This window comes from Oenanthe melanoleuca, chromosome 1A (genome assembly GCF_029582105.1).
Source record: "Oenanthe melanoleuca isolate GR-GAL-2019-014 chromosome 1A, OMel1.0, whole genome shotgun sequence".
NCBI classification, from domain to species: Eukaryota; Metazoa; Chordata; class Aves; order Passeriformes; family Muscicapidae; genus Oenanthe; species Oenanthe melanoleuca.
The window spans coordinates 29,116,215-29,188,303 of NC_079334.1; the positions used below are offsets into that span (position 1 = coordinate 29,116,215).

The 72,089-nt window shown below is 37.0% G+C and overlaps 2 protein-coding genes across 3 annotated transcripts; both read left to right on the forward strand.

The window, feature by feature from the left end:
* Positions 1 to 8,969: 8,969 nt before the first annotated feature.
* Positions 8,970 to 46,695, forward strand: DCN (decorin). Of its 2 annotated transcripts, none has more exons than XM_056513207.1 (8): positions 8,970 to 9,172; positions 13,068 to 13,303; positions 27,909 to 28,021; positions 37,719 to 37,932; positions 38,118 to 38,231; positions 39,417 to 39,510; positions 43,933 to 44,071; positions 45,187 to 46,695. In XM_056513207.1, the coding sequence occupies exons 2-8, from the start codon at positions 13,096 to 13,098 to the stop codon at positions 45,379 to 45,381; spliced, it is 1,077 nt and encodes a 358-aa protein (XP_056369182.1). In that variant the 5' UTR covers positions 8,970 to 9,172; positions 13,068 to 13,095; the 3' UTR covers positions 45,382 to 46,695. The 2 variants fall into 2 exon arrangements, with proteins under 2 accessions (XP_056369182.1, XP_056369189.1); XM_056513214.1 differs by lacking the exon at positions 8,970 to 9,172 and adding an exon at positions 11,836 to 11,899.
* A 14,775-nt stretch (positions 46,696 to 61,470) lies between these two features.
* LUM (lumican) lies at positions 61,471 to 71,786 on the forward strand. Its single transcript, XM_056516413.1, has 3 exons — positions 61,471 to 61,893; positions 64,890 to 65,786; positions 70,762 to 71,786. The coding sequence occupies exons 2-3, from the start codon at positions 64,910 to 64,912 to the stop codon at positions 70,914 to 70,916; spliced, it is 1,032 nt and encodes a 343-aa protein (XP_056372388.1). The 5' UTR covers positions 61,471 to 61,893; positions 64,890 to 64,909; the 3' UTR covers positions 70,917 to 71,786.
* The last annotated feature ends 303 nt before the right edge of the window (positions 71,787 to 72,089 follow it).

Below are 72,089 nucleotides of genomic sequence, written 5' to 3' on the forward strand. Positions count from 1 at the left end.
GTCTGAGCAAAGGACATGCTGTAGGTCAGAGGTTGGTAAAGCCACTGCACAGGTCACATCAGTCACTTCTGCTCACCAGCTTTATACAAACAAAATTAAACTGGGGGGAAAAGAGGGTAAAGGACTCTGAATGTCTAGAAATGCCAGATTTAATTAAGCCACATTTTGCACTAATTTACTATAAAATTGCCAGCTGCCCTAAGTCAAGAGTTCATAGTCACAGGAGTCATAGGGTCAGCACAATATTTTTTATAATATTTTAAATATACTCAGCACCCAACACAAGGCTTATCTATCCTCACCACCCAAACACAATTCCTTCTCATTTAGTCTACAAACTGGCAAATCCCTAAATGCACATGTAACCAGACAAGAGGAAAAGATACCCTTACATCTTGTTAAAAACTAGAGTATGTAAAAAGTAAAATTCACATTTTTCAGGATAGGCCCAGGAATTCTCAGACTGGTAAATATTGTACAAACTTTAATCACAAAGCTGAAATTTGACTCTCCTTTTCATTGATGAAAGATATCTAGTATTATTTTTAAAAAGTTCTGACCTGAAATACTGCAGTGTAAATTTTCATCATCTACAGCCACTGATCTTTTATTACAAATAGAAGGTCATATTATGGCTTTGGTTTCTGGAAATAAAATATACAGAGATATACCTTTAAAAAAAAAAACATAAAAACATTGTAATCTAAAACAGGCTGAACTTTCTTTCAAGATTCAAATACTTTTAAGAACTACAAAACCCACTTTGCTGTCTCCAGTGTATTTGACAATTAGGTTTCATACTTTTTTGGCATCATTAATATTGTTCTCCTTCAATATGAAACATGCTGTAATAAATTACAAGCTCACTATTTCCCAAAGAAACCATACAGACAAGCTGCTTGATTTGGAAAATAGCACCAAACTGTTTCAATGAACACAAAAATGGAGAGGCTGTGGAGAGACTTGCAGAAAAAAGGGGAGAAATTCAGTTTGATGGCTCCAGCTCCATAATTCTGTATTACATTAATATCAAATGGCTGATCAGCATCATTTGTGGATGGGAGTCAGGACATACTCAGAAACAACTCTGTGTGTTGTGGTGGCAAGGGTGAAATTGAGATTTACACACAGAGCAATGTTTTGTTGTCACTGTAGATGGATGCCTGGGCTCACCAGACAAATCAGGTCCTTGAGCCTCTCAGCCTGGCAATGCTGTCTCCTCTGTGTCCTGGGAACAGTTTTATCAAACTGGAGAAGAGATCCCAGTTTCTTCAGGTCTGGCACTTCAAAGCCACAAAACAAAATAAAGATGTATTAAAGTAATCCTAAACCTAAGTAACTCTAGCTGGTCCCTGCCAGCCTGCTGTAGTCCATAATACAGATGTTTATTCTGCTGCAGCTGGGGGAATGCAACCTCTTTGGGACACAGGAAGGGAGAGTTGCAAAGTGGAGTCATTCAAAGCAATATATGCTTCCATCCTGGATATGTCCTTGACAAATTGATGGTGATTATTAGTCAGGTATTTCACACAAATATCAGGCGTCCTTCAAGCTGAAATATGACCTAGCCTATAGCCATAATGGAACTTGTGGGGGAAAATACCCAACCAAACAAAATAAAGCCACAGAAATAAGGATTTTGTGAGGCCTAAAAGGTTCTACAAAGTTTACAAGTTTCTAGCATTTTCTTGGATGCATTTTTAAAACTTGCTTTTCTCATATAATAATAATTCTTCTAATTATTATTCTTCTAATAATTTGCATAATAATTGTTTATTTTCTCTGACTTGATTCCATTTTTTCTTCTGTCAACTCTTTCTCATTTTAAGTTGACACCAGAATGAATGGCTTTGCAGGCTGTGAGTGGGTTAGATACTGTGTGAACTCCTCAGAGGGATAAATATTCCAATTGTGACTGAAAGATAGGCTATTCCTCTTGTGAAGCTGATTCAAATTATTTGAAGGAGACACAGTGTGCAGGAGCACATTATGAGATATAACTGTTCTACTCATCCAAGTCTCAAGATCCAGTTTGGAGTGGGTTTGGTTTTACAAGTGAAGAAAAGTCTCTGAACAGATTTTTCCTTGCAGGCACATGTGGCTGCTGCAGAGGAAAACTTTCCATCTTGCAATAAAAAGCTGATACATTCATTTTGAAACATCCTGTGTGATTTTTGCAATTAAAGCACAGTATGTTGATCTTTAAATTTAATAGGTAGTTTCTAACTGGTACAATACACAGATTTTTCAAAAGTTGTTAGATAGTGTGGATGCCTACCTGATTTCTGTGTCCATCCTCCAGTTCATTGTGCAACACCTGATTTTCAGAAACTGCACTTTGAAAGTTTCTTTAAAAATCAGATTTATCAGAGCTATTTCAAAAAACTGTTAGTCACTTTTATAAATCTTTACTTAGACCTCTAAGGGTTTGGATTCCTTGTATATTTTGATAAGTAAGATGAGTCTAGAAAATCTGAAATGTTTGTTCTGAATCTGAATGTAAGTTCTGAAATGGCATAAAACACAGGATGTTGCAATTTCAATAAGATGATATGATTTGTGTCTTCTGGAGCATGCTCATAAATTCATCTATTACATATGCAGATCTAAAAAACAAACCAACCAAAAAAACCAAAAGTGGGACAAATAAAGACAAGAATATTCATAGTAGGAGTAGTTTAACTTTTATTCAGCTAGAACACAATGGATATGCACTGTCCTCTAAACTAAAATGTAGCCAGCCTTTTTGGAACACAATATTCCCAAATGTAGCTGAGAAGCAAATTGTAAAGAAGGAAATAAAACGATAAATAATGTAGAAAAAGGTCTAGAAAAAGAACAGCCTTCATTTTTTTTTCTGATTACCAATTAACATTCCACTGTAATTCAGTAGCTCAAGGAATTGCCATCACATTTAAAGTTTTTCTATGTAGAATTAAACTTTGTTTCATTTAGCAAATCTTACTATATTTTATCCAGGTTGGCTGTGGAAAATTTCTGTTGAGGAACATCAGCACAATTTCTTAGTCAGCACAATCCTTTGAAGAGCTTATTTACAAGAATAAAAGTAATATATATATATATTTTAAATAGTAGTCAAAGAAAAGCTCATATGTAGTTACAGCAAGTTAAAGTGGATGACTCTTTCATTGTTGTGAGGAAATACAATGTAGATTTTAAAGACTCTTCCCAAAACGTCCAAGACTTTTATTTTTCAGTCATTACATAGTGAAAATCAATTTGAAAGCTTCTACTGCACTCTTTTACAATCTTCCATTTCAGCCTTTTATCCTCTGTAATGATGAAGTACATTCCATACAAAACTGATGAGTTTTGTGGCAACATTGCTTGTATCTTCAAAGTCACCATTTTGTATGTTTAGCTGAAGTTGGAATTTTTTTCCTCAACAGATTTTTAATACAGAGAAAAAGACACAAAACTTTATGTAAATGTCTTTTTTTCTATTCCACTCCTTTTTCTGGACTTTGCTCAGTAAAACAGTCACTAGCTGAACAAGTTTAGTCTCTGTGATGACTAAACTGGAAATCCAGGCTGAGCCTTGTATTCACATGTTTTTCATAATCTGGGAATAGGCTGTTCAGGACTGCACAGGATGTGCCTCATTTCAAATGCTGCTTCATAAGCCATGACTAAAAGAGTACATGCAAGGAATACAGTTACAGCATTTGCATGAATTACTGCCATCCTTTCCTAGGGCATTGTGTAATTCAGCTGGGATGACGAAGCTGGTCCAGAGCATGATCTAAGGGCCATCAAAAGGAGAATTAAGGTTGGGATTTTTCATCTGAACCTTGGAAATAGTTGGACTGCAACTCAAGATACTGCAAAATATAGAGAAAGGCCAAAATATGATGAAAAAGCTGCTCACTGGAAAGAAATTTAATCTCCTCTTACCTAAACTAATCCTCTCTCCTCTTCAATCATCACTTCCTCTGTCACAGCCCACACTCCCAAAGTGACACACTTTTCTGGGAAAGTGTCTTTCAAGGGAACTTGGGGATTCCTGGAACCCTTGCTGATGTCAGCACACTCTGTCTTTCATACAGGAGATTTTCTGGAGGACAGGAGGCTGCTGATGCTCACCTAGAAACCAGGCAGGAACAAAATTTAATGCTGACTGCCACTGTAGCACAGCAAAGAGAGCACCTGAGTATGAATATTCTGTCTATCAATGTGTGTGAGAACAGATATTTTTGCCTAGGTTTTCTTCAATTTCTTGAATTAAAGGTGAAGATGTAGAGTCAAAGTTCTGGGATCTTTAGTCCACAATTACTTTTACTTTTCCATCATTCTTTGCTTGTGGTGTGACCAGGAACTGGTAGGACTCACACAAAGTCTAGTTTTACCTATTTCCTGCATTTTTGAGGGAGAGAGGTGAGATCAATCTCAAAATGTACATCTACACTACAAACACATGAGGATAAGGAAGGAAATGTTCCTCCTCAAGGGGAGAAGTTAAGTTCAGAGCATTTGAAATTTGAAATCACAGAGAGCAGTAAGGCTACATCAATGTGGTTAACTTCTACAGCTGATAGATAGACCTGGACAACATAATTTGATTCAGGAGAAAATAGGAAAGCCAGTGGAAACAAAAGCAAGTGTTGAGTACAGGAACAGATAGGCCTCTCCAAAGAAAAGACACAAAAGTGAAGGATATGATCACATGTCAGATACTTCAGCTGAAGAAAATTTGAATTAGTTTCCTAGGGTGACCTGTAGACTCCCTTCAGAAGAGAGAGATGACCATTAGAGTAACAGTACATGCTCTTGCAGAGTGGGAAAGGGAGAGATGGGAAGACAGAGACAGAAGAGACTATTCCTCCAAAGAGAGAGCTGTCTTAAAGTTTGAATGCATTTTGCTCAAACAGTTGTACAAGTATTGATTTTCATGGAAGCATAAATAAAATGCTACTGGTTGCATACATCCAAAATGAGATACATTGGCCCTTTTGATCTGTAGAAAACTGAAGGAGTTCAGGCTGATAATTTCTGAGGTCACAGAGCACAGAAAGAAACTTTCATACCCAGAATATCCAGAAATTACATTTCTTCTCTTTACCTACCTTCTTAGGCTGTGCCTGGATAAATATTTACCTGGATCAATGTTTACTAAGTGGGGGTGCATATTTACTCACATTTTTAGTAAAGGAACTCCACTGCTAACTGTGAAGAACAGTTTACTACACTTTATTGGAAGAAATTATTATGCCTAGTGCAGAAAGAAGAGTCCTACTGTAGTGCCTAGTGAATGTGGAAGGTGAAATGCTAGGAAGCTGTTCCTAAAAGCCCAGGTGTGAGACACCAAGGGGGTGGAGAGGGTTCCCATGAGGCAGCCAAGCAGCAGATCTGTTTTCATCCCTTCCTGATGGGGGCTGGCACTTACCTGGCTGTTTAATGAGGATTTTGAGGCAGACTTGCCTGCCCTTCTTTACCACAACAACCACTACAATGCTAACCAGTCTTTATCATCAAAGCTGGGATTTATTAGAAGGCAGCCCAAGAAAAAGCTTCTTTCTCTAATGAAAACTTGGAATTACTAGGAATCTATATCTCTGGAACACGGATACCATTTTCCTGCAGAACAGATCCTGCCCTCCTGCTTTGGTTTCATTCCAGTAGCTTTTTGGATTGCACAAAATGTTACCCATTATTTCCCAGACTCCCTAAAAAAAGGCCTTTCTTTCCATGCCCAGGGACAGATTATGTCAGCTCCTCTGAAGAGTCTTCAACCTGTTCTGGCAGCACTGCTGGACATGCCTCTCTCCCAGCTCAGCCCCATGCTCCAAGGAGCAATTTCCCCAGGAAATGCTTTCTCCTTGCAGGGCAGTGTTCATCTCCTTCCTGCAGAGACTGCCACTGGACCCAGGCAGAGCACTCACCAGCAGGCAGGCTTCCTGCTTTCCTTCCCACCACTGCCCTTTGAAAGGTCCACAAAATAACCTAAGAGCAAATGAAGCAGATGCTATCCATCAAAATTTAATAAAAATACTGTTATATAAACAACATTAGCATGCAGTTGCCTGTAACTTTCTGGGAACCAGTATTTGAAGCAGCATGTAGCCCTAAAAGTTTGCTAAATTGGAGTAATAAAATCACATAGAAACCTAGACTGTTCTAATAATGATTTTTTGTATTGACTAAGCAGTAGTCAAAGTAGGTCAGACTGAGAAGGATAGCTGGTTAATGCTAGGCCCTGTGCATGGTCAAGGGCCATAAAATTACATAACAACTTAATATTGTCCTTTGGTTGTTATTTTTTTTAAGGTTGTTTATCTTCTGAGTGACACAGCAGGGGGCAAAGAGTGGAATTAAAGGAATACTGGCATCAGAAAGGATCTGCATTCCCACGCAAGCACGCAAATACTGAGATGGGCAATGAAGGTGAGAGCTCTAGGGAGTCAGTCCCAAGAGGAGCAGCTGAGGGGGTGTTTAACCTGCAGAAAAGGAGGCTCAGCTCTGCCCTTGTCACTGCCTGCAGCCTCTGAAAGGAGGCTGGAGCCAGGTGGGGGCAGCCTCCACTCCCAGGCAGCCAGCGATGGGATAAGAGCAAATAGCCTCAAGCTGCACCAGGGGAGGGCCAGGATGGACATCAGGAAGAATTTCTTGATGGAAAGGGTGATTAAGCATTGGAACAGGCTGCCCAGGGAGGTGGTGGAGTCACTGTCCCTGGAGGTGCTCAAGAGGAGACTGGATGTGGTCTAATTGACAAGGTGGTGGTCAGTCAAAGGTTAGTCTCAATGACCTTGGAGGTCTTCTCCAGCCAAAATCATTCTGTGATTCCTTTATTCAAAACAATTAAGAGGGTGTTGCATCTATATACAATGTCACAAGTCCTCTCCCATTCGGTTGCTCTGTTCCACCTAACTGCAATTTCCATTTCAGAAAGGGCTGGACCCCTAACACACATCCCTTCTACCTCTGGGTAACAACAGTAGCATGACTGTTTTCATCATTCCTAAAGCTGGTAATATCTTTTCCCCTCTGAGCTGCTTGGGATGGACTTAATGAAAGTGAACTGAGCCCCCAGTTCATCCAGCAGGCACCCTGTGCTCTACCTGTTCCCACCTTTACCTTCATGTTTTGGTTTGAATCTCCCTAATGCCTAAGACAAGGAGAAGGAGAGATGGCTGTTCATCCCCCCTCTGCCTCCAAAGAAATTACTGAGGCATTAAATTACAACACCTTTCAACCCTATAATAGACATCAGAACAAATGTATTGAGGCTTTTGCTGGGAAAGGATATGAATGGGTTTTGTGAAGCAAACTGACAACAAGTTTACCCTGACCTGTTCCTCATCAAAATCTTGCTTTGAAATGTTTTTAAACACCAGATGCAGCTGGTGACCAAGGTTCAAATAACTGACATTACTAAGATGCAGCCAAGATTTCAGCAAGCCTCATGGCAACACTTCTGGACAAAGATAAGGCTTTGTTGTAAGCATGAAAGCTTGGAGCACCACTAATCATGTATAGGAAAATGTCACAACAAAAACCATTAGCAGTCTTGAATCCAGTGGAGAGGCAGGGAAAAGAAGTTAGCTTAAGGACTAGGGGTGAATAACTGATCCTTAGCTTTTAGGGTGAGCTATATAGGGAATCTGTAATGTAAGATGCCTGATTACACCTTTGTTCTACAGAGACCAAAGCTAACAGACAATTATTCTACCATGCTTTCTTCCACCAAGAGAGATCAATTTTAAGATCTATTATAAAGGCCTTTCTTGAATTTAAATGAGGAGGACAGCTAAAATTTCAAGAGTCTATTGTGTTTCTAAAAATTCTGACTTCTTTTAAGCATCATTTTACAGGCTTTAATTTCAGATTTGCACCTGGCCTTTGCCTAGGGGCAGAAATAAAAAGGATACAAGTCAAAACACAGAGAAACAAGCCTTCAGTATTTAGATAGGACAGCAAAGAGCACAGTGAAACTACACATGTGCACAATGTGTATGGATTACTAAATAAATAGTAATTATTGTATTTGCTCTCATTTCAGTTCACTAGACTTTCAAAATTGTGCAGGAATAAAGAAACTGCGTTTTAGCTTCCACTGACATTTGCATTAAACCAGAAATTACTAATATAAAATATAAATCTAAACAATAAGTCAGATACATTTTTCCTTCCATGTTTTAAAAAAACCTCCTCTGACTCTAAAAAACCCCTAGCTAAGAAAAAAAACCAAATAAAAAACAGCAAAAACCCCAAAAAATCAACCAAAAAAAACAACAATTAAAACCACAAAAAACCACCAACACAAAACCCAAACAGTTAAAGCTAATTTCCCCTCTGTTTTGCTGTCCTGGTGAGAAGACAGTGAAAAAAAAAAAAAAAAAAACAAAAAAAAAACCCAACAAAGTTTATATAAAGCAGCTCTAACCACAAATGCTAGAATCCTTTTACTAATGAAAACATGATTTTCATATATATCAAAACCATGTTGCCATTTGAAAAAATGCATACAAAATACAAGATAATAATATATTAAACTATATACTACTTAGTTTGACAATGATTATAGCATAAGCAAAGGCAGGTTGGTATCTGTTTAAATAGTTTTACTGTTAAAGCTAACCCTTTTCTTCTGATATTAATCTCCACTTTGCCTAACTCAAAGATTAATTTTATATCATTTCCTTGATTTCCAAATACTATAAACAAGAGGGAGAGCTAAGTATTTTTTTTCATTGAGTCAAAAAATCTCCATAGTTAAAACCAGGAAAACTTTCCTAACTATATGCTGTAGGGACATAAATAAAGTAAGTAGGATGAATTACAGCTAAGAATCTGTCTTATAATGTACAAGTAGTTTGGGATTGTAAACAGATGAAAGAGAAATAAAGCAAATGAAAAGGAAAAAGGAGGAAAAGAAAGCAAAAGAGCTGATAAAGTTTCTGGCTACAATACAGGAGACATATCATTACCATATGATCTAATGTGGGTGTCAGCCTGGATTGTGTTCATTGAGAGAAACATTTTTTAACTGTGCTATGGAATAGAAGCAGGAGGGTTTTCCACCAAGTGACAGTCACTGAGCTGAATTTACCCCCTCCTCCTTTCCACACCTGCAAAGCCTTCTGCCTGGGTTGAATATTTAGTTTAATTACATCTCAGCTTTGAGAGCTCCTGTTGCAAATCCCTGGATTAAAAGGTACGGTTTTTAGTAATTCTCCTGAACTCTGCTGCACTAATAAAACTTCGGCAAGTCTATGGCAAGAGCTATCTGAATTTTAAGAGAAGCAAGTTAAAAATCCTGCTAAATGTTTAATAATGTTAAGCTTTCTCTGCAGCACTTTTGTTTCTTGGAAACATGAGAATACATTCTCAAAGACTCTGCAGATTTCCTACTGTTTATTTGACTGTTCTGTCTCTTGTTTTGATTTGTATAAGCACTGCTATAGTCCTTTCTTTTTCTTTGCTGTAAACTTTTGCAGCAGTATGTTCTCTGCAATCCAGGGTTTAGAATCGGTGATATAGAGAGTGTTAAAAATGCCTGTGTGCTTACATTTCTGCTTTAAACTGCACTCTGATTTCTTTCTCCTGTGTTTCTTCATATATATTTCACACACTGATGAATATAATTTCAATTTTAGAGAAAAAAATGCATAGTAGGAAGTGAAACAGCTCTGTGTGTGCCTTTGTAATGTTAGAGAGTGCTATGTTACAGAGTACAAACAAGGGAATCATGTTTAAAGAAGGTTCTTATGAATGAAACAGTAGAAAAGAAAATTCAGTTGAAACTCCTGTTAACAGAGTTTTATCTTCTAAACCTTCCAACTCTTGTGTTTGCATATATAGACTTTATTGCACAAAATGGACAAAACATAAAATGGAGGGGATTTCTTTGAAACTGTAAAATATTGTTTAGCCTGTCTTTGTGGAATTTTGAGAGATTTCTGACAGAAGGTGAACTAATAATTTAACCTTAATATTAAGGTAAACTGACAAGAAGACCACCAATACAGTGGTGACGTGAACTGATGAAGCATATTTTCAGTGGTGTTTTAAAATGAAATGTGGCCAAGCCTATGGTATAGTTTCCTCTGTTTGTGGAAAACTCTTCTCCATTGTAAACACATAATTAAAGGAATTTTAAACAGTTATGTCCTGCAGACATAAATATTGTGTCACAGAATTCAGATTTTTTTTGTCCTCTCTCCTTTTTTTTTGTGAGTGAAGTGTAAACATTTCTTGGTAGTTTAGTTTTGTGTATATCTTTTCTTTTGTTTATGTTCAATTACACATGCAAACAATAGGAGCAGATCCATGTGTCTGCAGAATGAATGCATATATGACTGAAGATATCTGTCCCTATATCCTGATTAACACGTTGCTTGTGTCTGCTGTTTTCTCTGCTGTATCCTCAGATTATATACTTGATACCCTTTGTTTTCCTACAGCTTTCCTTTGTAGCCAGTTCTTTCTGATTTCATTGCAGTTTCTGCAAAACAGGGACCAGAGGAAAGGCCTGCTACAGGGTTTAACTGAGATAAATTAAGCCATTAATATTAATGGGAATGAGAAGCAAAGTGCCTTTTTTTTTTTTTTTTTCCTTTTTTTCTTTTCTGAATGGTAGTAATTAAACTCCAGGGTATGATCCTGGTTGTGCATTCTTGGGATGGGTGGTACTTCAGCAGTGACCCTGAGAGGGAATAAAGAAATTTTAAATATTTTAAAAGGTTTTAAAAACATATTAATACATAAAAAAAAGTTGAGGAAAGTCTTTAAGAGGTCCTGACTACCACTACCATTCAATGATTAATGTGCAGCATTCCCAATGTTTATTGTTATTAATATATATTCTGAAAGTTAATTTGTACTGGGGTAAAGTTTTATTGGAAATTTTTACAAAGCAGCTTGTTGTGATGGTGATCATTTAGCAATTTTTTTTTCTAATCTGAGATTATGACTAAATTGCACTGTTATTTTACAATAACTTGCACATGATGATCACTATTCAAAACTCATGTTTTGTATTTAACCCTGGTGACAGCTCACTAGCATGCATTAGCAGCACTGGGCTGTGACATCCTGGGGTGTCCCTGTGCTGGCAGGGAAAGGGACACAGCCCCAGGTCACTGGGAGCCAGGGCAGGAGGCAGCACAGGAGGATGGGGACATGGGGACACAGCCTGCCCCTGCTCCATGCCATGAGTTTACACAGCCCTGGCTGGCAAGAAATGCTAAAAACTCTCCCCCTCAGTGCCTGCAGCAGGTAAGGGTCTGTTCCAGGAGCAGAAGGACTTTCATGTCCAACTAAGAAAACAAATATGCCTGAAAGAGACAACATAAACAGTGTTTTACTCCATGTGATTTCACTTTGAAGTCTTTGGGATATCTGAAGATGTTAGATACAGGTCTTCCTGTCAGGTAGGTCACAGGAATGTAGGCTAGGATTTTAAGACACCAGCATATTTTATTAGGTAACCTAATCATCTTAGATTAGATTCTCCAGACCTAAAGGTTTCTGGAGAATTGTTTTATTGGCACCTGTAGGTAGAAACTCATAAAGGAAAATGAACTCAGGCACAATATAAATTGTATCTAAATTCAGTCTCATGGCTTTTTATATATTTAGCTTTTTCTTAGCACTAACCATTCCTTTTAGAGTACCTGGTTGTATCATGTTAGAAAACTACTGTCACCTGATATCATCTGCTCATTCTTGCCATCTACCTGGTAGGTTCCATATGTCAAAGTAGAGAGGGAGACAGTCCTCCTCTTCTCCCTCTTCCATTTTTTTCATCCAACAATGAATATGGAGCTGAAAAATGCTCTACCACACCCCTAACTGTTAGATAACTTCTTCTAGAAAAAGAAATAATCCCAGCTAGCACACAGGCAAGGTGTTTCTAGGATATCTACCTGAAGAAGCAGAAGTAAGTGGACATTTTTGCTTTTTTTTGCAGAGCAGCATCTGTATTTAGTACTGTACCATCCATTTTAAGAAAATGCTCCCATATAAATGAGAAGTTTGGCTTTTTGTTGCTTAGCAATTTGAAGGCAGATTTATTTTCTTTCTCCATTCTTTTTTTTTTTTTTTTTTTTTTTTTGTGATTGTTTTTTAAAATCAATTAAAACTAGTAAAGTATGAACTTCATTATATAAAATACACAAGAAAAGATTATAATTTTCAGAAAATTAGCTGGTCTTTACAGCCTTGATTCAAAACCTGCAAGCAGTAGTGTAATTTCTCCTTAGTGCACAAGACAGGTAGCACAATCTAGAATGTGTTCAAATGCATCTAGGCCTAAGACCTGAGAGCATGTATTTAAGCAGCTTTTCTTGTTAATACCTATGGCAATGCATACTTGTGTAAAGTTGCTCCTGACTGTGAAAGTCTGCAGAATGAAGCCCTGAAGTCCTGGGAAGCATAAATTCAAAGCTTATGCAGAGCAATGCAAAGGATTCTCAGGGTGGATGTCAACATTTAGAAAGAAAGCCAAGAATATTAAATATAACACAACATTGTATTCTATTTTATTGTGCTATTTAAACTAGGAAAGAAGTATAGTGCATTTAAACAACCAAAGACCTTCCACCCTGTCACTAAATCCTACTCTTTCTCAGTCAGTTTTACTAGGCTATAATTTAAAGCACACAGCAAGCTGATGCTTAAAAATATTTCTCAATACATGAAATACTGAATTACAGTGAGTTTGGGAACCTCAGGTTTGTCCCCAGGGGTCAAACCCATTGCCATGAAATAAATGCTAATGAAATCAAATAGACTGTTATGTTGGCAGAAAAGAGGCACATGGAAAATGTAGCTTATTGCTTTGACTCTTTTGCATAACAACGTTGACAGCCCTGCCTGTTCCTAATAAATATGGCTCTAAATATGCAAACAGATGTGTTTACAGTTGCCTTCAAACCGCTCTCCAAAAAAAAAGAAAGAAGGGCTATTGACGAGTTACCAGGCTCCTATCACATAGCTGTCCTATTTTTACAATTTTTCTTTTATTGAAAGGAGCAGTGCAGCAATGGGTGGGAGCAGTGCAGCAGTGGGAAGCTGCTGGTGTTGCTAACGCGCTGTTTGGGCCCTAGGTCGCGCCGGGAGTCGATGAGCTAAGCCATGAAGGGGCTGGCTGTGCTCCTCGTGCTGCTGCTGCCAGCGTGCTCGGCCAAGCCCTTCCGCCAGCAGGGCCTCTTTGACTTCATGCTGGATGACGAGGGCTCGGCAGACATGGCTCCCACGGACGACCCCGTCATCTCCGGCTTCGGGCCCGTCTGCCCCTTCCGCTGCCAGTGCCACCTGCGCGTGGTGCAGTGCTCCGACCTAGGTAAGCCAGAGCCGGGCCTGCCCGGCCTGCCCCGCCATGGGGGCCTGGGCTGCACCCCTCGCTGGCTCTTCCCAAGGAAACGCTCCACCAGAACCCGCTGTGCAAACCAGGCTGCAAAGCTCTGCAGTGATGGGCGCTTGTGGGGATCGTGCAGAATGTCTGACTCTCTTTTAGCTTTTCCAAGCTGTTCCTTAAATGAATATTAAATAAAGGCAGTGAGGTCAGGTGTTGGGGATGGAAACTTTTTAAAGGGTTCTAAAGGTTCGACACCTTTAATCATACTGTCTAGTACCTTAACACAGCATCCCATTTCCATAGGAATATGTGAGCATAAAATGACCAGCTGAATCATACATCCTGGAACCAGCTCTTTGGAGTAAAGAGCTTGGAAACTCTCCAAAATAATGAACACATCATGGAGTCCCTTATTAAATGTCTTTCTTAGACACTATATAAATTGAAACCATGAGAACATTTCTCACAAACCTTCCTTACTCCCCCATGTAAGGGAAGGGCTTGTGTGCATAGTCAGAGTAGCAGGATATGAAGCCACGTCTGCCATCACTGTATTTGACTTTTCCATGCAGAAATCTCAGCTAATGAAGTTGACTTCAGTAAGACTGCTCTTAGTTTAAACTGGTATTATTCAATCTTAGTTTAAACTGTATTATTCAATCTTAGTTAGTGTACAGTGCAGAAATTCAATTAGAGTTGTTTTTTTTTCACAAGGAAAAAAATAGCTTCTCATGATTTTATAGAGCTTCTTTTTATTTAACTCTTATCCCAGCTCTTTAAGTGTGTAGCTGGTGTTTCCATTTTCTTATGTTATAACATTGGCTTTGATAATTCCTTTAAGTCATGGCACAAATCCACCAATTAGGATCTGTGTCTCATTGTGGTGGGGGTTGTATAATTACAGAAAGGAGGGGAAACTTTAGCTACACCCCTAGAAACTTCTGTGAATTCATTAAAGTGAGCCACATAATTACACAACAGATATGTTTGGCAAAGACCCAGTGAACAATGCAAGCCAAGCTGCACAAAGCTGTGGGCTAACCTAGCCATGCATTCATAAAGCTTCCACAGTACTGTCCCCTCTTGAAAACTATTTTCTTTTTTTTTACCATTTAGGTGCCAGAGAGAGCAAACATGGAGTGGGGACTGGGGAGGAGGTTGCCCCACATGCCATGAAAGACTTAGGTTTTATTGTTGTTACACTTAGTAATGCTGATGGAATTTAAGTTATTTTGAGAACTTGTTCTCATTCTGCTTCAATTCTGCAGAATGTAATGAGCTTTCACTTGGTAAAAAAGTAGAGACATTCACACAGGGACCCTTTGCTCCTGTGCTTGCTCCTCTAGTCATGCACTTCTTCACACACACGTGCTTTACAGTCCATTGCATAAGATACTTTTGGGTTGTTAGTCTACTGACAGGTAGACTCAGAAATACAGCAATTAAGGCCCCAGGTCAGTGCTTGCCAGATAATTTCAAGTGGGGTGAAAAAAAAGAGATGCTTTTAAAGCTTTATTTAAACCCCCCTGCTGCATATCAGACAATGAAAAGATTGTGCTTTTGGATCAGCTGGGCTGATAACATCCAGCCCATTGGTACAAAGGAAAAGAGATGTACCTGGGCTCAAAATATGCAGCCCTGAGAAATAAATAAATAATATTTCCCTGGCAGAGCTCAAGGAAGTAATTATTAAGCATTGGCCTTAAGTTTCACCCATTTTGTTGTCCCCCAGATGGGACAATGCCCTGTGTGACAGACTTAGGAAAATCCATATTTACCTGCTGACTTGAGAAAAGGCAGCTGCTGGCCTTTCATTGCAAGCTGTGGAGGTAACTCCTTGTGCTCCTGAGCTGTGGGATGAAGGGTGCTGGTGTTCCAAGGATCAGGAGGGTGATGTGCACACAGGAAGGGTGAAACTAGCAATGACAGTTCTGCCTCTCCCTTCAGCTCTGGGCATTTCCAACCCAACCAAATTAGCTACATCCATCCTCCAAAATTAACAATTTAGTCATCTAGTCCCATGGGTACTAGTTGAAGAAAAATTTCAGGCAATAACAAGGGTCTTCACAAGGGTATATTAAGACCTTCCTAAATAAATTCTCACAAAGGAAAGTTGAAACCTGAATCAGGATGCTTTCCTCTACTCCCTCTCTAGCATGAAAGTTGTGTTTACAGCCATGAGCCCAGGGGACATGCCAGAGCAAGGCAGCTGGAGGACCCTAACATGGGCAACATATGGAGAGGTCTCTTCTTCCTCAGCCTGTTTCTTTCATGCCTAAATGGGCATCTGCTATTTGTAGATTCTTACTTCATAAGGAAAAAACAACCACCTAACACAAGGTTATGTGAAACCACAGAAGAACTATTGGATCCAGAGTTGTCCCTTTTCTCATGAGCATTGGATGAGAATAACAAAAAAAAAAATAAAATCCAAGTTCAATAAAAACAGTGAAAAAAATGCCCAGTTGGTCCAATTACGCTCTTGTCAGCTGAATTTTAGCATTCCTATAGTCTTAAGCTTCAGTCACATCTTCCTAAGCACACACCTACAAATTTATTTTGCCTTCCAGCCAAGAGCTGAGTTGACAAGAAGGAGAAGGCTGCCTTCTCACATCCTGAAAAAGAATTCTCTCTAAGTTTTGGTTACTAATGGATCAAAAGCAGAACCTCATGTGCCTACATTTCATGAGATGTGTTACTTTTGTGAACAGGCTCAAGGATCTCAAGGAAAGCCACTGTGCTGTATTTATAAAAGTGCTGCCTTTTATGAATCTGCCTCCTGTTAAAAGGGAGCCACAGGTTCACTTTTTGATCATGCTTCAGTATGAGACATTGCTATGCTATATCCAGGCTTTCCATAGAAATCACAAACACCTTCCTTCTCAGAGCACAGTACAGGTGGGGAGTAGCTGATGTAGCTGCTCAGAGGCCACTTTTCCTGTTTTAAAGGAATATGTACAGGGAAGATATGCAGTCAGCTGGCCAGGCAAACAGAATCTCTAGCAAGGATTAACAGTTCCATTTAAAATCTTGTCCTCCCAAAGGGAGTCTCAAGCAAAGTTCATCCCAGGTGCCCTGGTAGGCAGGAGGATGTGTGTGTGACTTCCCATCCCTGCAGCAGATGCAGAATGCTTCATGCACACTCAGAGGTGATGGTCAGAGCTTTATTTCACCTTCAGATAAGTCTGGCAGCCCCTTCTAGATGAGCAGTGTCTCTGTGCAGGATGGAATGATTGCCCTCCCTGGAGACCTTACAGGATATGGTGGGGGTCTCTCCATCTCTCTCACTGGGAGTATCCATGGAGGTTTAGTGGTTTCCAAAAGGTGTGAGAGAGAGAGATGTCAGCAAAGAAAGCTCAAGCAGTATTGCAGCTAAAATTCAAATTTTGCTCACAGCTCAGAAATGCAGGGTTTCTCCAGCTTATATAAAGAAGAGTACATTAGAGCTCAGCATGGATGTTGGAGGGTGTGTTTGGAAAGCACCTTGACATCAGGAGATGAAAAGCCCACAGATATGTAAAGTATTATCACTGGGATCTGGTAACATGGGGCAGTTTTATCTGAACAAATAGAGTGTCTCAATATATCAACTGATGGCTCTTCAACACTTGAACCATTGTAACATGGCAATTTATTTGTTGGCAAAATTTATCTCACTGTATGAAATATTTCTAGAAATATCTGAACACCCATTTTCTGATTTTTACTCCATGTGAGAACCTCATTTTTCACTCTAAAGGAAATTATCTCCTTTGCAATATACCTAGGTTTGAAACATAATCTTTAAAGATAAATGTTCAGCTCAAAATCTTACAGATTACTAAACAAGCAATGAAAGAAAGCGTGTATCCTTAAATGGCCAGACATTAACAAATACAATTTTTAGTTTTAAAAAAATTGTGTATTTACATTGTCACTGATGAGCCTTTAGGACAAGTTTTTTCTCTTTTTTCTTACAATGCAGCTTAAAGTTTTGCTGCTTTTATTTTTAATAGAAGCTGATGCTCTCATGAAATCCCCTGGCTTCATAGAACTGGATCATTTACCAAAATTACTCTTATTATAAAAGGAGCCATGAAATCTGGGAAAGTATTCTGTCACTTATACTGAAAATAGCATCTACATCAAAAGACCTTGGCCTTAAAACTGGCATTCTTTAGCCCAACATAATTTAGGCTGTCAATAAACACAAGTCACTGGGCATTGCACAGACTGGCTGGGTGAATTGGGATACTCCTAACATGTTGGAGGTCAGACTGGAGGATCTATATGAATTATCACAGCATGCTCAGATTCTAGATGTCAGTGACAGAAAAGATGCATCACTCTTGGAGAACCAAACTGCCAGGACAGGGCAATGACCACTGCAGGCTATACAACTCATTTTCAGATTAATGAAGTTATGTGTGTTAAAATTAAGGCAAGGAAAAATAAACCCAGGTTGCCATCTTTGTTTTGTGATAAATTTGATATGAATTATTAAATTTTTTGTATATATTCTGCTTCAATATAATTCTGGGGATGTGCTAGAAGTTAAAAAACATGAATTAAAGCCCTGTGCTCAGTACATTCTGAAAAAAATTATAAAATCAAGAACCCAAAAATTTGAAAACACTCTTGAAAAATGTCAAGAAAAAATATTTTGGCCTGGATGTAGACTACTTTATATTAACAAAAAGCCATTATCTTTTGCCAGTAGGGCAGTAAAAGACAGGTGTTCTTGCACCACCACCTGAGTTACTGATGTTCCAGTTTCAGCTGATAAACATGATCCTAGATGAATATTAATCCACTCTAAGTACATCCCTTCCTTATTTACTGCTTACTCCAAGGTAACAGTGACCAACTTTGTATGTTTTCTTTTGTTGTTTGCTTGCTTTGGACTTGGAAATGCCATTTATGAAAGCCTAGTGGCAGGAATGGAAATCCAGACTGCCAAGTCTAGGTGATACGAGAAGTGACTGTTTTCTGGCTTGTTCTGTCACAATGGCTCATGTTAAAAATGTCCCAATGCACTAATAAATAGCTAATAGATAGTTAGGAAAAGGTGAGTCAATTATAAGTGATTAAAGGTGATTACAATGTTTAAAACATTGTAATAATCACTCCTTACATGATCTAGTGTTATGGACCAACAGGTGTGACTGGTATGTGTGTTATGTCCTTAATACCTTTGTGGGGAGTGTTACTTGGTAAGACATATAACTATTTTTAAAATACCTGTGTTTTCACAACAAAAATCCTCTGGTATTTAACTGTGGAGGGTTCCCAGCCAAGGAAGAGATAAAGAGTCAGAAAGTTCCTTCCCAGTGTTCACTGAGAGCCCACAGCAACAGGGGGTGATCTAGGAATTCAGGTCCTGTGTGAAGTCACCAATGATAACAGCAAGAAACTTCTGGTATTAGCACCCAGCTCTCCAGGAAAACTGTTCACACAGTTACCATAGTATTTTGTTTTCAAAACATCAGCTTCAAACCCAGACTGGAGTGTCCTAGCCTTATCAAATTTGGACTCAGAGGTCTGTATTTTGCTTTACACATACCCTGAATCTTTGGTTAAAAAGAAGTGGCTCAAAAGAAGATAATCAGGTGACAGGAAAATTAAGTATTTTTCAGAATATAGTTCAGTCTTTTCCTAAAGTTCAAATCAAAAAGTGTATTCTTTAAAATATATTGCCATTTAAAAAAAATTATTCATCCTGTTTTCAATGTCTTCCCTGACATATTGATGGATGCTGGAATTATATGTTTCTTTGGCTGTCACACAAAGTGCTGTTGTCCTTTACACTATGAAAGCAAAGTAGGTAGATAATCACACAATCACAGAATATTCTGAGTTGGAAAGGATTCATCAGGATCATCAAAGTCCAGCTCCTGGCCTTGCACAGAACAGCCCCAAAATTCACACCATGTGCCTGAGAGTGTTGCCAAGTTATTCTTGAACTCTTTCAGTCTTGGTGCTGTGACCACTTCCCTGGGGAGCCTGCTCCAGTGTCCAACCACCTCCTGTGTGAAGGGCTTTTTTTATAATATTTTTTTATATTTTTATATATTTTTTATAATATCCTCTTCTGACACTGCTTCAGGCCATTCCCTCGTGTCCTGTCACTGTCACCACAGAGAAGAGATCAGTGCCTGCCCCTCCTGCTCCCTTCACCAGGAAGTTGTAAATTGCAGTGAGGTCTCCCCTCAGACTCCTCTTCTCCAAGCTGGAAAAAAAAACAAAAAGAATTTTCTAATGGGCTTCTCTGCAAAGATAGAGGTGGAAAAAATAAACACAGGCACACAGGGACCTCAAAACCAAGGACCATGCCTGTATGGGATTTTGGAGGGAAAAAAAGAAAAAAAGATGGGATTTGTGTTGTAGTTTTCAACTTGTGAGATTCAAACAGCTCTGTACAAATGACCCTGATTTTAGTAAGGTTGCATTTGCTATATAGGTAACTCCACTGCAAGCTTTGTGTGCAGCCAATAGGAAATGAAAAAAAGAGAAAAGCAGTATTTAAAGAAGTTATGTACACTCTGCATGCATACTCACATGGTGGCATCCAGGAGAGCATCCCATACCATCCTTGTGTTTGTTACCTGGGATTTACTTGTAGTGTTTTTAGTTTTTAAAAAAATCTGTTAAGGAAAGGATGCTTACAGTTTTAATTTTAATTAATTTAACTTCTGCCCACCTGATGGCAACTTTAAGGATTTAATGGCAAAAATCTCAAATGGACAAATTAATTATTGAAATGTCAAAGCTTTTAAAACATGTACAAGTGTAAATGGGGCTACAGTCTAGTCCTGTAATACAACATTAGTGCAACAGAAGCATTCAATAAGGCATCCCAGAACCAGTTTCTGCTCAGATCTCCTCTATCACCTAAAATGTGAAAGCCTAGAATGATTTCAGATTCTATGCTAGAGTACATGCTTTCCCTTCTACTGTTCAGAGTGGACCTCAGAAACTACAGAGTTTCTCAATGAATTCAGATTTTAGGACAGCATGGAAGAAAAGTGTCTGTAGTGGTGCAATAATCCAACTCATTGCTGAGCATCTCTGCCTAAGAGATATAGAGCAAAGGCAAAGAATTGAATTTAAATCTTAATGTTTTCAGGATTAGGAGAAAACATTTACTTTCTCTTCTTTCACTCTGTGACAGAGGGTTTGCATCTTCTGGGCTAGAGATGGCTGTTAGAGTTACAGAAGACCTGGGGAAGCTCTATCACTACATGTCTGACAAAATAAAAGAAGTTACAAAACAAATATGTCTAAGAGTTATAAGGGTATATATAACATCCTATAGTAGAAGGAGGGAACTAGCAGGTCTGTAGATTTCGTGATTCAGTCAGGAAATTCTCTTCCAAAATTTGTTTAATTGTTATTCACTGTCACAGACATGACCACAGCAGCTTCTTCCATTTTATGTTTGTCTGAGAGTAGGTTGACAACAATTCTAAAACATTTATGAAAAATGGCTGTGCTATGTTTAGAAGTACCTGAAATAACCAGGAACATATCTCTGCCCTCAGGTTATAAACTAGGGCTGTGTAATGACCATGTGGTCAGAACAGGACGGGGTAAGTTTACTTGAAACCAGAGAAGACCTCCCCCACATGATTCTTTATGGCATTATTTTAGAGAAAATTCTGGTAAATCCCAAAGTAAAAATTGAGGGAAGTATCCTCAGACTGTCATCTATTGCCTGTTGCTAACTTAAACTACTGCAGAGGTAAACATCAAATTACATTTCTCCAAAGGGTCATTCAAAACATAATTTGTTAGATAATGCTCACTTTTCTGAGCCACTGAAATGCTCTCTTATGACTACTGAAGGAATAAATGTTTCACCTTACTGCATGAGTACTCATGGATAGTACATCTGCATTGCATCCACTTTGAGTAAAGCCATTGTGCACATGGTGCTGGCAGATTGCACAAATCACACGGGTCAGTTGCTGCTCTCTGATGGGATGTTTTTTGTCTGAAACAATGGCATTGAGAAATGTAAAGCTGATGATTCTAGGAGTTAACTAGAAAACTCATAATACTTGATTTTTGTGTCACTTAATGTCTTCATCCCTGAAGTCTAAGGATTATTTCAGGATATTTTTATCAAAAATGCTGGTGATCTTCAGAAGGCATACACATTTGAGATTATTGTAATTAAAAATCAGAAGTAGAACTTGCTTCAGTTTTTAGCTCCAAAAAATATATCATTACTCTTAGGTATTAACTTTTGGAGCCAGGAGAATAACTCTATCTGTACCAAAAATGTGACTAGCTCTGAAAAATAATTCATAACAGCTGTGGCTTGCAACATCCGTTATGCTGTGGAATATGTGCTCACTCCTCAGAGTGGGTGGAGGTGGAAAAGAGCAGATAAAGCCATGCATTCACCTTTATACCTTTGCTAGGACTTTTGTAATTATTAGCACAATCACAATGGAGAACTTTGCATTTGATCACAATGCATGTGAGTTTGTTTCTATTTCTCTGTGTTACTCACTCTGTTCTGGGAAGCAATGTTATAAATGTTCGGGGGATAAAAAAGTCCAGTGTGGTAATAGGTCAGTGGGTCTGCCCTTGTGAGGGGCCACCTCAGCAGGGAATGGCATTTGTTTTCTTGTTCTTTCCTATGGGAAGGGTCAGACATATACAAAAACAATGATCTGTGATAAAAATAATCCCAAAATGGATCTTAAGAGACTTTCAGACTGCCGAACAGGAAAACAGTCTGAAAAATGGCTGTGAATCACCTTCAAGAATATATATTTTAAGAATCTTATGCATTCCATAATGATTTTTTTATATCTGTTAGAAAAAAAAAATACTGCTGATTTCATAGCAAGAGTGGAGAAAGTGGAGAACAAACTTTAATTTGAAAGTGGGAGAGAGAAGGAGGCCACGGGTACTCGTCTGTAGAAAAAGACAATTGTTTCTTATTTCATGGATGCAAATAATGAAATTACTCCTATTTGCAAATCCCACACAATAGAGAACAAATTTCCAGTAAATACTGTAGCACACAGCCTGGGAAAGTACCAGTAAACTTTTCTAAGTCAAAGCATTCAAAGCAGTTCCTTGCCACCCTTGCAGAAAGCAGTCCTTGGATCCAGCTGTTTTCCGTGACTAAGGATCCTGACCCTGTAAACTTGCCTTTAGCCTCGTTTGCCCCAGAGTCCACTGAGGGCATTGCTAAGGTCATTCACCCCTGGGAGGATTGCTGCCCATCAGTGGGATGCAGTGGGAGCAGGAGAGCAGAGGCAGCCCAGGCAGCTGCTGGAGAGACTGCCTCCACTGGGACTGCAGCCACTGATGATCATGGCTGGGAATTACATGGGGCTCCGTCCAAATTCCTCAGCTGGCAGCAGCTGTTTGCAAAAACTGAGCGAGTCTTGAAGCAAGCCCCATTTTATGGCCCCTGTGATAATAATCCTGAGTGTTGCAATGTAATAACACATGTACCCGAGCTCCAGCGTTCAGATGTCTCTCTGCCTTTAGCACATGCTCTCCAGCTGGGAAAGCAAAGGTTTATTCAGAGGAATAAGTCCCATCCCTGCTGCTTGTAAAATGGATAGGTGGAGGAAAAATCTCCCAAAATACCCTAAACGCACCAAAAAAAAAAAATCAAACCACAAAACTGTAAAAATTGTTTATCACTGTCACTGTTCACATATTTGTTACTTAGACACTGTGGTCTCAGTGTGGGAAAGATGCAATTCTCAGGAAAGCCTCCTCATCTCTGGGCTGCAGACTCAGACTGCTGCTTGCTTAGTCTCCCTCCATGGCCCCATAAATCTTGCATTCCTTTTCTGCACAGCCGTATGGCTTCAGCAGGAACGTGGCTCCGTGCCAGGATGCAGGATAGCTTGTGGCTCTCTCTGCCGGGAAGCTGGAGCAGCGGATTGATCAAAATTCTCCCTTCTCCTCTGTGGGTTAAACTATTCCATGGCCACTTGAGCACAGCTCCTGCAGCTGAGCAGGTTATTCCTGCTCAGGAACAACAAAGCCTGCTGCATACACCCATACAAAACCCATAACATCCTCACACTATCCCCAGATTCCTGCTACACCTCCTACACCTGTTTGGCTGCAGTGCTACACAGGACATGGCTAGCCACTGGTTGATTCTCTCTCAGGGACCAGAGAAGGGGTGGGTTATACCAGCCTTGGCCCTTCTCTGCCAAATTTCCAGTGTCATAAAATCTCCAGACCCACCAGCCTTCTGTCCTCCCCAGGAGGTGAGGCAGTCACAGCTAAAAAGCCAGACACTGCCATTTGCTTAAGAAATTATAATAAAAGGCTACTCTGCCAAGGATGAGATCCCACAGAGACAGGCTTGGTTTCTGCAAAGTTTCCTTCTCCATCCTCCCACTAAGCAGGGATTCCTGGTCCAGGTAACATCTCCCCACCAAAGCTGACTGTGGATGAGCCTTTCTTGTGTGACAAGGGAATTGGTTAATGATCCAACTATTCTGGCTTTTACTGAATACATTTTGATGGTGCATGTTATCTCAAAACTCTGTTGTGTAACAAGGAAGTGCACAAAAAGTTAGGAAAAAATAAAACCTCATCCTAGGAGAAGGAAATATTCAAACTTACACATTTTTTTGCCATTTTGTAGTTCTATGGCTTATTCTGTTTTTCGTGTGTTTTAATGTGTAAACAATTTTTTCACACATAAATGTATACTGGTGGGAATAATTGTTTGCTCCAGGTTGATACTGTAGAACAGTAGGAAATACCTGCTTATAAAAACTCATGAGGGATATTAGAGATCTGAGCTGGGCTAGAGGAACTATGGCTGTAAAGCTTCTATAAGGAAGTAATATCTCCCAAAGAAATATATTTGGTGCAAATCAAAAGGGTATTTTGACTATAATGTAGTAACTTGTTAATTATATCTCCTTCATTTCCAGACTCTTTGAGCTCTTAATCTCAGTGTAAACAAGAATTTTGGAAGGGTGGAGCTATGCCACTTCTTATTATTTGTGAATAAATTTATTTTTTAAAAATTTATTTACCAACTTTAATAATTGATTTAGTTTTACTCAACCAAAATTTAAAAAAATGTATTTTCAATTTAACATACAGTGGGAAAAGCAGAAGAATCTAAATTTTTAATCAATTATAAGCTAATCTTAGGAACTAGAAGCCTTCCAGGGAGTTGCATACCAAACTATGTAGCACTGATTATTCACATAAAAATTCAGACTGCCATGAGAGATTTTCATATGGTTTTTCAAGAAGCAGCTTTTAATGTATAAAAAATCACTGCCAAGCACTGGAATATCTGTGTATACTGTTCTTAAAATGATTGAGAGGAGACCAAATTGATATTTTCTGACACCAGTTTTCCTTTTGGTTGGCACTACATATATTTCACTGGAAATCACTTGTAGGTGGATGTGTGGTCATGGCTTCAGGAGTACTTGGGCATCACTTGCCTTTCTCAGAAATGACTAGTAAGGACAGCCCACAGTTCCCCTCTAAACTTCTGTCTCCCAGACAGAAGAACCAAAAAAATCTTTCTGGGACACGATAATTCTATCCCAGGAGCCATTTGAGCTTTCCAGTGGGATTGCAATTTTCTCCACTGGGTTTAAACTCTGTCAGGTCAGTTCAGGCTCCCCCATCCATCTGCTCTTGCTGCTTCTGACCAGAAAGGTTGGAGCTGTGCTGTCCAGGCTGGGAGCTTCAGCACAGGGATTAGTTTGCAGTCCACCAATGCACCTCCCACTTGCATTCCCTGGAGGTTCACCAGCTTATACAGAGACCTGGAACTGCATGCCAAGCACCAGCCAAGGTAGATGTGGATCTGGTCTACACCTCAAATGCAGTTTAGTCCTGAATTATTTAAATGCTGATTTACAAGTCAGATTCACCCATTTATAAACTCTTCCTCCACTGGAGAGCTTTAGATAATGTAGGTTTCAGCTGGAGGATGTACTAAATTGCTTTCACTTTTCATAAGGCAAGGTCTCCTCAGCAGCTGTACTCATCTACACTTCTCTCTTCAAAACCCACACAAGTCAAGGAAAAAAAAAAGTAATATCTATAGCTGGTTTTGAAAACTTTTTAAAAAACAGCTTCAGGAAATGAACAACAATATACATGGGATAGGTAATAAAAAAAGTTCAATTCTTCAAGTGATGGCCATTATATTCTATATGCAGAGCTAATTATTGTATTGCACATCCTTCTAGTTTCTAGTACCAGACAGGAGAATGATGTTATAAGTAACTTTCAGAAATTATTTCTGATTATTAAATTTGTCTTATCTTTGTAATAGGAAGCATTGAAATTCTAACTTTATTACTCTGAGAAATAATCAGGTCTACAATATTCATTGATAATACTTAAGCATTTAGAAACTGAAAATTACAGCTGGAAGTTTTGTTTGAAGTTTAGGCTCTGGCAAATTATCCCTTCAGTGCCAAGCCAAGTGTTCCCCAAATACTCTTACAAATTATATTCCCAGGGCATCACACAAAGCATGGCTGCATTGCACCCTATTGTCTGCCACTTATTAGAGGTACCAGCCCACTGATATAAAAATGCTGACAACCAGAACATACTAATGCCACTTTGAATATAAGTAATTAAACCCTTGGGTTTGATTTTGTTGTTTTGTTTTTTTTTTTTTTTCTTCATATGTGAAGAATGCTATAGAAGTTGCTAGACTGTAGGAAGTTATGATCTTGAAAAAGCAGTGTTTGGGAAAGAATATTTTAGTTGCTGACATCAGTCCTGTTCACTAAAGACAGATACTGTCCAAAGACAACCAATATACAAAGTATACAGTATCACATTCTTATTTATTTGGAACTCTAGTACTACTTCTGGAGGCAATGAGGGTTTTGGAACTGAAGTAAGAACAACGTCCATGCCTAAATGAGGAAAAGTTGTTTTAGTAACATGAAGAATCTTAATCCGTATCAAATATTTGTGCCCTGAATATCAGGAAGGTAAACAGGATGGGATGTGATTTTTGGCTGTTGTCAGTTTATGAAAGTTTTACTAATTCTTCCCAGGCTGCACGATTCTGCTTTTTAAAACTTTTGAATTCTGGTGTAATTAAAACTCTGGTAAATTTTTATTGCACTCAGTTTTAATTAAAATCTGATCCAAATATTTTATTATTTTTTTTATCTTACCATATTTTCCTTTACATATAAACCCATATATTCAAAGAATGGGTTGAGAGAGAAGGAGTTTTGCTACACATAGGATTTTGACAGATGAACTTACATTTTTGATGAGCAGTAGGTATCACAGAATCACAGAACTGTTGAATTTGGACATCAACCCTTGAGACCATCTAGGCCACTCCCCTGCTTAGGGGATTGCTGGGGCTGTGTCCAGACAGCTTTGGAGTATCTGCAGGGATGGAATCTCCACAGGCAGGGTGGGCAGAGCATCTTATCTCTGGGAATCATATCTCTGCAATGCCAATGGGATAAGTATGCAGTTTTAAAAGATAATTTGTGTAGGTATACACCTTTCCTTTGAGGAGAATATCATGCACTACACCGTTGTTCTGGTGAGACACTGGAAATACTTGCAGAGAGTTTTTTCCCAGAAGAGTTCAAATATTGCTTCAGGAATACTAGTTAAAACCTTTACTGGTAAAAAGACAATATTACCCAGAGAAGTCCACTTCTGTCCATACAGAGACTTTATTAGTGTCTAGAAATTTTTCCCTACAAACTATTCATTTAGCACTTCACATTCTGTTAAAAAAAAAAAAAAAAAAAAAAAAAAAAAAAAAAAAAGTTAGGAAAGAACATTTTAATTTTGTGGTAAATCAGAATGACTATAAAAATTTAGTTTTATTCCAAGTCACAGTATGAAAGGAAAGCTGGGTAAAGCAAGTGTTATTTAACACTAAATAATTTCATTTCCATGACTTCATCAGACTTACATATCAGCTATTCAGAAAATAGTCCCAAAGAGAGTCTTTAATTTAAACTGTCTGATGTTCTTTTGGCAGTTGTAGTGAAACCAAGAGATTTGTTCTCCAGAAAACTTGGACATAGTTTCAGTTCAAAGAAAAGGGGGGAGGTGGATTGGTAGTTTGGGGTTTTTTTAAGGTGGACTTTACTGCAATTTACTCAGTTACTGTCAAACAAACTGTATTTTTTCTGGAAATTGTTATAATTAACTGTCGTCCTTCTTTCAAAAACCCTAATACCTTTTAAAAGCAGGAAAGGTTCTCTGTCCACAAAAGCTAACACCCAGTGAAAATAATAAATCCATATCTCTTTCCAAAAGGATTTTTATTCACACAATTCAGTGGAATAACACATGTTAGAAACTATTTTCTCCGAACTAAATCCTTTGCTTCAAGCTATACTTCAGACATTTTCTCAGAAAAGGCATAATGGAAATGTGAATAAATAAATGTTGTTTCAGCTTAGTAAATAAAACTCTCTTTGACTGGCTGGAGACAGAAACACTTTCAAATAAGTCTTCATAAGCTGCTTCAGGAAATTAGTTCTAGAAATGGTGTTTACTGAAAGAAAAATGCTGCTGAGAAAGGCATTGTTCCTTATTTAAAGTTTCTTTTAAAGTTAATTGTTCTTTTCACTGTCACTAGGTCTGGAAAAGGTGCCAAGAGACCTGCCCCCAGACACAACCCTGTTGGACTTACAGAACAACAAAATCACTGAAATTAAAGAAGGAGATTTCAAGAACCTGAAGAATCTTCATGTAAGTGTATAAATGAACTGGTATTTAACAACAAAAATGGGGAGAAACAGTGGTTTTGGCCTGGTGATGCATTTTTTTAAGGAAAACTAATTAAATATTTTGTGAAATTCCTCCACCACCCTAGCCTATTTATTTCGATTTTTATTCCCATTTCTCTCCTGCAAGCTTTCTTGTCAAACTACAGAAGTTTCTCAGCCCTTTTCAGCTCTAAAGACCTGTCTAGTCTCCATTCAGTCCCCTGATCTCCATCATAACTTCTCTCACATATTTATTTACCTTCTCAGTCTCTTTGGCTCAGTGACTTGGTTATTTCCATCTCAGCCCTGCCACCTCACTCGTTCTTAGTGTGCTCCTGCCCCTCCTACGTCTGAGCTCACAGAGATTTTTATGTGCCACGTTTGTCAGCAGATATTCTGTACTCATTTTAATTCAAGAATCTTTCCAAATTACTCTTCTGCCCCCTGCACAACTATGAAATTGCGTTTTTGCAATAACTTTCTCCTAGCAAAGCTCCTCATCCTTCTTTACCTGCCAGTCTCTTCTTAACACTTTTGTCTGGTTTCCTCTTTGCTGAAATATTTTCCTTCCTGGTTTCTGAGACTATTTTTTTTTCTGGTTCCCCTCTTCTTTTCCAAGTTTCCATCAGACAGCTACCTTCCTCTGTTTCTAAATTTTTTTGCTCTGTCTGAGGTCCTTCTCCCCATCTACAGTTTTCATCAACATTTTAAAGTACATACCCCATTCTTTTGCCTAAATTTTATTAAAATATTTTTCTTTACAGAGCAGAAAAAGGCTGTTCTCTATCTTTGAAAGTAATATCCTAATTTAGGTATATGCCTGGAAATATTAGTTTTCTAGCCTTTCAACAACTTATTTTATTCTGTATATTCCTCCATTTGATCCTTTATTATTATAAACAATATCTTATTTGGCTTTTCTTACCAGGCTCTTTACAGCCTATTCTATTCTATTCTATTCTATTCTATTCTATTCTATTCTATTCTATTCTATTCTATTCTATTCTATTCTATTCTATTCTATTCTATTCTATTCTATTCCATTCACAAATAAGAAGCCAACACCCACTTTTTATCCATTACTGCTGCCAGTATCATCACCCAAAGAATCACAGTTTCAAATAATAATCTGCAATCAACCACTCATACTTGGGAAAAAACCTATAAAATTTTGCTTCTTTTAATTTCTTCCAAAGTCCCTCTTAAATATTTGTTACAATGCAACATCAAGAAGATAATTTTTAAAAAAATATGAATGCCAGACTGTACATAGTAAAGGGACCTGCATGAGTGAATCATGATGAGGTTCATGTCATCTAATTTTAGCATAGATGTCTATAGTGGATCTAGTTCCATAGGTGACCTCTAAAGTCAACAAAACGTGTTCTTCTACATCACTTTTTAGTGGTTTAGGTTTAAGAATGAGATAACTTGTTCCTCAGAGTTTTTTTTTCCCTATTCCCTTCTTTGGCTACAGGACAGATTTGACACTGCAATTTCTGCCCATTTGTTTTGGTTTTCTTCCACCTTGGAAAGAAGTCCTGTGTTTTCAGTAAAGATGATCTACAAGGTGCTAAAAAGAGACAAAATTCTTATCAGTGAAATTAATCTTTTGGGAAATGACTCTGCCTTAAATGAGTCAGAGCATGGTATTGCAGATGAAAATCACTGCTCCCAGTGCCTTCTACCCACTTGGCACTTGGTTCAGGTCTCAGTTACACAGTTACACATCCTGCTGTGAGTGATGCTGTTGTGAATTATTCTATCTCATTGCAGTTGACTCTAAGGGGTTTTCTTTTTTTTTTTTTTTTTTTTTTTTTTGCAACAGATACAATTTAATAGTGAATTACATAAGTAACTCCTCAGGGAAGAAATTATTTGTTTGGCTTACTCGCAAAAGTACACAGTACATGCTTAGGGACCACTGGAAAGAATACATTAGGATAAATTTTAACAAATAACCTTCAAAACTGCAATTTTCCTGGATTTACTCAAGAGCAAATAATGATTCTCTCAAGGTCTCCTTCCAACCCAAACCATTCTACGATTCTGTGATCTTCTCCCCAAAATAATAATTTAGTTGTACAGTATATTTATGTAACTAGGCACCATCTTTGCTCTCAGCAGGAGTCTTCCTGTGTAATATCTGGGAATTATTCCCATTCCCCAACTTTCAATTAAATATTTTTCAGAGGGAATATTGTTTTTAGAAAGTAAAACTCAAAAGTATGTTGTTGACAGAGCTCTATTATGACATTTATTTTAAAGATGTATGAGTGTGTGAGATACATATATAAGATGTAAGTACTTTTAAATCTTATTTCCTGAGAAACATGGCTTGGGTTAATATCACACTTTACAGTGTGATGCTCAAAAATTTCGTAGACATTACTAAACTTTCTTGCACTCTATTAGATTTCAAAAATTAACAGCATTATTGCTCCAAAAATCTAAAAGGAGAAACTGGAGTTAACCTTTTGCATGAAATGATCACTTAAGGGAAAAATTCTTTAAACCTCAATTTTCACAGGTCTTGAAAAAATAAGCAGTTTATACAGTTTGTTACTTTTGAATAATCCATTAAAATACCTTTTTAATACTTATAGATGATACCAACCACAATTGTATCAGTTTTAGAAGAGATTTTCATTAATAAATTGGGTCAAACCTAAGGTTCAGCTGGTTTTAAACCCCAGAATAATTAGGGAGAAAATAAAGGATCTGCCTATAACTTGTTCAAGGCTTCTCTTCTAGTACAGATGTAGCTGCTTATACTACACAGCACTGGAGTACACAACACTGGAGATGAAAAGAAATTAGAACCTACCAAAGTATTCTTTGTATTGAAAATTTTCCTGAGTAGATTTCCCAAGAGCAGCTGAAATTTGCAGCTGTGGAAATAAGGCAAGGACTTAGAAGAGGATGCAGCTAAAGGAGTATTTATCTGCAAATAATAGATTTCTGCCAAGAAACACCAGAGTCAACAGTTATAGTACACTCAATATTTTTATGGTTTTAAATTATCTAGGAAAAAATTGGCCAAACTATTAATATTGGGCTATAAAAACGCAGTGAGACTTCCCTCTATTTGAAATTGAAAGATTGTTTGTTTGTGTGGTTTTGATTTTGTTTTTCAGACCAGGGCTTGAGAATAGGGGAAAACTTGAAGACTCTTTTTAAGAGCTGAGGACTGAGTTTTATTTTTTTATAAAACTGTCTGTTTTATTATATAAAAAACTTGCTTATGACTTAGACCTGTGGCAAAAAAGTCAGACAGGAAAGCTATTGGAAAAGCCAGGAAAAAAGTCTCTATTTCTATGAAGCTGTCAGAATTTTCCAGGCAGACTGACATTTCTGGATGGAGTTCAGTACTTTGACCCCTTGGACACAATAAAGAATCCAAAATACTCCAAAATACTCTGCCCTCATGCAGAGTGAAGGAGGAGCCTACACAAACAGCACATGGAGTTGCAGGCTGTGTGGCAGAGCCAAAGCAAACCAGCAGAATGCCTGGCACCTGGAAAAAGAGGTGAAGGAAACTGCTCTGTGTTAGATCACTGTAAGAGCAGCACAAACAACAGAATGGTGGCTGCATGCTTTGCCAACAAGAATTTTTCAATTGGCACAGTGAAAGAAGATGAATGCACTGTTGGCCTGAGATCAAATGGAGCACTATAATTGAAGCAGAACTGTTCAAAGTCATGGCTATACATGCAACAATGCTAAACTCTGGTTAAACTGAAGGAAAAGACCTAAGAGATAAAAGATTTAAACTTGGAACTTAAAGTTAAGACTATATCCACGCTGGAGGATTATCAACACTAATGTGCAGGCAGAGAAACTGAAACTCTCTTTGTAGTAATAGGAAGTAGCAAAATATCATATGGCAAGAGAAAATTTCATGCCATCCTTTTCTAAAAATGCAAAACAAAACAACAGACAAAAAAACCCTTAAGACACCAAAACTAAACAAAACAAACCTAAGGAAAAGTCTAAGAAAATCTTTCAGAGATACAGAAAACCTCTTGAGAGATCAAAAAGTATTAATTAAATAATCCACTCTTCTGATGACTCATTACAGCTTCAGTTCCCTTTTCCCATACATAAAAAGAAGTTTAGTAAACACTTAACTCTCTTAAAATCACGGAATGAAGAATGAGTTCTCTCCATCATACTGTGAAAAGACAGACACATATCTCTGTCCAAGTTCTACCTCTGAACCCAGTTCCTGGTATCATCAGTGCCAGGACTGAGCTACAGCTTTAGGTTTTCTAACAAATTTTCAGAGGGGAGAACAAAAGGTTAATCTTTCTGAAATACAACCCTCTCTTAGAGAATTTTCATTTCCTCACACTCACCTTTGCATTCTGCTTAAGAAACAATAAGATTTTCCCCTGAAACAAGTATAAAAGAGACCACATGCACAGAAAACATTTTTCTTGTACAATGGGTAAGGATTTTTTCATGTGAGGAAAAATCTGGACAAAATATTTTGAGGTTCTTAAAGTTCTGGAGAGAGTCAGCATACTAGACTAATGAAGAAAAAAGAAATTTTGTAGAATATAACAACAAAAAAATCAGATCAATTGTAATAAATTTAATGCATGACCAAAATTTCTTGTCATAGTAGACAAAGACAGGGTTGAAAGAAAAAGGGAAAATGCAGAACCACTTGTTTGCTCATCATCTGTGCAGTTCATGTTGCATGAGAGGAACCAGTGAGAGCTCAAGGGCCAGGCAAACTAGGTCTGCAGCAGGTTCCTTTGCTTTGTGAGATTATTCAGCAAGTACTGTATATATGATCAAACTGTTTTCTGCAGGCTTCTATTGTTTGTACAAACATCTCCTTCCTTCTTGGCACCTCCTTCCTTCACACTTCATTCATCTCTTCTCTGTTGCTTCCATGTCATCCCTTTTTTCTCTCTTTTCTGTGCTATGTCCTCTTGATCCTAGGTTTGGGTGATTAGAGAAGAATGTCAAGTTCTGGTTTTTTTGGGTGTTTGTTGTTTGTTTCATTTTGTTCTTGGTTTGTTTGGTTTTTTAGTTTTTCCATAAATGCACATACATCCTTAATAATTTGGAAGAAAACCTTGACTCTATGTCCAAGTTATAAGCATGACTTGACTGAAAATGTAAGATAAACAGAAGGGATGAATTTTATTATTATTTTTATTGGGATGCCTGGCTCCTGAGGTTAAAGTTCTTAAGATATAACTGTTCCTAGCAGAACTGTAATAAAAAACAGGTAATAATGCAATACATAACTCAGGAAATTAAAGAAATTCCTTTGGGTCAGAGATTGACTTTTTAGTTTAAACCCTGAAGGATGCATGCATCAATAAAGAATTGATGTTAGATAAGAGTACCATCCCCAGCTGGCTAAACAGGTGTATCACTGTGTAATAGGGCTGATGAAAGTTTGCTGGTAGTTTTCCATTTTAATTCTGGTTTTGGCAAGGCTCTCACTTCAAACTATAATAAATTAGGATGAATGAAGATTGAAACGGCCTCAGAACAGTCTCCTGAGATTCTCATATAATGAAATTACACCAGAAAAATTAATTCCCTGCTCCCCACCCCTAGACAGGGCAAAAATTGGAAGTTTTAGTAACCTCAAAAAGAACAAATTTATGCTAATTCCAACCTGACTGCCACATGCTGCCTCTGCAGTTTGTCAGGATGTATTTCAACAAAAGTCTGCCAACAAGGGCTCCAAATTTTTCCTGAATTGTGAATCCTCCTTTTTGTGTTGGGAATAAATATTTGAGGTAGAAATCAGGTCAGAGAGTGCTAAATGGCCAGACTCCCACTGACTCCAACATAGCCAGCATCTATTCCTGTCATACAGTGATTCTTATTTTTTCTCCTGACTACAGAAATACCAGAGTTGTTTCACTAAAAAAGAAAGTCATCTTTGGAGCAAAGCTTTTTTTTTTTTTCTCTCTGAATGCCACTTAAACTGCTGGTCATGTAAAGGTGTTGAAGTATCATAACTAAGTCAATGTTTACTATGCATTTTACATGCTATATTATGACAAAGGAAAAAAGCTTTATCTTCAGAAAATGAGGATGGAAGCTGAATTTTCTCCTGTCCATGGGAATTTACTATGAAACTTCTAAGCTTAGCAAACTGATGTATTAATACTTGTGTATTTTTGCCTCTTTAGTCTTTCTTTCTTGCTTGCTGTTTTTTTTTTTTTTTTTTTTTTTTTTTTTTTTTTTTTTTTTTTTTTTGTATTTTTGTTTGTTTTTTTTTTTGTTTTTTTGGTGGGTTTTTTGTTTTTTGTTTTTTTGGGGTTTTTTTGTTGTTGTTTTTTTTTTAATTAGGGACATGTATTTTTGCACCCTTACCAGGTCATGTTGAAAGCTGTACATTTTTACGCTCGGACTTTTGTATTGTGAATTTGTGATGTGCTTCAATTTTTTGGGTGGCAGGAGGAAGTTAGGTCTTAGGGAACATATTCATTCTAAATGAAATATCCTTTTTCCTCAACAAAAGGTGAAAATGTGGAAGAAGGTAGATTTTCAAATCAGCTCCTGTCACTTTTGCTCTAGGCTGTCATTGCTGCCAAATCATTTAATACCAGCAGCATTGCAAGTGATATCTGTGACCAAGGGCTCCAGCACTCTGAGCACTTTCAGGATGACCCTTATTTTTCTCTGCAAGTACTTCTTGCCCTGTACAAAAATTTCATATGTCCTTTAACACTCTGTCCCATCATGCCACCTGGGCTCTATTCTGGATAGCTGGTCCATGTGACCTGTTTTTGCCTAAGATCCATTCCTCTGTAATTCTGCCTGCAGATGTTTTCCCTAGGTTTTTGTCCCCTAGTTCCTGTTTTCATTGACCTCTAAATCCCCTGAGTTTTTAATTTTATTTTATTTTGGTTTGGTTTAGCTTTTGTTTCATGCAAGCCATACGGGACACATTCTGAGGAAAGTAAACAGCATTGCTGCAAGGTTAATAACTTAGTTCTTTAAGTATGGGATATAATAGAGGTATTGTGAAGTGGGAAAGGAATCCAGGGCATGGCTTGCCAGGTGCTATACTGGTGTGTTATACTCATCATTTGCTGTTGCTCTGGGAGACAGTGAAACATCTCTTACAAATGTAGTGTGGGTTTATTTTTCCTTCTTTACAGCTGCACAGCAATGGCAAAATACTGCAGGTTTAAAATACTGGGAGCTGGGACTTGCAGAGAGGGAAGTGGGAAATAATATTCTGGTACAGAAAAAGTAGTAAACTCTGACTTTCCCACTTTATGCCACCAAACACATGTTCCCACTGTGAACTTAGTGTTTTTGTACATACCTTTGACAGAGCACCATCTTTTCTAAGTGAGAGACTCCTTGAGTGTTTGAATAAAACCACAATTCTGTGTGTTTCTCCAAGATAACATTAACATATCCAGGAGAAAGCATTGGAAAAGCATAACAGATTAAGCCTAGGTACCCAGACAACTTCTGGTTTTGGTCAGGGGTATCAGTTCCTCTCTGAAGAGATATAAAAATCAACTACTCGTAAAATATTTACAATGCCTAGCTGAATGTGTGCCTACTTATTTCCATCAAAAAATATTTCACACTAAATCGTCAGCTGTGATTAACACTGCCCAGAATTTTTTATTTAAAAGTAACAAAGTTAAAATAAATCAAAAAAAAGGCAGACTTTTAGCTGAAACAAATGGTTAAGCAGTACAATGCAAGATGCAGGATAAAAATGTCAAATACTCATAACATGAGCCCAAATTCATGAGTTTTGACTTAGAGAGCTAGGAAAAATACATGGAGAAATAAATAAAAATAAAGAACAATGTAATTAGCAGTAGCACATTCAACTGTTGAAATGAAAATTATGTAAGAGACTAATCACCATAATTTCAACTATACCACATTTAAATAACTGGATTGTTTGCCATGCCCAAATACTCCACAGGTAGCTGAATGTCACCATGTGCAGAATCTACATCTATACCACAGATCTGGCAAACATGAATCAGAAAACCACTCCCAATGGATATCCATGTGTTCCAGGCCCAAAAAAAAAAGAGAGCTGGGGCCATGGCTTCCACTGACCCACATATTTATTTTGGTATAGGCTTATTGTCAGGGAAATATTCTGCTGAACTGTGGGTGACCTCTTCTACCTCCTCTTGCATATGAGTTATTTCTAGCTACCATACAAAATTAAAAGCAGATATGTTCATCTTTGCATGCACTCAGTGAAACCATGCTCAGGACACACTGCTGGCTTGCTCAGGGTGATCTGCATGAGGAATCCATTAGGGGAAGACACATCACCATTTTCTTTCACTTCTCTTTCAAGTTTCCATGATGGAGATGTGCTGTCACAGAGGCTGATAGTCTTGTCATTGTTTTAATGTTAGCTGATTATGGAATAAATCAGACACTCCGTTTTCCTCAAAGAAGCAGACTAAAGTGTAATTCTGAAAATATTGAAAGTGTATGAAAATGCTCTGAGTATTCACTATAGTATTTACAACAACTATTGTCTTCTGTTTCTGAAACTAGCATAAAGGAGAAGGTGGAAAAAGATACCTTAGTAATAAATATAAGTAAATATTATATCAATATGTTCCATTCTACCTGATCTACTCCACAAACATGCAGCACTGTAAACCTAATAAGAAAACTGATGGAATAAGAGTCATTCAAGTATCTTTAGATATGAAATACTCTCCATTACTGTGTTATGCCCTGACAGTAATGAGACCTTATCCCTTTTGTGTCATGGTTAATTAATCTGTGAAATTTGGAAGTAATGTAAAACTTCATGCAGAGAACACCTATTACAGGTAACAATGCTTTCATGGAGGCCTTTCTCCCTGGCTGTATAGAGAGATGATCTCCTTAGAGTTACCCTGAGTCTAGATATCACAGTTGTGAGAACTGGATTAGGCACCACCAGGGAAGGCAAAGTAAGTATAATTCATGATTCCCAACTGCAGGTCTTGGAGCATAATGCTTCAGATTGTTCTCCTTCCATACAGAGTTTTGCTTACCAAAAAGATAGCTTATACCTCTGGGAAAAAAAAAAAAAATTGTTATTCATCAGAAATCTAGTAAATGCAGTTTTATAAGACTAAGAGGAACAAAGCAAAGTCATGCATGTTTTTATTAAGCTGGGCTGTGCCTTCACTCTATTGAGTAATAGAATTTCCTGTTCAGGAGAAACTGGTTAGAAAGTTTGTGTGATGATGGGTAAGGTATAATAGTATGCCTAGGATAAACAAAATCAGGAAAAAAACACAAATGAAAATTATGTAATTTTTTTGTGACTGTGTTGTCCTTCACAGCTTTCAACTGGAATGTTTGTACTTATTCTTGAACATAAATTATGGATTCTATCAGAAGCTGCATTGAAATCTCAGCAATGCAGTAACACTTGTATTTGTTCTATAGGACTTATCTTTCACTGTTTCAGAAGCTTATAATCTTTTTTTTTAGCACTGCATTTGATTTTCTTCAGCTCACCAAATCTGCCATCAGAAGACCTCAAAAGGCATGGGAGCATAATAACAGCAACAACAATAATAATAATAATAATAATAATAATAATAATAATAATAATAATAAATAATAATAATAATTTTAAAATGTTTTACCACAAATAATTTTCCATGTGATCATCTGAGGTCTTCTTGATTGTTACTCCACAGGCATTGATCCTTGTCAACAACAAAATCAGCAAAATAAGCCCATTAGCTTTTGCTCCTCTGAAGAAACTGGAAAGACTTTACCTGTCCAAGAACAACCTGAAGGAGCTCCCAGAAAACATGCCAAAGTCTCTCCAGGAGATACGGGCTCACGAGAATGAGATCTCCAAGTTGAGGAAAGCTGTCTTTAATGGACTGAATCAAGTGATTGTCTTAGGTATGAGCATGTTAAGTTATAAAAGACACAGCTGAGTGTTTTTTCAAGATGTTTTGTTTAGTTTGATCAGTGATTATAAGTAGAAAGCCAACAAATGCCCCAATAAATTGTACCTCCAAATTAGCTTTGTCCTGAAGAGTACAGGTGCCTGCACTGCACAGCTCACACCCATGTTTTGTTGGCAGAACTAGGCACCAATCCAATCAAGAGCTCAGGCATTGAAAATGGAGCTTTCCAGGGGATGAAGAGGCTCTCCTACATCCGTATTGCAGACACCAACATCACAAGCATCCCAAAGGGTAAGAAATTCAATTAGGATTTCAGAGATTTGCATGGGTATAAGGTAATAACTTCGACCCAGTTGGGGAAAAAAAATATTGTGGAGGCTTTTTGAGTCTGTCCTTAAATTATCTATTCTTAGACCAGATGACTTTTTTTTTTTTTTTTTTAGTTTGGAAAATTTTGGCTTTTGGTTACAAGAAACTGTATGAGAGGGGCACTGTAAAATGCCATTTTATGTGATTTTGTTTTTCTTGTCTCAGAGCTGAAATATAAAATGGAAGAACGTTTTCAGCCTCCAAGCCTGGTTATTGAGCTTAATTAATATTACACTATTGTAAACTCATGTAGAATTAACTGAAGTTGTACAAGCATAAAATTAGCCCTGCACAAGTCAGTGGGTTTGAATCCAAAAACATTGTCCCCATAACAAAACAGAAATCTTTGCTATTTTTCAAAGTACTTAATTGCAAATTCCTACAAAATAAGAACTCTTTCATTGTCATTTGTTAAAAACAAAACAAACAAATAAGAATTATTCCAATTCAGAGGAAATAATATTCAATTTATTCATACTTCAGCCAACAGATTGTTTTGAAATGGCTGAAAACTTTCTGAAAAATAATACTGGTTGGATTTTTTTCTTCTCATATTTCCTGTTTTGGACTTTCTTTTGAGGGACCTTAGATACATAAAATATGTTTCCTCTTTTTCTTTCCTGATAAACAAAATTTGTAAAGTAGTATGCACCCTAATTAAAATAACATTGAAATTATTTTGCCTCATATTTACAGTTGCATTTTCTACTGCAGTTTCTTGTTAAATATCTAGATGCCCCATGTTTGCACATTTATGTATCTGGATAGTCTGGCTAAAATAAGAGTTCTTTATATGTCCCATTTGCATAATCATGAAGGCTAGAAGTAATAAATGAGAGAATTTAATTTAGGTATTTTTCAAGAGTTAACTGTTTAACAATGACTCTAGGAGCTTGGTCTTATTTCATGCTAAATAAATTCTCACTAGCTGTTTTCAGTTTCCCTTATGGTGAAAGTTCTTTATTTCATTTAGCAAACTGTTGAGGGACATGCTTAGAAAAAATACTCTGCCAGCTGTAAAAGAGCCTTGATATAGTGCAAGTATTTTTTAAAAATACAAGAATCCAGTTTAATAAAAAAAAAAATTAATGGTGTTCTCTCTTTCAGGCCTTCCTCCATCCCTTACTGAACTTCACCTTGATGGCAACAAAATCACCAAAATTGATGCTGAAAGCCTCTCTGGACTCACCAACTTGGCAAAGTATGAACTAATTTCTTCTTTTCACATAAAATATTAGTTGAAATTGTGATCACCACACACACAATTATAAAACATCAGTCCAGGCTTCCTGAGCATTGGAATCATTGAAATGATCATAACTTAGCAGGAAAGGATTCTAAGGATTTGTGTACTGATTGAAGAGAACAAACACTTCTTTTTTTTTTCTTGACAAAACCTTTCATCTGTTTTCAGTTATGAGTGCTATATGCTCAGGACAACTGTTTATTTGATTTACAACAAACCAAAACAAACTCAAGAAAACAAAAACCCAAACAAACAAACAAACAAGAACAATTACACTTTTATGTCATGTTTCTTTCATTGCACATCCATCTTTGGTTTATACCATTTTCTTGGAACACAGCAATGCTAGTGCAGTTTGCCTGGAAACTGAGGAAAAAAGTACATGGGAACCAAAACTTCTTTCAACAGTGATTCCTTTGTTTCTCAAAAAAGGCAAGTCTGCAGTGAGTCCAGGAACATGATTAAAAAAAATCATAGAATTTAGTTGAAAAATTGTTACTGTCAGAGTGACTTTACCCTGCTAATCTGTGACTATGTTGTTGAATAAGTTTCTCTAACTATAGGCAAATAAAAGGACAATTCCCAAAAAGCCCTTATACAGAATGATTTGTGAATTCATGCACATCAAAAAACATATAGCTGTGCCTTTACTACAGGTAAATTTTTTAACTTAATACTTTAAAAATTTACTATGAAAATAGTTTTAAAAAAGAATTATAGACTTTTAACCAGGTTACTGGATCTAATTAATGGATTTTCATCTTATTCATTCTGCTTGAAATCAGAGAAAGATTACTGAGTAACAGGAGCTGTTTACTGCTATTTATGGTAGCTTGGACAGCAGTTCAATGCAATGAAGCATATAGTAACCTAACACTTATTTTGAATCTGAAAATTCCAAGATATAAAGCTTAGAACAGTTTTCCAAAGCTTATAAATTAAGGCATTTCACATTACATTTTATGTTAATGTTTTATCACAGACTAAAAAAAAAAAAAAAATCTGTCCTAGATTTTACTGAAAAAATAAAAATACTATAATTATGAATAAGAGGAGTATATGAAGCAGTTATTGTTTTTTACAGAGGCTTAGAATAGGATATAACATTCTTCAGAAAAATTATGAAGAAAACTTCCAAAACCAAAACAAGATGATAACTACTCAGGTAGAGAGTAATTTACATTGCTGGAGGTGGAAGTTGTGGGGCATGTTAGCTGTCCTGCAGATGACACAGTTTTTCTGTTTTTCTCATCCACACTTGGAAAACAGCACAGGCAGCATCACCTGGACAACATTGCTGGAAGTCTGCCTTAAGGCATAAAGTTTTAAACAGCAAGTGCCAATGGACTCCTAAAAATAACTAAACTTGGGCTGCTTCTATTGTGGCTGTACTGTATGGAACAACAAGATATTCTGTTGACATGTGGAAATATAGAGCTGCTCAGGGCAGGCTCCAAGTTTTAAACCACTCTCTGCCCTGTGCTTAAGCAGGTAACCTAAGCATGGTCAGATGCTCCTTTGCAAAGGGGAGAAGTTAGGAAGAGCACAGAATGGTGAACAAGGAGCACATTGCACAAAACAAGACAGATGAGGGAAGGAGGGAGCTATGGAAGAGCTCTAGCCCAGCACAAAACCCCCTAGCCTTTATTTACATGTCTAAATTTTCAGAGATATTAGGACAGGTCAGACAACCTCATTCATGCCAACTCAAGCTTGACAGTCTTAAAGCTGCCCTAAAGCATGGACAAACTGTGAGAAACAGGTAATTTTTCTGACTGTGTTAAGGAATTTTAAACTACAAAATGTTTCATGCAAGAGCTTGCTGTTGGCCTATTGCTCATTCTCGTTTGTTTTCTGCATTCTAGTAGATGTACAATATTTGCCCTTCTTGTTTGTTTTCCTTGTAAAATTAGTCTCAAATCTTTCAAAAGCCTTCATAGAATGCTTCAGTGAAAAAACAATAATCTTATGAAAGTAAATCCAACAAAGGCTTTGCTGATTACATGCAGGAATGAGCTCCAGAGTACATTCACATTACACAACTGATATTTCTGATGTCTATATTCTAATAAAGTTTACTGAAATGGTCTGACTCCATACAGTGGAATTTGAGCCAAACAAAGGGAGTTTTAGATTTGATATCAGGAAAAATGTCTTCACTGAAAGGGTAGTCAGACACTTCAACAGGCTGCCCAGGGCAGTGGTGGAACCACCATCCCTGGAAGTGTTCAAAAGGCACGTGGATGTGGCACCTGGAGGAATGCTTTAGGGGTGAACGTGGTGGGGTCACATTAAAATTTGGACCTGGTGGTCTTGAAGGTCTTTTCCACCCTTAATCATTCTATAATTCTAAGCCCATAATGATAATATTGGTGTTGAGCACACTGAAGTTTGTTTTAGAAACATAGTGGAAACGGTTCAGCAGGGAACAATTTTTGGAGAAAAAAGGTGGAAAAGTATTTGAGAATTTCTTCAATTTTGAGATAGGTTTTTGATTATGCCCTTATGGTGCTCAATGATTTAGGGCACTGGGATGAGATCTATTGAAACACTGGGAAATGTTCCTTATTCACTAATAAAAAGGGAAGTCATATATCAATGTATGAAGCAAGAGTGATTTTTCCAATTCTTCCCTTTTTTCCCTATGGGAAGGGCAATGAAGACCATATTATTTCCAAACATTCTTAATCAGCCTCTGTTTTACACAATAATATTGACTTCTTGTGTAAGCATAGCCCCAAGTGACTGAGTTTTTTGTAAGACATTTAGAGGATGTGTAATTGCATATAATTTCACTCCTCCTGGGATTTAGGTCCACTTCACTACAGATTCCTATAATTTCATTCTTTCCCTAAAAGTCTGTGGAAAGGGACTATTTTTCTTCAACAGACTAATGTAACAGTCAGAACTGCTCTTTTTCATGCTGGTCTCCCAGGTTTGACACTAGGTTTGCTTGTAGACCTTCATGCATAGTGAGCACATATTTAGATATGTGTCAAACAAGAATTTATAGCCCTCTGACAAAATGTGGAGTTTTTTCCCCCAATCCTTTCACAGACATTCACTACAAATACCCATCACTGGAGTCCTTTGGTAAGCATTCTGTAGAACTTCAGACTGAATTGCTCTGCAGGAACCTATTCCCCAAGCTTTCCTAAATCTTGGTATACTCTATTCAAAAGAAAGCTCATTCTAATAATTTTTAACGAAAATTCTTCATTATCAAATTCTAACTAGGAGATGGGATACTGTGAATTGATTTCTGAGTGAAGTAACTTCATGTTGGTGGCATTCTCATTAAACTCTCCTTTGTCATTTAATAGCTGAAAACATTTCCATATTTAAATTAGTATGATAAGACTATTTGCATTATATGTAATACTACTTAATACTAGGAAACCTCTCAGTTATAAAGATCAAACAAGAATTTTCAGTTCTGTGATTTTATTCTTGTTTCAGACCCTGACTTCTGAAACTGCTACAAGCCACAAAGAATTACATCTTATTAAATAACTGTGAAGAAGGCTTTCTTTAAAAGTACTCCTCCACAGCAAATTGTTTTAACATGAGGTTTCTAATTACCTATATTAAATTTTCTTATCAATAAAGTTATTAACAACAGAGCATTGTCTCCCTCCATATTAAACAAAAATACTTAAAGAAAAACAAAGCAAAATAGATGAGCTAAATGTAGCCTTTATGGAAATAATTTTCTAAAATTACAATACTCCTGATGATGATAACTCCTGAAGTATTGTCACTGATTTCTTTACTGCAACACAGAGTATTGTAAATGATGGAAATCTCTTGGAAAATATCTGTAGTTTAGTAACTGCAAACCAAAATGGTATCAACACAGAAATACACAGGTAGAAACAGATTGTCCACATTGAACTTAAATTGTGCTACAAACCTAGTATATGGTTGTGCAAAGCTGAAAGGATGTTTTAACATGGCTCTAACTACTTAAGTATCTTAGAAGGATATGGTGGAATTTTAAGCTTAAAGTTACAAGTATAATTTTTTCAGTGTTTCAGCTTTTAAAGAAAATCTGGTGCCTATGGATGTGCACAGTACATATCTACACCAGGATTAGTCATATAGCTCATCAAAGTATGCAATATCATAAGCACAAGTTGCATGATACAATGATAATTATGACTGTTCACATCACATGTCAAGCTTATTTAATTTTTTTTTTTTTTTAAGCTAAATAGCTGACACATAATTCTGAAAATTAGCCTGGTCTGATCTGCAATAGAAGTGTAGAGAAGCAATCAACCCAAGAAAGATAGTAATGTGGTCAAGTTTAACATTCTTTTTTTTTTTTGTTTCCTCTTTTTTGTTTTGTTTTTGTTTTTGTTTTAACTTTTTCAGACTGGGTCTCAGTTTCAACAGTATTTCTTCAGTTGAGAATGGCTCTCTTAACAATGTACCTCATCTGAGAGAGCTCCACTTGAACAACAATGAACTTGTCAGAGTACCTGGTGGACTGGGTGATCACAAATATATACAGGTAAAGTTTAACATACTGTCTCAGAGAGCATTTGTTGAAAGATTCCTAATGGCATTTGTGTACTTATTCAGTCTTGAACAGAAATGTGTGCAGTATTTTTAACTTGATGCAAGTTTCATAAACGTTTGAATTATTAAGGAAATGTTGAATACTCTTACTCTGATTTTGGTGTGGATATGATTATGGAGGTATATATTATATATATATATATATATATATATATATATATATATATATATATATATATTATGGAGGTATAGATCTGGAGGCACATTTGTTGTCTCTGTGTGTCTGAGTGGCAACAAAAAATATGGGATTATTTGTGTGCTTTGGTTTCCTCTTTCCACAAAAAATAATTTCTAAGAGTATTTCTCCATTTTTTTCCATTTCTACTAAATGACATTTTGAAACCTTTGCCAATAACCATTCCTTTGTTACCTCACAAAACAGTGCCATCAGGAGGGCAAATAGACAAAATAGACATTTCACATCACCAGTATTTTTGAGGACTTTTTGCCTGGATATCTAGAAATATTGCCTCTTGGGAGCAATTTAAATCTGTCTTCACCCAGACTAAGATTTTACAGGAAAGGAAGCTCCCAAAGAATGAAGACTCCCAAATGTACATTACCCCCTGCATGTACCTTGGAAAAAATCTCCACAAATGCTGAATCTGGAGCAAAATTATATTCATCAGCTACTTTAAATCATCATTAGTGGTTCTTTTGGCTCTGAGTCCTGTATAGTTGCACTCATGAGAATGAAAATATTAGAGCTGGAGAGAAACCAGTTAGCATCAAATACATTCTCTGTTTACAGAGCATGCTCCTGAGCCACAGTGCTGTATTAATAATTTTACATCTTTGGCTACTCTTTTGCTTACAATACCACCAGCTAATTGTAGCATTATTAGCTTGCCTTGAACAGTTTGTGCACCTTCTGTAGAAATCATGTCAATTGGGTGTGTGCTAGGTATTTCAAAGGGTAAACAGAGCCAAGGATTTGTTTGGAAAGATGACATATTTGTATCACGTTGTCAAAACACACAGGAAGCATTTAATATGAAACAATTTATCTTATTTGCCACGTTATCTCGATTTCTCACTTCTTTTCAGGTGGTCTATCTCCATAACAACAAAATTGCTTCCATTGGTATCAACGACTTCTGCCCTCTTGGCTACAACACCAAGAAGGCCAGTTACTCTGGAGTGAGCCTCTTCAGCAACCCCGTGCAGTACTGGGAAATCCAGCCCTCTGCTTTCCGCTGCATCCACGAGCGCTCCGCAGTACAGATCGGGAATTACAAATAGACGGCCGGAGACGGGGGTCGGTGTGTTCCAGCTAAAGTGTCTGTCCTTGTAGGCCTGTTCCAAAAACATTGCTAACAATTAACACCAAGTGCCAGGAGCTTCACTGTAAAGTGGAGGTGATCCATTGATTTAGAATAAATGAGACATTGCAGATGTACAAGAGCGAGCATACCATCAATAAGAATTGCCAACTGTGCTTTAAACTGACTTATTTCAGCCTCCTTCTCTGCCAGCATGCTTTCTGTGGCATTTTTCAGTTTGCTGAATGCCACAGGTTTTCAGATTCCACTGTATATGAAATTCGGAGTAAATATTTTTCAAGTTATGATATATTAAAAAAAAAAAAAAGATAGTGATTGAGGTTATTTTTATAGCCACACACAGAGAAAAATAGCAGAGGGAAAAAAAGACTCTCAAATCATCTTGAGACTTGAGAAGGTAAGAGTTACCTCCTTTAAATTTATTTCAAGCCCTGGAGGTTTAAAAATATCCACTATAACTCTAAAATAATTCTGAATGTATCTATTTAGCAGAGGCAAATAAAGTTGTTGCTAATGTCATTATTTTTGGAAAAATAAAATAAATTCGTATTGTACACATAGTTCTTAAAAGTTTGCCATTCTTCTAGAGCAATGCTATTCAGAATTAGCCTAACATCATCCTAATGAACAAAATATTGAGTAGTCTGCAGTAAAAAAACTTGTAACCTATATCTGGAGCTCGATGAGTAAATTTCTCTAGTGCAAATCCTTCTCACCTTAGTCACAAGAGCAGTTTTTATGACTGAACTGCCTTGCAGAGTATGGTATAAGGGTTTAGTAATTGTTATCAATCCATCTATTTATCTAAACAAAAAAAATCATAGCATTTCACTTTTCACTTGTTTTGCATTCTACCTTTACTGGTTTTGGTTCTTTAAAAAAGGAATTAATTGTGAAGTAGAGATGTGCAGGCTCCTCAGTCAGACAAATTTGTGGAACTTAGACTATAGAAGCAAAACCATAAGTATAGAAATATATGAAGTGAAATAACTACAATTGTGGACATTGTTGGGACATCATTTATAGATGTATCTACTTAGAGTGATTTGGAGCCCTCTGTAAATTGGAATTCTTCAACCCATACCAGTGAGTAGCGAGCACATCCAAGGTAGGCTGCACATTCCTACTGTCAATCTTCAAAGCTAAACTCATACTCAATAAAAACATCACCTGAAAAGAATCTTCTGCAGACTCTTAATACTCCAAGGTCAATCTCTCTAATTTGTAAAACTTATATGTCATTTATATTAAAGAATAATGTAATACAGGCAAACTCCAAAGTGTTTGTCTTTCTTCTTTTGTTTTGATAGAATAACATTAGTGTGTCAGAACTTAATTTAAGTCTTGAAAATTGAATATCTTTGACATGGTGATAGCTAAAGTGTAAATTGTTTTGCCTCAAGGAACTTTTTCATGCCTAAGTCTCACAGGTATTTTTTTAGGAGCAAACAAATATAGTCTTTTTATAGCTGTCATTTGTTCAGTAGTAAATAATTGGAAACAATTATGACTCACTATAACCACTACACAGAAAAAGCATGTTTGCACTCTTCTGAGCTGTCTTCTTCATATAGTAGCCAATGATTTCTCTGCTTTCTGTCTGTTTTTCTTTTGGGCTTCACATTTTCAGAGAGTTATTTTTAAATAAAACAAACAGTATTTGATATCTTTCTGTCACAGGAGGGAAAACCCTCCAGAAAATCATCAGTTATGTTTTCTTTTTTCTTTTGGTTTTTAGTTTTATATCAGCTATTGTGCAGACAAAGACTTCATGCAGAAAACCAAGCACTGGCATTTCAAGCAAGAACAAAGGCATTGTCTTAGCCTGAAAAACTCCACAGAGTTTGTATGTACATGGTTACAGAAAGAGATTCACACACAAAAAAAATGACAATTACGTAAAGCATCATGGAAACATATGCACAAACTTTCCATTTCTCCATCCATAGTTTTAATATCTCACATACTCAGGATTTTCTTTCAAATTAGAACAAAATTTAAGTCCAGAAGAATTATCTGAGTCTGGTCCTCCTCTGTAATACCCATGATATGTCCCCTATCAAGCTTGCTGCGTACTGCTAAACCATAAATTATTCCTCAAACAAGACATCCCTTCTGACAACCAAGGGCTGCAATGTTAGTAGGACTTTCCCAGTTCCCAGTCTTTCTCAATGGAACAGAATAAGCCAATCCTATAACAAGAGACCTAAGCAAGATCATGACAAATTTGAAAGGTAAACACAGTGTTGGTTTTCCATAGGTTGTGCAGCCACACCAACAATGTTTGGCTGATGGGATTCTATCCATGCACAGCATCTGTAGAGACTTCAAAGCAGTGGGAAGCCCAAGACTTTTAAAACTGCTTTTCATATAAATAAAGAACAGATGGTTTCTCCACTTAAAAACAAAACAAGGAAAGAAAAAAAAAAGAACAAACACAAACAATCTATAAACAATTGGGTGGAAACAAATAAGAGAATTAGAGTAGAAAGCCTTTGGGCCCTGCAGTGCACCCTTAATTTCTTTGTAAAGTATGAAGACAGTAAATGGTCACAACAGTTGGACTCAAACACATAAAGAATAATATCCTTGTTTCCTGGGATTCTCCTGCAGTGCACCAGGACAGTTATCATATACTCAATTGCTGATGTATAAATGACACTAAATCTAATTCCATTTCCAGGAGAGGATCAGTTCTTAAATCATCAGTGTGTTGCTCTCATTTCCAAGACCATACATTTTTTTTCAGTTACCTTCACAAACTGTTTCTAAAATTCTCTAACCACAAGGTCTGGCAAGAACTCTTTGGTCCATAATTTCTTTTGGAGTTTTTTGGGGCTTTTTTAGTTTTGTTTTTTTTTGAGGGGGGGTGGTGTTTGGTTTGTTTCTTGGATTTTTTTGGCTGCTAGTGAACTACTCTATTATAATCTATTTCTGCATATGTTAGCAATTTTTGAAAATAGACGTTTTCTACCTCACACTCGTATGTAACAAAGAGGAAAAAGCTGAAAAACTGTTTGTTCAAAGCAAGCATTAACTTAATGTATTTCTAATATCGTGTGCAAAATGACTAAAAAAGATTACAGACTTTCTGATCCCACCACTACTCTGAAGTGCCATCTAGTGACACTAAGAGACAGGAAAAAAGTCACTGCTAACTAGAGAAAAACAGAAGGAAAAAGGTTTATGAAGCTTTATGAGAAGAGGGTACTCAAATTCACATACTCTGCTGTTTTGGTTTTCTATTTTTATTAAGTCAGAGATGCAGAGCTGTGAAATCAATAGTCATTTTGTACACCCACAATCAAATATTTTTGCTTTGAACAAGATGGGTTTTTGCTCATTCTCTGTATGCACACATTGCTCTGAAGTCAGTTCTGCTTCAGAGACTTGCCTGTGTCTGTGTTTCTTGGGGCTTTTTTTTTGTTTTTGGTTTTTTTTTTTTTTTTTTTTTTTTTTTTTTTTTCAGAAGAGTTGCCCTGATTTAGCTGAAAGTAGTTCATTCAATAAAAAAGTAAATTAAAGAGTCATGTTAGTGAAAAGTTGCAGAGCACTGAAGTGGAAATACAGGCTGTGAGATACATGTTCAATATTAACTGCCTCGTCTTCACAATGAAAATAGTGACATTTAAAAAAGTTGCTATCTTTTAGCATTAAACATCATCTTAGCAATGCTCCAGCAGCTCCATCTGCAAAAGAACCAAGTTTCTGTGGATGTCCTGAGGAGGCTCAGGAACTGTTTAGCTGTTTGGATGACACTCAACACAAACACTCCAGCAGCTAGGCTCATCAATGGCTGCATTTTCAGTGGCACAAACCAGCCTTTGGCCTCCTGCCCTGCTTCCTGCTCTGGAAGTTCAGGGCTCTTGGTGTGTGTAAGGGCATAAGAGGATCAGTCTGGTACAGACACTACAGAAAGCTCTTTACCCTGCCTGCTAAACACCACACTTTCCTTCCTGAGATGTAAAGAAATGGTTTCTCCATAGCTGCTTTGTCAGGCACTTTTCTTTCTCAGTGTGTACATTCTGCTGCTTGAAAGCTTTGGAGATTATGTCTATGTGGGTGTCTTAAGTCAGCAGGGCAGAAGAATGTTAATGCTCTGTTACTGCCTGCTTGAATTGGACTTAAAGCTGCAGGAGGAAGAATGGAATTTTACTGTTCTAATTAGATATTTATTTATTTATATATTTCACATACTTTTTTAGACTATAGCAGAAAGTTAATAACAAAATTATAACAGTGTGATGGGAAGCAGTGATGACTGTGTTTCTGCATCCATTCTCAAGCATGAAACACTGTGAAAAAGCTTTTGAAAAGCAGGAATAACTGTGGGCCTTGCATCTGCAAACACTTACCCACATGAATGGCTCCAATATTTTCACTTGGAGGAGATGAAAAAAATTTGGCATCCATTTAGAAGATAAATTTTTAAAAAGACAAAAAAAAACCCAAAAAGTGCTGTCCACTCTTTAAATGCAAAATGCTGTTTTTAAACAAAAACAAAACAAAACAAAACAAAACAAAAAACCACACAAAAAACCCCCCTGAACTATCTGCAACACCTCTATCCAGGAAATTTTCATATCCCAGGTACTTCTTTTGGTTCACACCCAGAAGGAGAGAAGGTGAATACTTGAAAATGATGATATCTCATCATAAACAGCATGATATTTTCTTTAGATGCACAAATATTAATTGATAGATTTTGTTGTTCCTAGCTTTTGGCAGAAGGGACTGTAGAATATGTACTGGATGAAAAAAAAATGAAAATGGATGAAAAGATAGAATGTGCCCTCAGAAATTTCTCTGATGATACAAACCTGGGGAGCAGGTGTTGGCTGATCAGCTGAAGGCTGTGCTGCCATTCAGTAGGACCTTGTTAGACTGGAGAATTTTCATAAATTTCCAGAAGTTTCATCTCAACATGAGAAAAAGCTTCTTTACACTGAGGGTGGCAGAGCACTGGAACTGGCTGCCCAGTCAGGTTGGGGAGCTCTTCCTTTCTGGACATGTTCAAAATCCACCTGGACAAGTGCAACCTGCTCTAAATTCCCTTGGCAGGGGAGTTGGATTGATGGTCTCTTGAGGTCCCCTCCAATTGTGATTCCATATAAATTACTACAATTTATAAAATCATCTATATTCATATTTAACATGAAATCAAGCAAAATTTTCCCAGTTCTTTATATTTTAGCATTGAAATATATATTTTATGATAAATCATACCTACACCTTTTATTAATTTCAACCAGCATATTAAAGCATATATTATATTTGAATAAAAAAGCCTTGAGAATTTTGTTGCTATTTTTGAAATATAAGTTTATACAAGTCACATTATTGTTTCCAGATGAAGACTTTAATTGAGATAAATTAGGCTAGTCCTGCTCTACAGAGTAATTTTTGAAAGTGCTCAAATCCCTAAAGTTATGGAAAATAGGGACCGTGTGTCTGCTACTAAGCATGTGTTAGAAAGCCCTTTCAACAGGAAAAACTGAGAACCAATTAAAGTTAATCATGTAGCATTCTGATGCTGAATCCTTTAATCTTCTAATTTCAAGGTATTGAATCTTTGCAGGAATCAAAGGCTTGTAAAGAATGAACCAAATTCCAGAGTGCAGGAAAAAAAATGAAATTTCAAGATGCGTAAAATAATCTCAGCATGAAGGACAGAATAATTCTAACTACTGCTTGCCTATGCTAGAAACTTCAGACAATTGAAACACTTCAAAAGGCTTATTCCCCTCTGAGAACAAACCTGTAGAGGTTGTCCATACACATCATTCTAACATGGAAGGAAAACACGGATACATTGCAATGAATTCTTGAAACAAGGCACTGACTTTGAAGTGTGGGCTAACAGAGAGTGATTGAGAGATCCTAAACCTCAAGTGACTTAATATTCCATCATGCCATCAAGAAAATGAAACAAAAAGATTAGCCTTTTGGCTTTATTTTAGTTTTCTATCCTTTACTGCTGATTTTCAGCACCAAATTCTTTGAAGACAAGCCAATCTTTTTATATACAGGGGAGCCTCTGCATGTGTGGATCACAGAGAGATAGGCAAGATTGTGTGAATTTCTGTTTAACAGACACAGATAATTGGATTGTTATGGAAAAACCTGTCTTCTTCAATTCCTATTAATGCTATTTCTTTCTCAGCTCTGCAGAATAATCTAAAATCCTTGTGATATTGCATTTTTTTTTTCATCATGTGAAATCATTTCCACTGTCTAAGATGCAGGAAAAGTGACAATCCTGTGTCAGAATTCTAACAAGGCAGTTCAAAGGGAATATTACCACTTCATTCTAATTTAGTCCTTTGACAGCAGTAAAGGAAAGCAGTAAAGTAAATACATTTAATAGGAATTGAAGAAGACATGTCCCAAAGCTCTGTCCTACAGAGGAGGAAGATGAGGATGCCTCCAGCCCAGCTCCACCCTCCCTCACCTTTCAAGTGAGGAAGTTGAGATAAAAGAGTTTTCTAGCCCTTGGTTACCCCATGGACAGCTTCTGGTGTGAGAGCATGTAGCACATGAACACACGTGAACCTCATGAGGATCAAAGCAATCCCAGCATTGGTACACACTGGGTGATGACCAGTCTGAGACCAGTCCTGCAAAGAAGGATTTTGGGATGCTGGTGGATGAATAATTGGATATGAACCAGCAGTATGCACTTGTGGCCTGGAAAATGAAACACATCCTGCATCAAAAGCAGCATGGCCATCATCCCCAGGGAGCTATTCTGCTCCTCTTCACTTTCCTGGAGCACCCACCTGCAGTTATGCATGTAGAGCAGGGCTAGAGGAGAGCCACAGGAGGGTCAGAGGGCTGGGGCACCTCTCCTGCAAAGAATTGGAATTATTCCAGGGAAAATGCCTGAGGAGAGACATTATTGCAGCTTTCTCTATATAAAGCAGCTCTTAAGAAAGACAGAGACTTTTTACCACGACCTGTAGTGGCAGGATAAGGTGCAATGGTTTTAGGCTGAAAGATGGTAGAATTAGGTTGGATATAAGGAAGATATTATTTAAATTCAGGCTGGAGCAGGCTGCTCAGAGAAGCTGTTGATGTCATTGGCAGTGTTCAAGGCCAGGTAGGATTGGGTTTTGTGCAAGCTGGCCTCATGGAAGGCATCACTTATTGCAGGGAGGTTGGGCTACATGGTCTCTAAAGACCCCTTCTACCCCAGACCATTCTGAGATTCCAAATGCAATATCAGGGCCCTGAGTAGCCTCTTGCTGCCATGACCATCTCTTCCAGAGCCTCTGTCCACCCAGACTTCTACCAGTCATAGTCCAGGAGCTACATTTATCTCAATTCCTTGTCCTTTCCCTAGTTGCAGCTGGGTTTCAGCAAGGTGGGAGCCAGCAGTGGCACAAGGCAGGGCAGCAGGAGAGAGGTGACAGTGCCACAGCACCCAGTGGAGCACAGCAGAGTGTAACCACACTGGGGCAACCAGCAGCAGCAGATGGCCACTGACAGAGCAGGCTGAAGGGCAAGCTCAGATTGCAGGTCAATTATATAATGCCAGGCACAAAACTAGGCATAGCATGCCTAGAACAGAGCTAGGACTGGGATTCAGCTGCTGGGCAATGGGTGGAGGCAGTGTGGCTGGAGAATGTGGATGAGGCTGGAGTAAAATCTTCAACATCCCCTGAGTTAATTAGATACCCAAACCCTGTTTTCCAAGGCCTTGGAAGACACTTCTCTCAAATGTGATGTGATTATGTGACAAGTCATTAGTGGTGGCTTTCAGAAGAAGGATTTCCTGCTGATTGGTAAAGCAAACACCTTCTTCACTTCACCAAGCTTTGAATAAAAATGTTGTGGGCTATCACCTGCACATCTATTTCTTATTTGCTTGAAAGAATGGCCCTCATGTGGGCTCCCTGGAAAAGTAACCATTCTGAGACAATGTCTACCTGATGGTATCAGGGTTACTCAATTATGGTTGTGTTAAAAGGTCCCTAATAATGGCAAAGATTTAACTGCTAAAACACAGTGTAAAACCCTTCCTATTTTATTTTCATGAAATTGAATAGGAGCAATGGGTTTACTATACCTCAACTGACTGTGTCTATCTAGAAGCTACCTATAGGAGTAAGAAAATGGCCAAAATTATAGTATTGCTCACTGCTACTGCTGTAGCTAAGTTTGTGTCAGCACAAACTATGTGAAACCAGAATTCTCACTTAAATATTTTTACTCTGCTTGTTTTTGGAATCAGATCTTTATTCTCATGCATATTTGTTTAACCCCTGAAAATTAAAAATAGTCCATTTTATCTTCTTCAAAATCTTACTATGAGGCAGAAGTGTATATAAATATAACCACATACATGCAAACACACTTAAATTTTGAAAAAATGGTGGAAACCATGAAATTATAATTTGATAAAATTCAAATTGTGGATCAGGATATGTCAGCAAACCTTAGGACCTGAATGTCTACTTTCTTATTGATGGCTTAGGTTACATTCCAGAGTCTATAGCTACATTTGTGTTAAGAATTCATGCCATTTTTAAAGTCTGGAATATGACTTAGTCCCACCTCTGTCATAAGGTTTCTTGCCTTATGAAACAAAGTGGCTTCATTTAATCTCTCTGTTGAGAGTGATAAGTCCTGGCAAGGACTTCTTTAGTTCAGGCTAGAATCATGCAAAAATTCATTCTGATAAACTAATACTGCAAAGAATAACTTGCCAGTGTCAGGGACATTGTGTGATTTACTAGTGCAAGCCTAAAGAGAGAACTCATTAATTTCCTTTCATATAATAATTTTTTGTGACATTAATATTTGGCATTTATCTACACAAATATTGAAAATGCTGCTAATCTGCCTGTTATCTGAATGATTTTCTTATTTTTTCTTCTCAGACAGTTGTAATGCTTTCTGCAATCCTTCATGGCAAAGTTTATCTTTGGGTTTTTTATATCTTTGAACAGCTGCTAATATGGTGTTCTGACCTGACTGAGACTTGGGAAGAGTTACAATATTTGACAGCAGTACTTTATTTTCTAGTTTTTAGTCCATTTCAGTTTACTATTTAACAAACAGACACACATTTATAAAAATTTACAGATACAGAATTATCCAAATGCAACCACTAAGTGCTTGCTGAAGTCTGAAAACATACAAGATGGAGGAAAAAGGAGTTATGCTAAGTAAACAGAGGTCTCAAATCCATGGAAGGTGAACAAATTTGATTGGGAAATGCTGTATTCTCCTTAAGACATTGCAGGATGATAAAAAAGTTAGTGCAGCTGGATCATTCTTGAGTTGGATGGAGATCAACTTAGACCTTAAGCACATTTGTGTTGCAAATAAGTTTATGAACACCTGTGACACAAAATGTCCTGAATAGTTCCTCTCCTTTCCAATGTACATACAACTTATACAGTTACATATGAAAAGCTTTGCTTGACTGAAAAAGAGAAAACTGTTCAGTGAGGCCTCAGGTGATGGTCTAATGGATTCAGAGAACTGTCTTCTAAGTTTTTATTTGACCTTTCAGAGAATTGCTTATTTTGGCATTTTTATTTCTGTGATTTTTAGAGGTGGCAAGAAAATGGAAAATACCTGTGGGTTAAAAGACCATGGCAGCTTCCAGACTTGTACATCCCATTTTGCTTGGCTCTCTTTCTGTGACATTTCCTTGCAGATATTCTGCTGGATACACAGCTAAGAGAAGGCTGTGGAGAAAATTGTTGGAGAATACTATTCAGACAGTTTACACAAAGTGAGATTATTGCTTAGAAGACTGATCATTTCCTGGACTGGAGCTCCAAGGGCACAATTTATGTTCCAAAAGATAAGTGTCTGATACCATTCTGGATTCCTTACATGTGTCTGGCATCCTGCTGCCACTGCAGAACAGGACAGGTCTCCTCAGAATCCTGAGCCAAAGTAGCCAGACCCCTTGGCTGTGCTGTACAGCCCAGGGCATGTCAGACAGCAGCTGGATGTCCTTGCACCACCTGGATGAAACCCCTTGACCACAGACAACTGCCTAAATGCAGATGTCTTGCTACCAAGTACTGTGAAGTTCTTTACTTTGCCATCAGCTACTGTTTGAAAAGGCTACAGGTGTTAAAGTCCTCTCCCATGATCCATAAAGGTGAGTTTGACACCTGAGAGCCTCAAATAATACTGGATGCCTACCTTTAGGTAAGTGAATTGGGGAATTGAATCTCTCCCCAGGCTCCAAAACTATTTATTACATCCCCTCTATCTTGAGGAGTGCCTGGACTCCTGTCCCACCAGCAGATGCCTGTGTTTGCTGTCCCTCAGGACCAAAATGTCAGATACACCACACACCTGACACTGCTTATAATAACAGATAGTCTGCATTTGCAGAGGATTGGAGGCAACCTTAGTGAGATACAAGGTGGAGTAACTTTTTTTTAAAAGTAGCTTTTCTAATGGGAAATTTAATGTTGTGAGATGCTTTTAGCAGTGCCATGTGGCCTGTGGTAAAGCATTAGTAGAGTTTCTCAACAATGCACAATTCCTAAGACAAAAGATGTTTCATGCAGCATGAGGTTAATCCACTCTGGATCTCCTTATAAAAAATAAAGACAATTAAATCAGTGGATTGGAATCTGTGGTTGCCAAAGCTGACCATTTAATATGGCCAAAAGCATATTTCCAGCCAGTCTTTCAGAGGATCTCAATGTCTCCAAACAGGAAAAGGATGAACAAATTTGTCTGGAAAAAAAAATAGTAAGAAAAATATAAATACCTACATTTAAACATAATTTAATACTGTGTCCTCAAATACCTCTTTTTTCTTGATATAACACCTAAAAAAGCCCAGTTTTAACCATAATTTGCTTTTTTTTCACTTCAAAAGTAAAATGTAATCAGAAGGGGGAAAAATTATGGGACATGAAAAAAAGAAAGGTTAAGATCAAATAATAGTGTCCCTGAACATATTAATAATAAATAAAAAAATAAAACAGTTGCACTGGATATGTCAGAGGCAGATCCACAGATAGCATGGCAGAGGATAGCTGGAGATTTTGATGAGGAAAATAAATTCCAGTAATGTTCTAGAAGTATAACTAAAGAGACACAAGACAATGGTTAGCAATGGAATATGAATAAAAATAATCATTGTTTTCTGCATTTGGAGGGGAGTAGATATGATATATTTTTATTATTATAGCATGTTCTTTCTAAAGGAAAAAAAACAAACAGAAATGTTTGATAGTGAGAAATACTTTTAGATTTGGTTGTCATAATAGTTTGTACTTAAGACATGTAAGAGTTGTTTGGTTCAATTACAGTCCATTTTCATTACTTTGGGACTACCAGAACACCGATGTAGTGTTACTGTTCCTAGATTTTAAAAAGGTAGATGCTGTCTCTACCTCAAGGCTAATGACTTGCCACCAGTCCTGGGGAAAATAATGTCAAAATCACATACAGCATTCAGGTGGCAATGAACTAAGTGACAACTAAGGTCAAAATAGATTCTAATATTGGTAGCCAATGATATAATAGTTATTATCTATCAAGCTTTACTTGCACGTGAGGTTTTGAACTTGGCAAAAGCATCTTCTGTAGTTGTAATAGATTTGTCCAAGGTGCTTTATTTTAGAAATGACAGTGGGCAGTATTTTTAAAAGCTGCAGATTAAGTGGCTCCCAGACTGTCCCACCTTCATAGCAAAGATGATTTATGACTTAGTGGATCTGTTTAAGTCCAGGGTCACACAAGCTAGCAGAAGGCCAAATGCTATATCCTGGTTGTATGGCAGAATCCAGATGATTTAACATCCCTTCTGACCTTAAGATGTGGTGATCTGAATGCAAACAGACACTGACAATGCTTAGATTCTGGGAAGGTGTTTAGCACCCAATGATTTTCACACAGGTCTATGTTGGTACATCATTGGCATATACAAATAATAGGCAGTGAACTAACCAAATTTGTCAAGCCCAACTCTTCCTTTTCCATAAATTATCTGTATTGTCCACAATACAGAAATACAGAGATGCTGCTATAATTTTTACCTGTAACCACAACTTACTCACCAATTAAACAGCTCCTGAGATACTCTTGGATTCTTTACATTACAAACCATTTGAATTGTCTCATGCTCCAAGGCCATCTAATTTTCTTTTATACATGGATCAGAGGATTTTAAACACTATGACAAAATATACAGAATATATTAAGGAGTCTGGTTTGAAAACAGACTCTTGCCTTCATGTTTATTCCTAATAAATAAAAAAAAAAGTTTTGATCAGACTTTGGATCAACTCAAAGAAATTTTGCTGTTGACTATTTGAACCAAACCAAAGACAGTCTGAAAAGCAACAGAGAGGAGTATAAGAGTACTAGAATATGGACACTGTCAAGTTTGAAGAAAAACAGTGAGCAGTATTTTGGAAGGACAAAACCAAAGATTCATGCTCAACTAAAATATCTGTTGTGGTCTGCTAATAGGTTGTAACTCTATTACCATTTTTGTAAGTTTCCAAAGCTGGTATTTCCTTTTTAGGAGAAAGGAAAAGAAGGATTTGGATCACCACAAATTTTGTAATGCTTATAGTATGTCCTCTAACATTTTCCGTTTAACATGAAAATCCAGTGTAGAGGCTGAAAAAATAAAATTTCAATTAGGAGAAATGGAAGTTTTCAGATGAAAAACAAGCACCTACAGCCCCCAGAATCTGGAACTGAATTGTTTTTAGTGGAACTCATTAAATATGAGTCAGCCTTCAGTAATACTTTCAAAATGCTGCAGAAGTTTACAGAAATACTTAACTATATAATATTTTTGTTTATTCACTATATATAGGCTGTGTATTCACTGTTTAGAGAACATGTAGGAGCACTCTGCTGCCTCTTTAAGTGGCTTGCTGCATGGTGTCCATGGAACAGCCTTTTCCCTCATTGGAGCTTTTTTAACCCCTGCTGTAGGTAGCCCAATAAAATGAGCTAACCTTCATTTCATCTTGAGAGTAATATTTAGTTTAAATTCTGAGTGATCAGAGGTAAAACCTCATGTTCATTTTATGTGGCAGTGTGAAAAGTACCATGAGGAGTTTTTCTGGAGCTGTATGTTCCCATGGCAAAAATATCCTACTCCTGATACTGGGCACCCAAATCTCTTGGTTCTGTGTACCAGATGTGTGCAAAGGTTTAAGATAAAAACAAACAGCTGTTGGTTTAGATAAGATCTATTAAGTTTTGGTAACCTGAGTCTTTTGGGGAAAAGGATATTAAATGCAAATAGGTTGGGAGGCACTTCCTTTTATGCAAAAGTGCATAGAAGATATAAAGAAGGCAGTTTCACTAGAGAGAAAAAGCAGAGAGGATATCACTGATGGCTGTAGAAACAAAATAGTGACACTGTAACTCGACAATATTTGATGGCTACATCTCAGCCAGTGCAAATTGATACACATACATTGCAACCTACAAGACTTGGCCATCTCCAGCCATGAAAATATGATTAAAAAAAAAAAAAAAAAGCTTTGGATAGCATAAAAGAAATATTTCTGCTTATATATCATAAGACAAAGAAAATTAGATTATAATATGTTTTGATCATATTTCCCATCAAAGAAATATGAGTAAGGTACAAAAGAAAATAAAACTTGAAGAAAAACTGGAGTGTAGTAGTTGTAAAGGTGAAATAATATCTCCTGACATCATCAGTGTGAAGCATATTCATAACCAGCTTACAACTTAGGTGACATAGGTGAATTTACATATTATTTTGTGTATTCCTTGGAAATTAGCTAGACTTCATTCACATGCTGTTTAATGACTCCTGAGAGCTACCAGAAAAAAACCTGCATAGAGCACAAAATAGGGCCAGAAAGAAGAAATGACCCAACCACAGTCCCACCCTCTGTTGCAGAAGCAGCAATACCTTCATTTGCTGGGTTAGCACCTACCTGCTCTCCCAGACAGAGGTTCTGAGGTGACAGCTTCATGGGTCAGAACAGCAAGATCAGGGAAAGCATAAAAATGATGCCAAAGGGGCAGTATTAAATAACAGATTGGAGAGATGGTAAAAATCTTATTTAAAAGGGAGGAAAATCTATTGGTTTGTATCTTAACCTTGGAAGGCATGTGATTCTTCATTTTGACTGTGCAATTTCCATAGCTAATTTAAAACAGCCAGCAAGACAGGAACTATATGAATGAACAAGTCTCAGCTGAACTTTGTGTGACCCAAGCTTTTACCATATGTTAATTTCAAAATATCATCCATTTACTAAATAAGATTTGTAAACTATAAAGATATGCATGTTTTGTATTTCTATTATCAGAATGAGAAAAAGGATGTATATTTGACATAGAGAAAAACTGCTTCATAAATACAACTGGGACAAAATCCTACCAAGCCTGGGTTATCCTGTACTTGCAGTCAATGTTCAATTCCATTTGTACTGCAAGTGTAAAACTACACCCATTACTGTGAGTTCAAAATAGATATTAATTTATTATAATATTTGTTTGTCCTTCAAAGCAAATTTGTAGTCAGAGAAAGCACAATTAGTACCTCTCCCATGATTTCTAAAATTCTCTTTACAAATATTTTGCTCCACTGCTCACCTTGATATACCTTCTTCCATAGAGCAAATCTTGGTATTGCCTTAGAGCTTGTCTCTTTCTGTATGAAAAATATTTTTTTATTCCAACTGATCTCTTGCTGAGTGCTGCTGCCTGTTGCTACATTTGCAGTCAAGACACAGCTGAGGTTTCTTTGGACAACTAAAGCTAATGAAGTAGTTTTCAGATAAATATCATTCTGTGCATGAGAAACTCCATCTGTTCTCCATTTGTCCACATGCAGAACAACAGCAGCTTTGTCCACTTCTACATTTCTAGTCCTGATACCATGCAGATTTTCCCTTAGATTAATTTGCTCTTGTAATCCCACTGGTTCACATTCACTGCTTGGCACCATTCAAGTGGTAATGCAGCAACAATCTGTGTAGATAGTTCTCCCACACCAGGGAGGCAGGCATGATGTCAGAACACCAAAAGCACAGCATTCACTCCCTGTGCCTGCTCTGGTACATGGCACTCTGTGCTGGGCCAATTTCTTTGCTAATTGGGGTGTTGCAGAAGCACAGAGGTCTGTGAGTGTTTGTTGTCTTTCCTGCTCTTGGTGAAGGGCACTGGCTTTTCCCTGCTCCCAGCAGCCTTCTCTGCTGTGGAGACCAAGATCATCAGCAGCAAATTTTGGGAGAAACTCACATCCAGGCTCCTGTTCAGGAAACTTTCAGGGTTCTCCAGCCCAGACACATTCTGCACCATCATTTTTCATAAAGGTAGTAAGTTGGAAATGGACAGAATCACTGAATTTCTACCCCCAACAACTACAGTCAAATGCAATCAAACACACGAGACACTTTAAAATGGCTTGTGCATGCTTTCTATATGCACATTTGACATTCATCCCTACCCAAATCTATAAAAAGAGATACTTCTCATAAAAAGAAAGACATCTTCCATTTAGAGATAAGGGAAAGTTCTTATGGAAGCATTAAGACCCACTTTTTTCGACATTGCCTGGTGAAAGTAACATCTCATCCAAGCCTTAAGATGCATTCTTGAACTACATCCATGGAACAAGAAACAGACAACATAAAGCTGAGTAGTTCCAGATTCTGAAAAGCAGGAGAAAGCTGTAAATGCAAAATGAACGAATGTATGAAGTGAGTTTACAGTAACTGCTCAAAACCCATTCCTGGGATGTGTTTTTGTTAAACAAACATACATTCAACCACCAAAGAAAATCTCCAGACCAAATAAATCCCAATAATTTGCAGAAGAATCTTTAAACTCAAGTATGTAATCTTTAAAATCAGTATGTAATGTGGAAAAGGCTATGATTCAGAGATAATTTTTGAATCTGATCCTTAGGCTGAAGTTTTTATTAAGGATATTTTACTGTGGTCATAAGATAGTTAAAGAAAAAGGCAGAAAAATGAATGAGTCACTTGGCTGAAGAAGAACAGCAGCATTGAGGTCTGAGTGCTATGTGTTAGCTCATGTCTAGCAGTATAAAATAAGTTGGAAAACAAAAGCTTGTTTGCAATTTGTTTTACAATCTTAACATGTTTCCCTTCTAAAATTCAAAAAACTCTTGTATAAACCCACAGCTTTTTAACTTTCTCAGGTTTGTGAAATATCACTCTCTGATCCCACAGGAAGAACAGATGGGTTGTCCTTGTACAAAATATGGTATCCACCTGCACTTCATTAGAGAGCTGCATTTTTGTACATGCCACACCACAAGATCACCATGATGACATAGCAGCTTCAGAGAACAGCGTGACTAGGGCTTTTTTTTTTTTTTTTTTTTTCCCCTCTTGTAACACAGAGGATCTGGCAGGCTTTTACCTCCTGACACTGTTTAGAGCATATATTGGTGGATACAGTCTCTTATTGCATCTGCTCTGGGAATTAAGGAGAGCAGCTTGAAGGCAGTAAGGTAAGTGCTGCTGCATGCTTTAACTGTAAAGTTCAGCTGTTTAAATGTAGCTGCAATGGGAATGTGAAAACATGACAGGATAAGTTTGCCAATTTGTAAATTGAGCACAAATCAACAGTTGCTTAGTCGATTCACTTTCTCAGTTTCCTTAAAACAACTCCACATATCTTGTACATCAGTGTTGCAATTTTTTACAGTCTGTTTTGTTCTACACCAGAATAAGATTTGACATGCAGTACAAAGAAGTTTGTAAGAGTACTCACTGTTTACTTTTTCATTCATAATATTAGTGAGAGCTCCGTGAACTCCATTTGCTAAATGATTCTGTTTCATTCTACAAAAAGAGGACATATCCTGATATTTAAATAAATAATCACATAAACAATGAGAGGGAAACAATAGGTATTTTTGAATTTCCAATTAATTTGAAAGCATATTTTGAATATACTAGTGAAACTTTTAAAAAATATCATCTTTTGCAAACTGTGCAAGAAGTTTAACTACAGAATTAAGGTTGATAGACTGTTAATATTTTTTTTTTTACAATAACTTAATGATTAAGGAAATATAGACAAGGTCAAACATAGTTTGAATAGTATTTCTACCCTAATGTAGCGGGCATTTTCCCAAAATCATGGATTTACTTTTTAATATGTTTTGGCAAGTTGCCTGAGCAACTTCACAAATTTTTTCACAGGTATTTTGCAACATAACTGCTTAGAACAGGCACAGGTAATTAATTATAGCCTGCTTATGTTGTAAGATAAACATCTAAGAATGTATTCTGATTTTATCTTTTGGATTAATGTAGTTCAGTGCAATAAACAAGCATGATCTATTAACCTTTTACACTTCAGACAGTGAAACATTCAGATACCTGAATGAGAAATGAATGAATAAAACAAACAAATTTCCTATTTACTTTGCTGTTTTATGTCACACACATGCCTCTATGCTCTTGAACTACAGAATTGTCACAAAAATTCTAAAGCGTTTTTTTGATAAATTAATTCAAAACACTTGCTGTCTAATATTTTAGTTACTTCCAGGGTTCTGCAGGGCAGTAAAATTTGTACTCTATTTAAAGGACTGTAAGATTATTATATCAGTAATGAACTATAGTATTACAAATATGATTTGAAACTGGAAGAAAAATAGAATTTAAAATTAAGATATCTGTGTTATTTTAAAACTATAAAATTAAGGAGGTGTGCAAAAAATGTCACCATAAGGCCAAAGAGTATAGTCCAAGGAGTTCATTGTACTCTTTCTATACTTTGAATACAGAAGCACTTGTTTTCCTTTCTGTAATGTTTAGTACCTAAATAGGACCAGATTTTGAGATGAATTGTGTTACTGCTTTCAGTCTCTGCTTTCAGATGAGTTCTACTTATTTATACCAGCAGGGGACTGAAGCTCATGTTCATGTTTCATGTTCTCATGCAGTAATGAAAGAAAGGCAAAGAAAATGACACTGAAAACTAATATTACAATGATTATCCTAGGGTTTGTAATTGGGTAAATGTGATGGGACCCTTGGAGATGATATGAAATCAGATTATTTTTTCAGGGGACAGCAGCTTGATATCTAGCAGTGGGATTTTATGGGTTATTGAGTGGAGATAACATTAGAACATTTCTTAAAAATTCTTTGTGCTGTACTGCATGAAATCAATAGGCCCTGCCTAGAGCTGCTTTAAATGAGATTGTTATCTCACTAGAATATGACGTGGCTTTTAAGAACTCAATAAAAGCAAAGATATTTAGAATTAGGGAAAATTGTGTAGCTATGGCCCTGTACTTTAACATTAAGCCCCCTGTGTAACAATTCCAATAGAAAGACTAACTTACTCTGCTGGAAAATTGCCCAGATCTGAGATCAATGTCTTGTGGTCTGTTTACAGGCTTTACATACTTTCTGAAATTCCTTGAGGAAAAAAAAACGGTTTTAAGGATTTTCTTAATCCTCTCATTCTCTGAAAAGTAGTTGAGCCTTGTCTTTTACTGGTGAAAATCAAAGTAAGCTCACTGACTTTATTGATTCTAGACCTGCTTTTCCAGGAGATCACCTATATAAGAGGTATAAACAAGACACCAGTCTTCATAGATCAATTGGCATCTCGTGGAGTATCTGATGAGAAAGCTGTGGCCTTAAAAATCTAAGTGACCCCACTTAAACTGAACCACAAACCTCCTCATGGACACCAAAATCCTTTTGCTGTATGTGAACTGAAAGACTACGTGAAGTGTTTTATTGTTCAATTGATTTAGAATGGGCATAAAATGTTGTACAGAGAATTTACAACATTTCACTTTCTGAAATTCAGTCAGGTCCACTGTCAGATTCAGTCATTTCAGATCCACTGCACACATATGCACTACTGGTTATTTGGCATGTTAAAGATAACATGTTTTATGTTTCTGTTAGTTTGTTCTTTAGGTGACTATGAAACTTAGTGGACCATGCTTTACAGAACATAATCCATGAGAAAAAGATCTTTCAAGCTACACACAATTTAACAACACATAATACATGAGGGCATTGCCCTCAGTTTTTACTTCCCTGTCTCCTTCAAACTTAAGACAAATAGCTACATCTTTAGATATTAAATAGTTCAGCACATTAGGGATGCATCATGGAATTCAAATGGCAGAACTGCCTCTGAACATGATCTTCAGCAAAACTGAAAGTTTCTGTGGCAGGTTTAAAAACCTTGCATTTTATCATCTTTCTTGTGACTTAATAAATAAAGAAAGATATAAAAAAAGTTTTACTTACAGCAGCAAAATGGCCAGCAATTTTGCATTACAAAGGACAGTAATATAGCGGTAACAATGCAATACTAACAATCCAGTATTTTTCCTTAATTAAAAAACTTTAAATAGGAACTGTAATTAGTTTTTTAATTATAATCTTTATGTGGTAAAATTTCAAATATTGCTGAAAGAGATAAAAAATTAAAGTTATATCTTGTTTATTCCTTTTCATCCTACAGGAACAAGACGGACTAGAAAGATGACTTTAAACTCCCTCCCTGTCTTCCTGCTGTTGATTAGTGGCATTTTTTGCCAATATGACTATGGTCCTGGAGATGATTATGGTTATGATCCCTTCGGGCCATCTGCAGCAGTCTGTGCCCCAGAATGTAATTGTCCTTTGAGCTACCCCACTGCCATGTATTGTGACAATCTTAAGCTGAAGACCATCCCAATTGTACCAAGTGGAATAAAATACCTTTATCTTCGAAACAATATGATTGAGGGAATTGAAGAGAACACGTTTGACAATGTCACTGACCTACAGTGGCTGATCTTAGATCACAACCACTTGGAAAATTCAAAAATTAAGGGAAGAGTCTTCTCCAAACTAAAGAACCTGAAGAAACTTCACATTAACTACAACAATTTGACTGAAGCTGTTGGACCACTTCCCAAAACTCTAGATGACCTGCAATTAAGCCACAACAAGATCACCAAAGTCAGTCCTGGTGCATTTGAGGGGCTGATGAATCTGACTGTCATTCACCTCCAGAACAACCAGCTGAAAGCAGAGTCTATTTCTGGGGCTTTTAAAGGCCTGAAATCACTTTTGTATCTTGACTTAAGCTTCAATCAACTTACAAAGCTACCAACAGGACTGCCTCACTCTTTGCTCATGCTGTACTTTGATAATAACCAGATTTCCAATGTTCCTGATGAGTACTTCCAAGGTTTTAAAGCCCTGCAATATTTACGTTTGTCCCACAATAAATTAACAGATTCTGGAATACCAGGCAATGTCTTCAACATCACATCACTTGTTGAGTTGGATCTCTCCTTCAATCAGCTGAAGAGTATTCCAATTGTCAGTGAGAACCTGGAAAACTTCTACCTCCAAGTCAACAAAATTAACAGTAAGTTAAATTTGCACATATTCATTAATGTTTGCCACAGACTAGATACTGATGGTCAATAAAGGTATCTGAAATAATAGATGAAAAAATTGTACTGGTTAGGCTGCTAGCACACTGACATTTACCTGACAGTTGTCCATATTCATCTTAAAGGACAGGTATTTACCTAACAGCCACTCAATATATCCTTAAAATGAGAAATTTATGTTTTGATACTAATGCGGATTTTTCCCTCAAATTCTCATCTTGTGTAAATTGGACTAACCATATAGAAGCCAATGGAGTTTTCTTATACAATTCAGGAAACAAACTGAAAAGTTTGATCAGTGCAAAAGGTGTTCAGAATTCTTAAGTGGACAAAAAGAAAGAGATATCAGGTGAGGATCTGATTATGGGAACCTTTCAGGAGCTGATAGCCAAAATGCTGGAGTGAGGAGAAAGGTAGTGGGAACAAGATGCAGTGAAAAAGGTGCATCAAATTAACTGCATTTATTCCTTTCCTCCCTTGCCTCATGCAGCATCCCCCCAAACATATCTTGAAATCCAAAGAGTTGACCCTGTTCTTTCTTTTCATTCCCATTCTGCACATCGTATGATCAGGTGGCAAGTTTGTCTCCTTGAAAAATGCTCCTTCTGAAGTCAAGAAATGCCACACCTTGCATGAGACCATGAAGGTTTCTGCTGAGACAGGGCTTTTACAAGGCTGCCCCATTCCTGGGCTGACAAGAGGTGTTGCAGAGCTGGAGGGGCCTCACCATCATGTCAGAAATTCTCCAGCTGCACCTCTGTCAGTGGTAGTCCCTGATGGAGAGGGAGATATGCCAAATATCACTGTGGTTCTTCAAGAGGTTTTATATCTTCTTGATGGTTGATGTAAAGTAAACCCCAAAATCCTCCCTTCTTTTTGCCTACTTGCAACCATCAAGGATTAAGAGTATCAGTGTTAGCTACTACATGCATAGCTAAATCCATGGAGATGTAGCTTTAAAACAAAACATTTTTAGTGCAGATCTTGCCAGACTGAGGCCAAGATATTTTGAAATGTTTTGTATTTACTATGTTTCATTTTTCTCAGCGGCTTTTTTTCCTAGTTCATCTCAGTTTCTTGTTTTGATGAGGGAAAACAATGAGTTAATACTTCCCACCTAAGGCACTACATACAGCAACCTGTGAAACTCTACCAGATACTCTGCCATTCCTAAAATAGCTATCAATGACAGTTTTTAATTTCTCATGAGATATATGGAAGCATTTATCCCTGCTTAGAATGATCTGAGCCTTCTGCAAGATACCCAGATGACAAGCTTGGCTGCTATTCACTTTTCCAAGGACATCAGAGCCAAGGGCCATGACAATAAATTCAGGTTTTCATGGAAAGCTGCTTTTTCAGGGGAATGGTGTGGGGAGTGGATGCTCAGCAGCTACACTATCATTGCTTCCCTATGGACTGATGAAATAGAATTAGGATTTACTGTTTTTTTTTCTTTGCATAAAATCTAGCAGACTTCAAGAATCAGTTTTCTCGGATATCTAATTTCACAGGAATAATACATAATTCCCTAAGATACTGATTTACAATGTGGGAAAAAATTATTAGAAATAATCACTAATATAGGGCAATCAAAGCCCTTGGATTTCACCACTCATGACACCTGACCTAAAGCTGTGAGTGCTTAGCCTTTTGCAAAATTTATATTTGTCTAAAAAAGCATAATCTCCTTCCAACTTTGTTTATATTACTTGTAAGAATATTTCTCTAAATAACTGTCCATGAGTTTCACCATGGACTTGCTACAATCATGATGCATTATCTTTCATAAAAGAAATCTGCTTGAGAAATACCCTTTTTCGAGTGACTCTGAGTTTTTTGAACAAGAACTGATGAATAAATACATCAAAATATGTAGCAGAATTGGCTTATCCTTAGTATGTTTTTCCCTCTGTGTTGCAAGAAGCAATGGGTGAAGCAGATAGCAAATTGTAAAGAAAACAAATTCGGATTGCAGGTGTGAAACACACAGTTTTATTTGCTGTACTTGGTGCTCATTGGATCTACAAGCTGGAATAGGACCATGGAAGATTTAGAAAAGCCTTTGGTTTCTCTGTACCTGAAACCTAAACTGTAATATCTAAACTGAAATCTCTTTAAGATTACATTATTACACACACACAGAGACACAGAGACTTGTGTTACAGACTCCTCAAGGCAAAAAGAAACTCTGTAGGGTGCATAAAAAAAAAAAAAACAAACAAAACAATAATCAAAGAGGTTCAGTGAAAGAAGGAGAGGGTCCAAAGATGGCCTTCATATTTCATCTGTATTTGTAAGGGATTAAGTTGGGAGAAAATTGTTGTTTCCACATTAAACTCCAGTTACTCTGTGTAACTGGAGTAAGAAAAGTGAAATTTGAAAATGTTCCAGAGGACAGTTAAGAGACTATATTTTGAATTGTGGAGGTGCTTTATGGTCTTTTATCTTGCTCACTCCATCAGTTCTCAAAGGACTTTTTAAATGGCCTGTCTAGAAATGTTTCACTTGTGATTAGTGGAAAACAGACCAACAATAATGACTGTGGGACTTCAGATCCTGTTGGGATTGCTCACTGTACTGTTAGATGAGAATCCAATTTTCATCCAATACTCTTTATTCTCTCAGTGTTTGGCTTATGCAGGAATTCTGTGCTGGGAAAAATTGTGGGAAAAATCCCAGGTACACTGTCTCTGAACATGAATTTTATAAATTCAGGAAGACATTTTTCACCTGCAACATTAATAAGTGCAACAAAAGAGGAAGTAAACTACTGAGATATTTTATGTCACAGTACTCCAGGATTTCAGTTCCCCACACAGATCATATAGGTAACAGATCATCAAGAGCAATCCCAAGAACCACTGGTTTATTTCCTGCTAGTAGAGATTGAAACTCAAAATAAACATTTTTAATGTGCTTTTAACAATTGACAATTATAGGAAGAGTATAAAAAAATTGATATCCACATCCAAATTGATATCCACATTCTAACAATGTGGACCAAAAATTGGAATAAAATCCCACTGAGTTCCATGACTGAGCTCATTTAATTTGTGTGAGGACAATATCTCCATCCACTTCCCAAGTGGTTTTAGTCTCACAAACACTAAGCACAGATCAAAATTTTGTTATCACAGTTAAATCTTGTGGTTTACATGTATGAAGCTTATATCCTTTGAGTGTTCACCATCCAGCTTGTATCTTCTTTTGCAGCCAAATATTTTATGCATTTATGCTCATAATTGACAATATGGAAAAAAACCCTAAAATTTAAATTTAGAAAGTTTTTAAATGTTTGCCATCAGCAAAAATATACTTATAACACTATTCCAGAATGACAAGAAAATGGAAAAAATCGATATTAGAATTCACATTTATTTTAAACTTTACAAATTAAGTTATCTGAAGAAAACTGGAACTTAATAGTCAGTGATATAGCCCAAGAAAAATACTCAACTTTTTTTGGGGAAGGTACATGACTCTTAACATCACATCTCTGTACAAAAAATTACCTAAGCTCTTATGCCCTAAAGAGCTGCCTGTACATTTATACTTAGTTTACAAAAGCCATGTTTCATCAGTGATAGAAAATTATTGTCATGCAACTCCTGGAAGAATCCAGTTAGAAGAATGTTAATCCAAAAGTTAATGAGAAGGTATGAAAGGTACTTCCTCCACATCCTTTAGTACTACAATTTGATCATACTTTCTTAGATGAATTAAGTAGCCATGTAGAAAAGATACATAAGGTGTCCTATGAAAGGTAAATCAAATGGTATTTGAATTTGATAATACTGACTTGATGTCTCAGAAATTGTGAGATGCATGGGTTCATTGAAGGAGTCCCCTTAACCTTTAAAAATCTTTTCTGTGTGAATTCATCTGATGTCAGTATTCTGAAGAAGAACAAGTCTCTCAGACTGCTTCTTTAGTAGTTTTGGAGCTTTTCAAAAGACTAATCCTCTGTCCAACTCAAAGGAAACAGGTGGGAATGAAGATCCTCTTTGCAAAATTACACAATGTGGTATGCAGGGGGCATCAGATTTATTCACATACATTCCCTCCTGAGGATAGGTCTTCTCTGTATGAAAGAGGTCTATAATATGTAATTTCATGTAATTCCAGTTTACAGTTAATACTGGTCATAGGATACAAGACAAATTTCCATTTAAGATCTATCTGGTGTTATGTGAACCAAATAATACCTCACCTGAATAGAGACCATTCATAACACGATATATAAATTACAATAAATAGAAATATTTTATAAGTATTTTTTGCTTTCATACTCACCTTCTAATCCTGATGTGGAAAGGTTCAACTGCACAATTTAAATGTAAAATTCTTCTCCAGCCCTAGACCCAAATTTATTCTGAAACAGGTAAATCAAAATGGCACATATAAAATACATACAAAATACACAGACACCCATTGGACTGCCTGTTCTTTAGAGAAAAGCTGTATCATGGTTTCAATTTCTCCCAAAACGTTTTACTTCCTTCAATATCTTATATAACAGTTTTACCCTTCCATTGTAATGTACACAAACTGACTGATTCCTCCCTCTGCATCTCTAGGTTTTTTAAAAATAATTATTATTCCTTTTGTGCAAATGTCGGATTAGACCTTTATATAAACTCTGAAACCTAAAAGTCACATTTGTACTGGAAGAAAATGGCATTTGAAAAACTCAGTCTTGAAATTCTGAATCTCTCACAATTAACAGAAAAGCATCTCCCAACACTAGTCCCTCAAATTCCAATAAATTTACCAGGATTTACATCAGTATAAATGCAAAATATTGAAAATAGCATAATGAATTAAGGTCACAATTTCCAACTGAAATTAAAAAAGAAAAAAAAAAAAAAAAAGAAAAATAATGGTTTTGTCCTATTTGCCCTAATTATTCATGTTTTCCTCTTATTTCTGCTCTCTTTGTTTCAGAGTTCCCATTGAGCAGCTTCTGTAAGGTAGTGGGACCAACGACCTATTCCAAGATCACACACCTGCGCCTGGATGGGAACAATCTCACCCGGGCTGACCTGCCACAGGAGATGTACAACTGCCTGAGGGTGGCTGCTGAGATTTCACTGGAGTGAGGCACCTGGGATCATCCCTTCCAGGGGCAGCAACTACAGGAATAACACACCTTGATAGTGCTTTAAAATTAGGATATGCCTTAAAGCATCGATCTGCATTTTATCCATTCTGTTTGTTAATATTTAGCATGGACTCAGCAAACTTAAGGGAATGTGTGCACATTCTTGCAAAAGGTTCTGTTTAGAAAGCACAAGAATTACAAAATCTGGGCAAAATATGCCTTTATCTGGCCAGATGAGTTGATGAAAAAGATTCAACTTCATAAAAGTCTATATCCATGCATGCAATACATGCCAGCAGGTTCTAGACTCACAGAGAAGTCAGGTAGGATTCATTGTGGGTTATGGTGAGCAGTATGGGCTGGCCTGTGTCAATCCAAGGCTCCTGTCCAATTAATTATCTATCATACCTTTTATATATTGCTACCCACTGCAAAGGAAAAAATTATTTAACAATACAGGAACAATTTAAAATTTGTGAAAATATGTGTTCAGAGCCTATGGCATTGTTAAATTAATGGATTATGTGAAAGAAAATGAGGAAAAAAATATTCAGGTTAAATAATTGCTCTTCTTTTTGTCATGCTTTCATTTAACTTTCATGGTAAGATTTTTATTCATTGTTGGTATAATTGTTATTTCAAAATCAATCATATATACATATATTTTATTCAATTACTTGCATGTTGTTTTTAACCAGACTGTAGAAAATAAAACATATCAAATAGTGTCCTTTTGTCCATATCATTGACAACTATTTTTCTTTCTTTTATAGAAAAAAAAAAAAAAGGTTAAGACAAGAAAATCTAAGCTATTCTATTATAATTAAAATTTATTGTAAGGTTGAATAAACTGTTTTCTCTACTTTGACGTTTCAGTATATTTGTGTATATCATTTAACATGAGCCACTACACTTGTGTTGGCCAATAAATTGATGCCTTATGCAGTTTGCAGTATGGGAATCATGCCACTATGAAAACGTGCAAAGTAATGTTTCAGTATTGTCTGAAGAACAGTGAAATCTCTCAGAAACCACAGGTGGTGAGTAAAATGCAGCTACACGTGGTAAAGACGTGGTAGTATATTCCACCCAGGAATAAATAGCCCAAATATTGTCAGCATCTTGGAACACACTAAAATAAATGTGTTACTAGCTGAGAGCTGTAAGTGCC

Excerpts from the sequence above, each read along its gene's own strand:
- DCN (XM_056513207.1), top strand. The coding sequence starts at position 13,096 with ATGAAGGGGCTGGCTGTGCTCCTCGTGCTGCTGCTGCCAGCGTGCTCG. Across the intron at positions 28,022-37,718 it reads AGAACCTGAAGAATCTTCAT|GCATTGATCCTTGTCAACAA; the intron begins GTAAGTGTATAA and ends GTTACTCCACAG. Across the intron at positions 44,072-45,186 it reads GTGATCACAAATATATACAG|GTGGTCTATCTCCATAACAA; the intron begins GTAAAGTTTAAC and ends ACTTCTTTTCAG.
- LUM (XM_056516413.1), top strand. The coding sequence starts at position 64,910 with ATGACTTTAAACTCCCTCCCTGTCTTCCTGCTGTTGATTAGTGGCATT. Across the intron at positions 65,787-70,761 it reads CCAAGTCAACAAAATTAACA|AGTTCCCATTGAGCAGCTTC; the intron begins GTAAGTTAAATT and ends TCTTTGTTTCAG.